Source organism: Zea mays, chromosome 8 (genome assembly GCF_902167145.1).
Source record: "Zea mays cultivar B73 chromosome 8, Zm-B73-REFERENCE-NAM-5.0, whole genome shotgun sequence".
NCBI classification, from domain to species: Eukaryota; Viridiplantae; Streptophyta; class Magnoliopsida; order Poales; family Poaceae; genus Zea; species Zea mays.
This window is the reverse complement of record NC_050103.1, coordinates 154,067,104-154,137,423: the sequence shown is the minus strand read 5'-3', so window position 1 is coordinate 154,137,423 and position 70,320 is coordinate 154,067,104. Positions and strand designations below refer to the sequence as shown.

The following is a 70,320-nucleotide window of genomic DNA, read 5'->3' as shown; positions in this document are numbered from 1 at the left end:
TAAGGGTGAGACATCTAGCTCTAGGCAACCAACCCATGCTAAGTTGCCTAAGAAAACTCCTAGTGCATCAATTGAACATAGCATTTCATTTAAAACTTTTGATGCATCATATGTATTAACTAACAAATCCGGCAAGGTAGTTGCCAAGTATGTTGGGGGCAAGCACAAGGGGTCAAAGACTTGTGTTTGGGTACCCAAAGTTCTTGTATCTAATGCCAAAGGACCCAAAACCATTTGGGAACCTAAAGTGAAGAACTAAACTTGTTTTGTAGGTTTATGCATCCGGGGGCTCAAGCTGGGTAATCGACAGCGGGTGCACAAACCACATGACAGGGGAGAAGAAGATGTTCTCCTCCTACGAGAAAAATCAAGATCCCCAACGAGCTATCACATTTGGGGATGGAAATCAAGGTTTGGTCAAAGGATTGGGTAAAATTGCTATATCACCTGACCATTCTATTTCCAATGTTTTTCTTGTAGATTCATTAGATTACAATTTGCTTTCTGTTTCTCAATTATGCAAAATGGGCTACAACTGTCTATTCACTGATGTAGGTGTCACTGTCTTTAGAAGAAGTGATGATTCAATAGGGAGTGTTAGAGGGTCAGCTATACTTAGTGAATTTTGATAGAGCTGAACTCGACACTTGCTTAATTGCTAAGACTAACATGGGCTGGCTCTGGCATCGTCGACTAGCACATGTTGGGATGAAGAATCTTCATAAGCTTCTAAAGGGAGAGCACATTTTAGGATTAACAAATGTTCATTTTGAGAAAGACAGGATTTGTAGCGCATGCCAAGCAGGGAAGCAAGTTGGTGCTCACCATCCACACAAGAACATCATGACAACTGACAGGCCACTGGAGCTCCTACACATGGACCTATTCGACCCGATTGCTTACATAAGCATCAGCGGGAGTAAGTACTGTCTAGTTATTGTGGATGATTATTCTCGCTTCACTTGGGTGTTCTTTTTGCAGGAAAAATCTCATACCCAAGAGACATTAAAGGGATTCTTGAGACGAGCTCAAAATGAGTTCAGCTTAAGGATCAAGAAAATTAGAAGCGACAACGGGATGGAGTTCAAGAACTCTCAAATTGAAGGCTTCCTTGATGAGGAGGGCATCAAGCATGAGTTCTCTTCTCCCTACACGCCACAACAAAATGGTGTAGTGGAGAGGAAGAATCGAACTCTATTGGACATGGCAAGAACCATGCTTGATGAGTACAAGACTTCGGATCGGTTTTGGGCCGAGGCGGACAACACCGCCTGCTACGCCATCAACCGATTATATCTACACTGAATCCTCAAGAAGACATCATACGAACTCCTTACCGGTAAAAAGCCCAATATTTCATATTTTAGAGTCTTTGGTAGCAAATGCTTTATTCTTGTTAAAAGAGGTAGAAAATCTAAATTTGCTCCTAAGACTGTAGAAGGCTTTTTACTAGGATATGATTCAAACACAAGGGCATATAGAGTCTTTAACAAGTCCTCTGGACAAGTTGAAGTTTCTTGTGACGTTGTGTTTGATGAGACTAACGGCTCTCAAGTAGAGCAAGTTGATCTTGATGAGATAGGTGATGAAGAGGCTCCGTGCGTCGCGCTAAGGAACATGTCCATTGGGGATGTGTGTCCTAAGAAATCCGAAGAGCCTCCAAATGCACAAGATCAACCATCCTCCTCCACGCAAGCATCTCCACCGACTCAAAATGAGGATGAAGCTCAAGTTGATGAAGTAGAAGATCAAGCAAATGAGCCACCTCAAGATGACGGCAATGATCAAGGGGGAGATGCAAATGATCAAGACAAGGAGGATGAAGAACAAAGGTCGCCACACCCAAGAGTCCACCAAGCAATCCAACGAGATCACCCCGTCGACACCATCCTCGGCGACATTCATAAGGGGTAACCACTAGATCTCGTGTTGCACATTTTTGTGAGCATTACTCTTTTGTTTCCTCTATTGAGCCACACAGGGTAGAGGAAGCACTTCAAGATTCGGATTGGGTGGTGGCGATGCAAGAGGAGCTCAACAACTTCACTAGGAATGAGGTATGACATTTGGTTCCACGTCCTAATCAAAATGTTGTAGGAACCAAATGGGTCTTCCGCAACAAGCAAGATGAGCATGGTGTGGTGACAAGGAACAAAGCTCGACTTGTGGCCAAGGGATACTCCCAAGTCGAAGGTTTGGATTTCGGTGAAACCTATGCACCCGTAGCTAGGCTTGAGTCAATTCGTATATTATTGGCCTATGCTACTTACCATGGCTTCAAGCTTTATCAAATGGACATGAAGAGTGCCTTCCTCAATGGACCAATCAAGGAAGAGGTCTATGTTGAGCAACCTCCCGGCTTTGAAGATAGTGAGTACCCTAACCATGTTTATAAACTCTCTAAGGCGCTTTATGGGCTGAAGCAAGCCCCAAGAGCATGGTATGAATGCCTTAGAGATTTCCTTATCACTAATGGATTCAAAGTCGGAAAGGGCGATCCTACTTTATTCACTAAAACTCTTGAAAATGACTTGTTTGTATGCCAAATCTATGTTGATGATATTATATTTGGGTCTACTAACGAGCCTACATGTGAAGAATTTAGTAGGATCATGACACAAAAGTTCGAGATGTCTATGATGGGGGAGTTAAAATATTTCTTAGGATTTCAAGTAAAGCAACTCCAAGAGGGCACCTTCCTAAGCCAAACGAAGTATACTCAAGATATTCTAACCAAGTTTGGAATGAAGGATGCCAAACCCATCAAAACACCCATGGGAACCAATGGGCATCTCGACCTCGACGAAGGAGGTAAATCCGTCGATCAAAAGGTATACCGGTCAATAATAGGCTCTTTACTCTACTTATGTGCATCTCGACCGGATATTATGCTTTCCGTATGCATGTGTGCAAGATTCCAAGCCGACCCTAAGGAAGCTCACCTTACGGCCGTAAAACGAATCTTGAGATATTTGGTTTATACTCCTAAGTTTGGGCTTTGGTATCCTAGGGGATCCACATTTGATTTAATTGGTTATTCGGATGCCGATTGGGCGGGGTGTAAAATCAATAGAAAGAGCACATCGGGGACTTGCTAGTTCTTGGGAAGATCCTTGGTGTCTTGGGCTTCAAAGAAGCAAAATTCCGTAGTTCTTTCTACCACCGAAGCCGAGTACATTGTCGCAGGCCATTGTTGCGCGCAACTACTTTGGATGAGGCAAACCCTTAGGGACTATGGTTACAAATTAACCAAGGTTCCTCTTCTATGTGATAATGAGAGTGCAATCCGCATGGCGGATAATCCCGTTGAGCATAGCCGCACTAAGCACATAGCCATTCGGTATCATTTTCTAAGGGATCACCAACAAAAGGGAGATATCGAGATTTCATACATTAATACTAAAGATCAATTAGCCGATATCTTTACCAAGCCTCTTGATGAACAAACCTTTAACAAACTTAGGCATGAGCTAAATATTCTTGATTCTAGGAACTTCTTTTGTTGATTTGCACACATAGCTCTTTTATATACCTTTGATCATGTCTCTTTCATATGCTATGACTAATGTGTTTTCAAGTCCACTTCAAACCAAGTCATAGGTGTATTGAAAGGAAATTGGAGTCTTCAGCGAAGACAAAGGCTTCCACTCCGTAATTCATCCTTCGCCGTCGCTCCGCGCAACTCTCCATCTTTGGGGGAAAGAGCATCTCTCCTACTTTGGTATAATCTTAACTCATTTTTTTACCAAAGGAGAGAAAGTTACTTCGAGGGCTCTAATGACTCCGTTTTTGGCGATTCATGCCAAAGGGGGAGAGAGTATTAGCCCAAAGCAAAAGGACCGCACCACCACCCTTATTTTAAAAAGAGTTTTTCAATTGATAAATTTCAAATGGTATCTTATTGTGTTCAAAAGGGGGAGAAAGTAGTATTTTCAAAATCGACATCTTAAAACCCTCTTGAACACTAAGAGGAGATTTCATTTAGGGGGAGTTTTGTTTAAGTCAAAGGAAAAGCATTTGAAACAGGGGGGGAATTTCAAATCTTGAAAATGCTTCTCGAAATCTTATTCATTTATCTTTGACTAATTGCAAAAAGACTTTGAAAAGGATTTACAAAAGAATTTGCAAAAACAAAACGAGTGGTGCAAGCGTGGTCCAAAATGTTAAAAATAAAGAAACAATCCATGCAAGAATTTATAATTGGCGCAATTCTAAGCAACCTTTGCACTTACGATTATGCAAACTAGTTCAATTATGCACTTTTATATTTGTTTTGGTTTGTGTTGGCATCAATCACCAAAAAGGGGGAGATTGAAAGGGAATTAGGCTTACACCTATTTCCTAATTGATTTTGGTGGTTGAATTGCCCAACACAAATAATTGGACTAACTAGTTTGCTCTAGATTATACATTCTACAGGTGCCAAAGGTTCATCTACAACTATACTAAATCGACTGTCCGGAATACCGTAGATTATTCCGGATAGGAGAAGCTTTTTGGAAAAACAGGCCAAGCGTGGACCGTCCGGGCCCCTGCGGCGGACCGTCCGCAACACCAGGATGACTCTCGGTCAGAACCAATGCAAAAAATCCAAGTCTGCACTACGGACCATCCGGAGGAAAAGCAAGGACCGTCCGTGACCTTGCGCGGACCGTCTGGTAGGTGAGGAACCGAAAAACCCGAAGGTGACGGGTTCGGAAAAATGAATTATAGCGTCCTCGCGGTCCGTCCGGGGAGCACGACCGGACCGTCCGCGACTGGCTTTATCTGACACCTGGCGACGCATTAAATGCAATGTAGCCGTTGATATAGCCATTACTGCTGACCGTTGCGTTTTCAGTCGTTGATCTACAGGCGTGGACCGTCCGGGCTAGGCGGGCGGACCGTCCGCGGTTGGCAGAATGGAGCAACGGCTAGGAAGTGGTTGGTGGCTATAAATACAACCCCAACCACCTCCATTCACTTCACAAAAGCATTCCAACCTTCAACATTCAATACAAGAGCTAGCAATCCATTCCAAGACACATTCAAAGCCTCCATCTCTCCAAGTTTCACAATTGAGAAAAGAGATCATTAGTGATTAGTGACTTGAGAGAGATAGTGATTTGTGTGTTATTTGTCGCTCTTGTCGCTTGGCTTTTGCAATCGTGCTTTCTTTCTCATTCTTTCTTGCGATCAAACTCATTTGTAATTGAGGCAAGAGACACCAATCTTGTGGTGGTCCTTGTGGGAACTTTGTGTTCCAAGTGATTGAGAAGAAAAGCTCACTCGGTCCAAGGGACCGTTTGAGAGAGGGAAAGGGTTGAAAGAGACCCGGTCTTTGTGACCACCTCAACGGGGAGTAGGTTTGCGAGAATCGAACCTCGGTAAAACAAATCCGTGTATCACACTCTTTATTCGCTTGCAATTTGTTTTGCACCCTCTCTCGCGGACTCGATTATATTTCTAACGCTAACCCGACTTGTAGTTGTGATTAATTTTGTAAATTTCAGTTTCGCCCTATTCACCCCCCTCTAGGCGACTTTCAAAAATCCTTGAAGCCGAGCGATGGCTGAAGGGCGCCAACCCCCGCGAGGTCATGCTCCTCCAACAACAGTAAGACGAAGGCAACGCGGGTGCCGCCCATCCGGGGGCTCGGAAGGTAGAAGGGCGCGATGCATGAGGGAAGTGCGAAGGCATGGCTACCGCCGGGGGATCGATCCCTTTTTAAAGGCGGCTCTCCCCACTCGCGTCCTCAAGCGTCACGGGCAAAGTCTTCACCGACGTGCTCCAGGGTCCTCCCCTACGACACGGGGGCTGGGTCCCACACGTCATGCAAGCTGACCCGAAACGGAAGAAGCCAAACTGCTGCACGCGGAGCATGTAACCGCCCCGCGTTACAAGCACTCCTCCATCCTCGCCAAAACCAGCGGTCGAAAGGGCAGACCGCCATGCAGGTGGCGTGCAACCGCACCACGAGGGCGCACCCCTTTGGCTTCGTCGCATCCAGCATGGAGGCCCAGGCCCACACGTCATGTAACCGGCGCGCCGGTTACTACGTGCAAGAAACCGCACTGCCACTTGCGCCAATGCTGCGCCTCCTCGACCGCGAAACCGGTGCCGCGACTCGAGGAAACCCCGTGCATGGCCCAACAGTGCCAATCGAGCACAACGATCACGGGTCAGTCAGCCACGAGAGGGGGTGCGATGGTTGATATGGCCAAAAGTGGACCAACAGTAATGGCGGCAGCAGACGAGCGGAAGCAGCGGTCAAATCGCCTGCAGACCCGCGTCCCCTCCTGAAGCAGCAGGGGAGCCCTCTCCCACGGTGTGAAGACGACGCGCCCGTGTTCCGTTCCTCGAACGACTCGCGCACGCGCAACGGCCGCCCCGCGAATCGCCCGTCACGTCGCATTAACTCCTCGGCAGGGCAAGCGACGCCTTTGGCAGGCGAAGCGGGCGTCGTTTCACCTCCGCCATGATGACCGCGTCAAAAAAGGTGCGCCACACCATTTAAATTCATATCCTTTTCCTCCTCCCCTTTCTCTCTCTTGCTACAGGGACCGAGAAAGGGGATATTCCGAAAGGGATCCTTCTCCACGAAGGAAGCGGGCCCCGAGCCCTCCTACTGATCAGAGGTTCGAAGGCTGGCCCCTCGGAAGGGCTCGACAGCCGTCCCAGAGCACTCAGGCTTCGCGCCCACTACTGATCAGGGGTTCGAAGGCTGGCCCCTCGGAAGGGTTCGACAGCCGCCCCAGAGCACGCAGAGCGAGGGATGACTCTAGGTACGTCCGTTACATGGCCGAGGCTCGGGCTACGCTCCCGAGGTACCCTAGGACATTTCTGAGACCAGCAGGAGCGATTTTGTAATGGAATCCCATCAGAGGGAGGCATCGAGCCCTTGGACCCTATCGAATGGGTCTGGGTCTAGCAAATCACCTTGCAGGTACTTTTGGAGAGCGCCTCTGGGCCACTAGCCGACCCTTATCGAATGGGGCACAAGCGTCCACTCGGATCACCCGTTAGCAACTCACTGGAGACACCATGTTCGACGCCCTCCGAGGGCAACATGGCGCTTTCCCCCCTTCCTCCTTGCGGAAAGGCGACGAAGGGGCGTATAATAAAAGTTGAGACAGTCCTTGATCGTCATCTCGCTCCGTGCAGAAGCTCGGGGCTGCTCTCACAAACCCGGCTACGGCCAAACCGTTGACAGCATCAACAAACCAGCCTAAAAACTCGGAACCTGACCATGCACCCGGGCTACAATCAGGTCGCATGAGGGAACAACCAGGCCGGCCAAGGCATCACGAAAGGCATTAAGACCTCAAAGGAGTCAAACCACTCCTCCGAGGCCTCGGGGGCTACACCCGGCGGGTGCGCTCGCGCGCACCCACCGGAACAAAGTGTAACCGAGAAAGGCCGGTCCCCTCGCAAAAAAGTGCTGCAAAGCCTCCAAGCGAGTACCAACACTCCCTTTGAGTCTCGGGGGCTACTGTCGGGTACCGTAATTAGGGGTACCCCCAACACTCCTAAACACGGCTGGTAACCACCATCAGCACAAGCTGCAGAGACTAATGGGCACGATTCAGGTCAAGGCTTCGTCTACTCAAGGGACGCGATCTCGCCTCGCCCGAGCCCAGCCTCAGGCGGGAATAGTAGTCCCAGACAAATTCACGCCTCGCTCGAGGGCCTCCTCAAGCAACGGGCGCACCCTCGACTCGCCCGAAGCCCAGCTCGGGCAGGCTTCGTTGTGAAGCAACCTTGGCCAAATCGCCTCACCAACCGACCGTATCGCAGGCGCATTCAATGCGAGGATCGCCTGACACCTTATCCTGACACACGTGCCTCAGTCGGCAAGGTCGAAGTGACCGCAGTCACTTCGCCCTTCCACTGACCGACCTGACAGGAAAACAGCGTCGCTCGCCCCGCTCCGACTGCTGTGCCACCCGCCAGGGTGAGGCTGACAACAGCCAAGTTCAGCCTCAGGCGCAACAGGAAGCTCCGCCTCGCCTGACCTCAGGGCTCGGCCTCAACCTCAGCCTCGGAAGGTGGTCTCTGCCTCGCCCGACCCCAGGGCTCGGCCTCGGGAGGAATCGCGTCCTCGCCCGACCCCGGCCTCGACCTCAGGAGAAGTCTCCGCCTCGCCCGACCTTGGGCTCGGACCGACCGCGCCACATGGATACATCATTGCCCTACCTCTAGCTAGCTCAGGCTACGGGGGAACAAGAACGACGTCCCATCTGGCTCGCCCCGGTAACAAGTAATGATGGCTCCCCGCGTGCGTCCATGACGACAGTGGTTCTCAGCCCCCTACGGAAGCAAGGAGACGTCAGCAAGCTCCCAGCAGCACCGACAGTTGTGCTTCTACAAGGCTCAGGCGCTCCTCCGATGGCCACGTTACCGCGTACACAGGGCTCTAGCACCTCTCCGACAGCCACGTTGGCATGTACACAGGGCTCAGGCACCTCTCTGCCAGACACGTTAGCACCTAGCTACACCCCCATTGTACACCTGGACCCTCTCCTTGCATCTATAAAAGGAAGGTCCAGGGCCTTCATGCGAGAGGGTCGCGCGGGGGAACGAGCTGACGAACAGGCTCACTCTCTCCCTCTCGCGAACGCTTGTAACCCCTACTACGAGCACACCCCCCTGGCACGGGGTAACACGAGCCGCGTTTTCCCCCTTGTGTTCCATCTCGTGCCAACCCATCTGGGCTGGGACGCGCAGCGACAAATTTACTCGTCGGTCCAGGGACCCCCCGGGGTCGAAACGCCGACACCTGCCAACGAACAAAAGCTGAACACCAGAAACCTGCAGGCCTACTGCAACCCCTCCCAGTGCTTGAATGGAAGTGGGAGGAAATAGGCATGGATTTTGTAACCGGACTACCCCGGACGCAAAAAGGGAATGACTCTATCTGGGTAATAATAGACCGTCTCACCAAGGTGGCCCACTTCATTCCAGTGAAAACCACTTTTGGGGGAGCCACCCTTGCCCGGATATATCTTAAAGAGATAGTTAGACTCCATGGTATCCCTCGGAAGATAGTGTTAGATAGAGGGACACAGTTCACTTCAAAATTTTGGAAGAGCCTTCAGCAAGCTATGGGCACCAAGTTAGATTTCAGCATCGCCTATCACCTTTAGTCATATGGTCAAATGGAAAGGGTCAACAAGGTCCTCGAAGATTTATTAAGAGCCTGTGTGTTGACGTTCGACAGAAACTGGGAGTCCAGTTTGCCGTATGCCGAATTCTCATATAACAACAGCCCTCAGGCCAGTATCAAGATGTCACCGTTCGAAGCATTGTATGGACGAAAGTGCCAGACCCCCCTAATGTGGTCCAATGTAGGGGAAAGGACACTGGAAGGACCTGCCTTTGTTAAAGAGGCCGAAGAGAAAGTTGCCCTGATCCGCAAGAGATTACTTGAGGCTCAGAGTCGACAGAAAAGTTATGCAGACAACAGACGGAGAGAACTCAGATTTGAGGAAGGAGACTTTGTATACCTCAAGGTCTCCCCGATGTGTGGGATCAAAAGGTTCCAAATGAAAGGAAAGCTAGCACCGCGTTTCGTCGGCCCCTATTCCGTCATTGGCAGAGTGGGACCCACAACATACCGCCTTGAATTACCAGAATCCATGTCAGATATTCACAATGTGTTTCATGTGTCCCAGCTCCGTAAGTGCCTGCAAGTACCAGAGAACCACATCGAGGCAGAGACAATTCAGATTCAAAAAGATCTCCAGTACCGGGAAAAGCCAATAAAGATTATTGACTCAGCAATCCAAAAGACCCGCAACTCAGAAGTAAGACTCTGTAAGGTACAGTGGAGCAGAGAAGGAGAAGAGGAAGCTACCTGGGAAAGTGAGGACTCTCTAAGGAGGGAATACCCTTACCTTTTCTCGAGCCCCGTCTGAATCTCGAGGGCGAGATTCCTTTAAGTGGGGTAGGCTTGTAACATCCCAATTTTCAACCCGAGGTTTGGAACCCTAATCCAACCCCCTTTTTATCTCTCCCTAATCTCCCCTAGGTTTTCTCATCATATGCATACACTTTGTTTGATTAGAAGCACCTCACTTAGATTACATTTTTAGCACCTAAGATTATCTAGTTAATTAATTGTTCAAAAGAAAAGGATATAAAAATAGAAATAGAAATTGGAAAATAAAAAAAGAAAAACCTTTCTCTACCCTAGCTGGGCCGATACCAGCCCGCGACCACTCCCCCCCCCCTCGCGCTCGCGACTTCTCCCCCCCTCGGCCCACCTCCGGCCCACTCCGCGTCCGCGACCGCTCCCGCTGACACGCCGTCCCCACTCGTCAGTCGCCTCCCCCTCACCCTCGCTCGCGCCCGCGCACCGCTGACAGGCGGACCCCACCAGTCAGCCACCCCATCCCCTCGTCGCGTACGACTTCGCCGCGGTCACCTCCGACCACCGTCCTCTCCCTCGCCCCATCCCCTCGTCGCACAGGGAAGTTTGGCACCGCCTCGTCCTCGCCGCTGTGGCCGCGTCCTTGCACGGCACCGCCCCACTGTGCGATCTCATCGTCGCCGCTGTGCAACCTCACCGGCGTCCACCTAGCTCCGCCGCTCCCCTCCCCTCGGGCGCCTATAAAAGGGTCGCCCCGAGCACCTCCTTGCCCCGCACCGGCCTCAGCCATTCATCTCCCCCTCGCCCGAGCTCAATCGCGCTAGCTCCGCCGTCTTCCTCCACTCTGGTATGCCCTCCCCCTCTCTTTCCCCCCTCTCTGGTTGTCCAGTGAGCAATTAGCTAGGCTCATCAGTTTCGCCACACCACCGTGAGCTTAGAAACACCACTCCCCTGCCCCCGATCCCCGCACGAACCTCAACGGCGACGACTCCCGCCGTGGAGCTCTGCCACTTCCCCGCGGTCAGCCCCCTCCCAGCCTCCTCTGGCAAAATTGGACCCTCCCCCAAGCTCGCCAACCCCTCCTCATGCTAGGGCGCCTGCCCGATGCCCAAGAACTGGGGTCGCCGGCGGCGAATCGCCGTCGAACCCACCGGCGGCCGGGTTTTCCCCCGCGGTCGGCTGGTTCGCCCCGCCCCGTCAGCCGTTGGCGCCGTCTCCCCCTCTCGCTCTCTCTGGCGCGTGGGCCCCATGGGAAAGGTGGCGTCCCTCGCGCGCCCGCGCCGTTTACCGCCGTGGGTCGTGGCTGGGCCGGCGCGCTCGCGCCCCTGCGCCCGGCTGGGCCGGATTTCGCCCCCCGGCCCACTAGAACCTAAAACCTTTTTCTTTTTCTTTTTCTTTTTCTTTTTCAGCCTTCTCTCCTTTAGCTATTTATATCTCAATATTTTAGGCACCAAAAATTATCAAAACACTTTCTAAATTCACATGAAATGATAATATTAGAAATTGACACACTCCACTTAGTAAACCACTATTGATGTATTGTTTATTGCCTGTTTTACTAGAAGAAGCGGGGACCGTTGATCCGGAACCCGTAGCTCTGAAGAAGGGCCGGAGCCCGATCTCCCGGAGGTAGACCTTTTGTGCCAGGAAAGCTTCGACGAAGGCAAGTCCATCCTTCCCTTGATGCATAAATTACCTATTCTTTCTACCACTACCTAGGCTGGGATTACATGGTGGAATATTTGCATTGTGAGCAGAGAGATAACCCGCATTAACATACATCTTTTGAATACAAAATGTGGGATGGGAAAAAGGGCAGTGTGTTTCTTCAAACGAGGCTTTTTTTAAAAAAATGTGCGATGAAGGGTATTCACCCTCATCACCTTGTGAGTGGGATGATCAGGGACTCCCTGGTTTAGGGGAGGGCCTAAGGTGTTGGCTCAGCTGGTTTAGGCGTGAGCAGAAGGATTGTCCCCTCATATAAGGATCAGTTTGTCATCTTTCACTACCTGTACTCATAAATAGTACAACCACTCGAGACTGTGTGGGCAGTCACTCAATCCGAACTCGTACGGTCCAACGCCAGGGTTATGACTTATGAAGGCTGGGGAGCACCGGGAGGATAAGGAGGGGGAATGTTTTGTCCGGTTTGGACATGGCGGTGGCCTGACTCCTTCCGGTATAACCGTTAAGGTTAGGACGTGCGAGGAAAGAAAGAGATTCGGCATTCGGGTCTCATGACGGTGAGATCGCAGAAACCAGACTAGTGGGTAAAGTGTACCCCTCTGCGCAGAGTTGAAACCTATTAGAATAGTCTGTGTCCACTGGTATGGACGAGTCTGGTGTGGTATGACAATTAGTGTTTTATAACCTCCGTAAATAGGGAAATGTGTGTGTAAGTGCGTATTGAAAAAGAAAACAAGGCCACAGGAGTGGGAAGCTCAGTGGTGGTTGAGTTTTATGTTATTTTATTTCCTTGGGATAAATCCTACATAAACTGCCTTTCTCTGAGAAAAAGAAGAGTGACTTCAACTCCACCATATAAAGCATGTATGATATAGGTCTCTTTCTCTTTACGGGAGCGGGATGGGCTTGCGAAATACCTAGTGTATTCACCCAGATTTATTTATGTTTTTCAGCAGCCGAAGACTTCTTTTCTGCTATGCTTGATTGAGAGGGCTGTGTCTGCACCCAATTCTGCTTGTGGCTTGGGCTAATGTACCTTCTACTGCGCTTTACATTCTGGCTCTCTCGAGCTTGTACCCCGGTATTGTAATAACCTTTATTTGAACTCTGTACTATTTGAAGTAAGGAATGTGGTTACTAGCCTCCTGGGACTAGTAATTGTATCACATTTGAGTCCCAAAGGATCGGGACGCTTTAGAGCGATACCCTTGCGTGGGTGCTCCAACGAGGACTAATGGAGAGTGTCGACTCTTCGATACCTTAGGAAAAAATTGGAGGAGTCTTCTTGTCCCTACTTTACTTTCCACATTTACTTTGATAATTTTACTTTATGTATTTGCTTTGCTAGTATTTGCCATAACGACTTAGGGTTGTTCTCCATTTTATAGCTTTTGCTTCTTGCTAGTAGATTGGGTAAAGTTGGGACCTTGTTTAGGGTTTAATATTTTGTAAGAATTTTAGAAAATCCCAATTCACCCCTCTTGGGCATCATGATCCTTTCAATAAGCAAACACCATTATTAGAAGAAGCATGGTGATCAAGAGCGTACCTCGACAGAGCTATACTGTGGACTAAGGGTTGCATTTTGGTAACCAATACCATGGGATATATTCGGTTGTATCTTTGTTGTCTTTTATGTCTTGCATTGGTTATTTGCTCTAGTCTATGTGTTAGTGATAGTTTGTGTACAAGAACTTTGAGTTCAGGATTCAAGGTGTCTATGCTGGCGAAAGCAAAACTCTACTATATATACCTTTTCCTTTTGGGATTTTGCCTCCGTCCTTCTTCTTCCATCATCTCCATAAGCATAAGCTCCATATGCTGAGCACTTGCACCATATGGTCATCACCATCTCCATCATGGCTTCCATGTGTAGCTCAACCTTACCTTGTGGACTAACCCAACTCATAATCTCAAGTAAAGTGTTAGTCCACTAAACTCAACTACCAAAACCTAAATGGGTCTTTTAATCTCCCCCCTTTTGATAATTGATGACAACCTTTCAAAGATATCAAAAAATTGAATTTCCAAGCTAGCACTATACACATGTATATTGCTAACTTGGTTTGAATCTTGGGCAACTTATCTATAGCATGAAGGTCATGTTATATGTTGGATAAATATCACAGAGTTCAACTTGGTAGTAACAATTCCCTCTACGTATGTACTTAAATGGTTCGGGTTCAAGTTTGCACATATGCATGTATATGAAATGTGGGATAATTATCACTACTAAGTGATGCTAAGGTTTATATAAACATACCTTTGTAGCATGTTTACCACAATGGAACCTCCTTAGTATCGTAGTTGGCTAGACATCACTTGAAACATGGTTTTATTACTTCAAAAGCATACTTAACACACATTTAGAAGCACACAATTTAATAAACGCCTATAACTAGTGCTAATTGCATCATTCAAGGCTATTGTATAGCAAACATCACACACAAGTATATACTTTTGAATTTAACTACTATGCAAGCAAGCACATGTTATGCACAAACAAATGCACAATAAATTAAAGAAATCCAAGACCTTGCCCCTACTTGTATGCTTCGCTTGTCTAGGAATTTGATGCCCTTTTACTCTTCAAACTTGTATTGTTTAATGTCCTTCTCCCCACTTTTGTCCTTGTTTGATTTCTCTTTGATTGGTGCAATCTTTCTATCTTTGCACTATTCTCTTTCCCTTTGTCATCAATTGCCACAAACAATGCTTAGACTGCCACTTTGATGGCACTATTTAGGCTATGAACTTGAGCACTAACTTCGAGATGAGGGCGATCACTTGGTTAGATAATATCACTTGAGTTTTATGATCACTTGAAGAATAATACTTGAAAGACATTCATTTGCATCATTGTCTTCTTGAGCTCTTCTTAAAAGTAGACTGTTTCCATGAACTTCTTTCTCATTGCTTTGATGTTGTTAAATTGCATAAGTTTCAAGTTAGCTCTGAACACTCACCAACCTTCTTCTTATCATATTAGGGTTTTATCTTGATGAGGTTTGAATTGTTTCTTGTATAGCTATTCAACTTGATAAAAAACTTAGAGTTATAGTAAATGAACAAGTCCAACTAAGAAACTCTAATTTGATTCGCTATTCTTAGCAGGAGCTAATACAATCGCTTGTTTGAGAGCAAGAGGATTAAAAAGGATTGAGGGGATCCTAAATTATATTAGATGGGTCCTTAATGCGTACCAACCATATCATTCAATACTAAATCACATATATAATAAGAATACAAATACCCTATCGAATCTTATGTCCATATTCATATCCACATCTATATTTATAACCATAGAACATCTACTATAATAGTGAAGTGTAAAGTGATTCATATCATATCTATTTTTACTCCACAACTTAGTAGTCAATGCCATGCACGTCATTTATGAGATTATATTTTTAATAACTTTTCTTACGTTTTTATAATTTTTTACAAATATATTTTATAATATAATTATGATAAACGTTGTGTAATAAAATCTTGATAAAAGAAAGACCTACGAGGGAGAAGAGAGTGAGAGACGACACCACGAAGGACGAAGCCGTGTCCCCACAGTTGATTTTACGATATTTTTTATAGTTTTAAAACAATATTGTAGCATTGTACAATATTATGGTTTTAAAAGCTAAACATTGTTTAGTTGATGGTATCAAAACGCTGTTTTAAATATCATGGTTTATTCAAAACCGTGCTATTTTTAGAGTTTTGGATACTGACGTCTAGATCTCAGTTTTCGTCGGTTTCTTGTGAGCGCGCGCGTCTCCACCGTCCCACGTCTGCTTCCCTCGCGCCATGGTCGTATAGCCCAGCAAGGCCAAAGTCGCCCAGGTGCGCGACCATGCCGCCGTCGAGGAGCACGTTGATGGCCTCGACGTCGCGGTGGATGACCACCTGCTCCACTTCTCGTGGAGGTAGAAGAGGTTGGAGGACACATCCTTGATGATCTGGAACCTTTGCGCCCACTCCGGTAGCAGGCTGTTGTCCTCGTCGAGTCGTCGTGCAGGTGCTTGTCGAGGCTACTGTTGGCGTCGATCCGGGCACCAATCACTGCGTTGAGAACCTGCGACGGTGCTCTCTGCATAGGTGTGGACGGTCCGCGACCTGGCGCAGGGCTCGGGTTCCCTGTCTGACGGACCGGACAGTCCGCGCGTGAGCAGGACGGCGGAGTTCGCCGGCGACGCCTAAATCTCGCTCCCGGAAGGGACCCCATCGGGGAGGAGAGATCCTAGGCTTCGTCTAGCGTCGGCAGGCCACCATAGACACATCTAATCGACGTAGAGCCGAAGAGAAACGAAGAATTTGGGGTAGTGAAAGGCTAACCTAAAGCTAAACTAGAACTACTTATAATGTATAAGTAAAACGAGAAATAGACTTGATTTGATCGATTGTGGGGGGGTTCAATCGCCCGTAGCCCTTCATCTATATAAAGGGGAGGTCTAAATCCGCTATAAGTTGTTTCCTGAGCTATTTCCACGATTTTAGCTAACAAATCTCACAAGAAACTCGAAACCCTAAATGACTCATTGAACATGAAATTATAGACCATCAACAGCTCGCCTTCCTTCGGCAGTAGCCCAGCAGCTGCACGAGGTTGCGGTGGCGGAGGTGGCAGATGCCGACGACCTCGGAGATGAACTTATTGAGCCCCTGCGTGGAGCCATGGACACCCGCTTCACAGCGACCTCCGTGCCGGACTTGTGGAGTAACCCTTGTACACCTTTGGAACAAAAAAAAGGTACCGGTTTCTATGAAAACTGTGAAAAAATCGCGGTATTTAAAAACCATTGTATTTATGTCTAAACAATGGTAAACCACAGTATTTAGAAACATGGTTTTGAAAGACTGTTCCAAACAGGCGCTTCCTGATTTGCCCCGCCTCCCTCTCCTCTCACTCCTTCCCACTGCAGCGAAGTACCGACGCCTCCCACAGCTGGGAGTAATCTTCCCACCTGCCTCGGCGCCTCCTCCCTCTCTCCCAACCTCGCCCGTTCTCGCCTCGCTGTTCTCCTCTGTCACCTCTCCCTGAGAAGCGTGGCTCCTGCAACCGGCCTCCCCACCTGCTCCTCCTCTACGCGCCGAGCACCACACGACGCGACACAACCGAGCACGGCCGCTCCGCCACTCCACTGCTTCCGCGGTGGCGCCGCTTCACTCCCGTGCTGCAGCGAGCGTTACGGAGATCCGTGGGGACATGAACCAGGGTTTCTCCTATCTGTTGGTGAGTGATCCTGGGTCCTGGCTTGCTTGGCCTGTTGCCTTGTTTTTGTGGGAGTAGTTTCCGCTCCAATTCGGATCCAAATCTCTACTCTCTTGGTTCGTAGGTCGTGAATTTGTGTCCTGCGCTATTAGTCTCCTACCGATCCCACTCATGGTTTGGTTAGGTTCTTCGTCCCCTTCAGCTTGGGAGATTGGAATTAGTTGACACCGTAGGAGTAGGAGATAGGACCTCTCGTTCTACATATTCAAACAGTAAAGGTGCTGGCGTAGTTTGTTTTGCAGAATTTTTGCGTGTTCAATTAACTTCCTCTCGCTCGACGCAAGTCCGCCCCGATTCTGCCCAATTTGGCCGGGAATAGCTTCCGAAGCGAAGTCCGCCCCGATTCTGCCCATCATGTAGTGTTTTACTCCATTGCATCGTAGTTTATGGATTTATGGACTGTGTTGGGGTTAATGTATTTCGTGTCGATGACTCGATGTGCTGAGTCACCGTGAGACTTTTGTATGTTAGAGGTTTTACTGTTTGCTCATTCGCTCAATTCAGGTGAACATAAAGCTGGATCCAGACCACAGAATGCATGATATTATGCACCATTGCACACGTCCCCAGAGAGTTCAGAGTTCCCAGTCATAGATGCCTTTTACTGCGTGTCTTGACAAAATGAACAGTACCCAGTGCCCTTGAAATGTGCTAGGAATATAAAGGTGACAGTGAAACTGGACAGAGTTGTAGAAGATGCTATCTGGTCGCAAATCTACTATTCATGCAGCAGACTTTACACTGGAATTTTGTTGTGAGCAAAGGAAAGAGGCCCATGGAAAGTTTCATGTGGTTACATTTCAAGTTGGCTGCCTTTTTAGGATCTAATTGACATCAGTATGCACATCAGCTGATAAAGAAAGGATGTGATCCACCTCTAATACTTGCTAGCTGGTCAATGTAAATAAGCCTAAGTCAGTGATAAAAAGTTCCCCTCTCTCCTGGGATTGCTTATGTAGTCACATGTTTTCACGCTTTTCAGTTACATGTTACTATCAAGCTACTTGTGGGTTTTTAGAGAAAAAGGTAAAAAGTAGTTGAATTATAGTATGAAGTTTGCAAGCTATACTTAACTTATAACTTGCAAACAGCCTGTAACACTGCTAGCCTTTGTTTTTTTTTGTTAATAAAATAATGCCTTTTGCATCATTTGATTCGTTACTGGACGAATTTATAATTCAAATTATGTCAAACCTGAATTGCACAATTAAAATTTTCTAGTTTTTTGTGGTGGAATTTGTCTTGAAATTGTTTGCAATGAAAGAGAATGGAAGGTTTCCATGCAAGTGTTGTTGAAATAAAATCTTTAGATTTCCCCCAAAACCGTCTTATGAGAAAGCTGTCAGAGTGGCTTCTTATTTTCTGATATTTTATATGAACACCCTCTTTCTGCACAGATATGAACTAAATTTATCAGTGGTCCTATTGAATATGGAGCTACTGTTATATGTCATTGTCTCATGCAAATGATGGTGGCTGTAAGTTGTGATTGAGGAACTCCATTGTCTGAGAAATGGATGAAACACCAACTAGTTCTGGGCAATCTGAAGCTAGTTCATGTGAACCTAATTGGTGGCCTCCAGACTTCTTGGAGAAGATACAGTCTGCTTCCATACCAAGGAAACATGATGTTTTGGGTAATCAAAGTTCCTCATCCTGGAAGGCTTCTCAATTACTGTGGTCAACAGGATCTTATTCAGGGTTAATCCCTAATGGTTTCTATTCAATCATCCCGGTGAGGATTACTCTTTAGCTAAGTACCTTTCCCCTTCTGGAAACATTTCATTAAACCACACTATATTGATTTACAGCTGTTTGCAAAATCATGCTAACCAATTCTATTTATCAGTGTCTTAGAAAAGAAGTTTATAAATATTAGGCATCAAGGGAAAAATGATATAACTTAGATTCAGATTTCAATATTTCATAATATTTTTGTTAGCTTTCTTCACAATCTGATCAATATGACAACTTTGTCCTCTAAAGAAAAAAGATAAGGGTTTGGTGATTTTTTTGTTTTAATTCTTTATGAGTTTGATATTTTCATTTGTGTATTGTTATGCTGCTGACCTGTGATCAATTCATGCAGGATAAAAAGTTGAAGGAGACTTTCCCAACTATTCCATCACTAGATGACTTGCAAACTCTTGAAGCAGATGGGCTTAAGGCTGACATAATTATTGTAGACACTGAGAGGGATAAGAAGGTTTTCATGTTGAAGCAGCTTAGTGCTGCACTTGTGAAAGGGTTAAGCTCTAGCCCAGCATTAGTGATAAAGAAAATTGCAGGATTGGTAAGTTTTTACAAAGTGTTAAAATTAGGTACAATTTTCGGGCGAAAGGGCCTCTAGCTTAATGGTTAAGGCTTCCGAGTAGCACCTCCAGGTCCGGGTTCGATCCCCCTCGGGGGCAAGTTTCGGGCTTGGTTAAAAAAATCCTTTCGTTGTGCTCCGCCTGCTCTCGGGGATCGATATCCTGTGCGCCATCTCCCGGCTAGGTCGTTGCAGAGTGTGCAGTTGATTGGCCCGTTAGTGATGGGAGGCCAGGGTTCGGGGTTTTCTCGGCCAGGACCATGTTTCGGTCTCTTCTTAATATAATACCGGGAGGGCAGTCTTTCCCTCCCCGATCGAATTCTTTTGGGTACAATTTTTGGTCTTCCAATGTGCATTTCTTTGGATCTCAATTTCATGAATTTGTCATAACATCTATTGGTACTTTTTATAGCTACAGAACATTTATAGCTGATTTGTGTAATGGTGTTTAAACATTTCTATGGGAAAATTTGGGCACCTTTTTTCACAAAAACACAAGAGAGCGGCATATCATTATATTAAGAAGAAATTTTGGGCACCTGTATTGAAATGAGTCCTTGGTCCTTGCATTAACCGCTACCAAGGGCATCCTTGCTGAAATGATGTTAAGAGTTACTAAGCATTAGCTTATAGTTTGTTCATGTATGAGACTTAGTTTAGGTTTCCCATAATAGGTCTTTGACTGCTTCAAGCGCCAAATTCCCGATGCCAGTCCAACTAGAGGCTCGATTGAAGATACCCATTTCTTTGGAAATAAAGGACCACAACTTCTGGGGCAGATAAGACATGGATCGTGCCGACCCCGAGCTATTCTATTTAAAGTTCTTGCAGATGCCGTTGGCCTTGAGAGTAAACTTGTAGTTGTATGTCTACTTTTAAACCCCTTTCTTCTTCTTTATTTTGCATATGTTGTTTGTGATAAAATAAAAATACTAAACAATATGTCTTCCATAGGGTCTACCAGATGACGGTGCTGTTGGATTTGTGGACTCTTACAAACATATGTCTGTGGTAGTTTCACTAAACTCTATGGTGCTTCTTGTGGATCTTATGCGATTTCCAGGCCAGCTGATTCCGTTTTCAGCTAAGGCTATATTTATATCGCACATATCTGCTGCGGGTGAAAGCGACTCAGCTGAAAATGACTCTTGTGATTCTCCTCTTGAGCCCAACAGCCCACTTTATGGATTGTCTGATAAAGTTGAAGTTGAAGGGTATGCTTATGTATTAAATATTTCCTCTCAGCTATGTGCTTCAGTCCTTGTTTATGTTTTGGTATACTGTAAATATTTATGTGGGAAACCCTAACCCTGTCTTAGGGATGGGTGTTGTATTAATAGACTTGAGTTAACTGCGCTTGGCCCATTACATAGGGGTGAGAGAGTAATTACACGGGGAGAACCCCGAACCCTAAACTTGATTCTAACACCCCCGCAGTCGCAACTCTGTCCTGTACAGATGTTGAGACTGGATCGAAAATCTAAAAATACACTCGACGGTAACCCCTTGGTGAAGATGTCAGCGAACTGCAGCGTGGTGGGGACACTGAGAACCCAAACGTCACCAGCAGCGACATGCTCGCGGACAAAGTGTAGGTCGATCTCCACGTGCTTCGTGCGTTGATGTTGCATGGGATTGGTGGAAAGGTAGACCGTGCTGATGTTGTCGCAGTAGATGAGGGTGGCACACTGAAGGGGGCTATGGAGCTCGTGGAGCAGCTGGCGCAGCCAGGAGGCCTCCGCCACGCTGTTAGCCACGGCGCGATACTCGACCTCGACGCTGGAGCGGGAGATGACGGACTGCCGCTTGGTAGCCCACGCGACGAGGTTGGCGCCCAGGAACATAGCATAACCTGATGTGGATCGACGCGTGTAGGGGCAGCCAGCCCAGTCAGCATCGGTGTAGACGACGAGCTCTGACGTCAGGGATGTCGGAGTAGGAGTCCATAGTCGAGGCAGCCGCGGAGGTAGCGCAGGATCCGCTTGAGAGCGGTGAGGTGGGGCTCCCGCGGGGTGTGCATATGCAGGCACACCTGCTGGACGACATAGGCGATGTCGGGCCTGGAGAAGGTGAGGTACTGGAGCGCGCCGGAGAGGCTCTGGTAGGACGTCGCGTCGGCGACCGGGGGTCCGTCATCCTCAGAGAGCTTCACCTGAGGGTCGATGGGTGTGGAGCTGGGCTTACAGTCGGACATGCCAGCCCGCTCTAGGATGTCGATGGCGTACTGTCATTGCAGGAGGAAGAGACCCTGAGGCAGACGCTCGGTGGTGATGGCGAGGAAGTGGAGGGGCCCCAGATCCTTGATCGCGAACTCCCGCTGAAGGGCGACGATCGTGCGCTGTAGGAGGTTGGCGGTGGATGCCGTGAGCACAATGTCGTCGACATAGAGCAGGAGGTAGACGATGTCATCGTCGTGCCAGTAGATGAACAGGGACGTGTCTGACTTGGCCTCGACGAAGCCGATGGAGGCCAAGTAGGAGGCGAAGCGACTGTACCATGCTCGCGGTGCCTGCTTGAGGCCGTATAGTGAGTGGTTCAGCCGACAGACCAGATCCGGGTGAGTGGCGTCGATGGGTTGACTGCAGTAGACAGTCTCCGTCAGAGTGCCATGGAGGAAGGCAATCTTGACGTCGAGCTGATGGATCGCCCAGTTTCAGAAGAGGGCGAGGGAGAGGACGGCGCGGACGGTGGCGAACTTGACGACGGGGCTGAAAGTCTCATCGTAGTCCACTCCGGGGCGCTGGGTGAAGCCCCGAAGGACCCAACGGGCCTTGTAGCGGTCAAGGGAGCCGTCCTAGGTCAGCTTGTGTGGTGAAAGAGCCACTTGCCGGTGACCATGTTGGTGCCTTGTGGACACGGCACCAGGTCCCAGGTGTGGTTGGCGAGCAGGGCCGTGTACTCCTCCATAGCGCGATGCCAGTGTGGGTCGGCGAGGGCGGTGTGAACGGAGGAGGGCACCGGGGAGGCGTCCAGAGGAGTGGTAGTCGTATCACCTGCCAAGATCAGCCGGTCGGTGGGGTGGAGACTGCTGGCGGCACGCCGAGTCACCATCTGGTGGACATGTCCGGGATCGCGGTGGATGGCGACCTGATGGTACACATGCGGCTCGGAGCGGACCGCCGAGACGTCGAGAGCCACGGGCATGGCCTGCTAGTGATGGTGATAGATGACGGCGGGGTCGGCGAAGCGAGCCGCGCTCGTTGACGGGCTCGGGTCAGGGGGCGCCGAGGGAGTGGCGCGCTCGCGGCGGCGGTAGACGAGGGCGGGGTCGACAAAGCGGCCTGCTCTCGTCGATGGGGGCACATGTGTGGTCGTCGGGGCCGCGCGTGGCACGAGAATAGGCATGAGCGGAGGTGTTAAGGCCGAGCGTGGTGCGGGCAACGACGCAAGGCGGGGCGCCTGAGGTGGGGGGGACCGGATCAGACTCAAGGAGGGAGTCGAGATCGGTGGGTGTTAGGATAGCAGGCACAACTGAACACGCGAAGGTGGTCGTAAGAGGGGGTTGTGCTGTACGGAGCGAAGTGGGGAGTGGGGTGGCTCACCGCCTTCGAGGGAAGATTGCTGAGAAGGTGTGTGGCGGTGTGCAGGGCCTCTGCCTAGTAGCTGGCAGGGAGAGACGCCTGGAAGAGAAGACAACATGTCATATTGGTGGTGGTGCGAATCATGCGTTTGGCTCGGCCGTTCTGGGCAGTGTGTAGGGGCACAAGAGACGCAACTGAACGCCATGAGTGAGAAAGATGGAACGAGAGGCGTGGTTGTCGAACTCGTGGTCATTGTCACACTGCAGGGCACGAACCTGCCGATGAAAATGGGTGGATAAAAACGCTGTTATGACGGTCACGCTCCCGCTCCCGCCCTCTGGTCTTCCCCCTCCCGACGCCTCGTTTCCACCCCCCACTGGCCCCTCGCCGGCTCCTATTCCAAGACCGGCGACCACCCCTCTCCCCTCGCCGGCGTCGCAGGACCCTTCCCCGGGTGTTCAGCGCGGCGGACGTCCGGAGGTGCTGCGCTACGCGCCGTGTCCTCCTTCCTCTGGCCTCTCGCCGGCTCTTACTCCAAGACCGGCGACCACTCAACTTCCCTCCCCGGCGTCGGAGGATTATCCCCTTGGTGTTGTGCACGGCGGAAGATCGAAGGAGCAGCGCTGGCTGGAGGACGGTGGAGCTTGTGCCTCCTCTGCTGCGTCACTAGTTCAGGGTGACGTGGGGAAGAAATCCTATAGGGAGGCTCTGTTTTCTCCCAGGCCTGCTGCGTCCAGGGACGTTGGTGGTTGGGTGACGGTGGTTCGTCGGCGTTCGAACACCTTGAAGTCCCTCCCCAGACCTGTCCCGGTGGATTTGCACGGAAGATGCTTCAATTGTTTCTCGTCTGAGCACCGTGCAGCTGTGTGCCGTAATCGCGTGCGGTGTTTTTTCTGTCGGTTGCCGGGGCACCGTGTGGGCGTGTGCCCGCGCCGGCGGACGGACCCTCCCATCCCTGGACGCACTTTGGTGTGGCGACCTGTGGCTATGAGACCTTCGGAGAAGTCTGTCTGCGGTCGAGAGATGGCTGTGGCTGGCGGGTCTGGACCTGTTACAACGACTGGTGAAGGCGCAAAGAAGAGAACTCGTCGTGGACAGAGGAAGAGGAAGTCGGGCGCTGGGGAGCAGTTGCCTCCTCCGCCTGCCTTTGGCCTGGATAAGCCGGTGAGCTTTGTCGGGCGTTGTGGAAGAATTGATCGGGCTGAGGAGGAACTCCGTCGTGCACTGATCGTCAGTGTTGTAGGCAGGGAGGATTCTGGCTGCGCCGTGGAGGTGCGTGACGCGATCGCCTTGAGGTTTTGCCTTGAAGCAGGGTCGCTCCGCATACGTCGTGCTGCGCCTAATTCTTTCCTAGTCTTCTTCCCCTCGGTTGCCGTGGCTGATCGGGTGTTTGGGGAGGGGCAATCTCTTCATGTCCCTCCGCTCAGGTTGCATATTCGAAGGTGGTCTCGTCAGGCTTTCGCTTCTGGAGGTGGACAACCGCTTGTGCCCGTTGGCGTTGAACTTCGTGGAATTCTTGCGCATCTCTGGGGGATTGAGGCGGCTGAGGCTGTTCTTGGTGCATTCTGTTTGATTCATGGTTTTTTGCCTGGCTTTGTTAAGGAGGAAGATATGTCTGTTCTCAGATTGAAGGTATGGTGCCGGTCACCTGTGCTGCTGCCGGCGGTGGTGGATCTCCTTGCTGAAGAGCCGATGGTCTGTGGAGAGGATGGGAGCTGGGTTCCTAGCACGTTGGTGTTCCCTGTTTCTGTGGTGGTTCTTCATTCTGATGGAAGTTCAGCTTCTGGTGTGGATCCTCCTGCGCCACCCCCTTCGGGCTTTGTCGACGAAGATAGTGATCATGAACATCATGTGGAGCGGTCGGGGCGCCCTGCGTCTTCTGTTCGGGTTCCAATTCATTTGCGTCTGGGTCAGCGCAGTCGTTCTGGGCTGGTGGATGACATGTCTGTTGAGGCTGTTCATCAGGATTTGGTGGAGGGGGGATCAGTTGATGCTCCGGCTCTCCCGATTGTTTCGGTTGAGGAGCGGGAGGCGCCTGGTCACCCTCCAGATTTGGGATCAGTTGATGCCCTGGCTCTCCCGGAAATTTCGGTTGCAGAGCTGGAGGCGCCTGGTCACCCTCCAGTGTTAGCGTTGGATCTGGCAGAGGATTTGGGGGTCAGTTGTCAGGAGGACTGGTCTTCGCATGTTGTTATCTCGCCGGCTGGGCCTTGCTTGGACAATCCTTTGGTGGGGGACCTTATGTCCGGCTTGGCGGAGGCTGTCACTGCTGGGCAGCATGGTTCCAGGTTCTCCTATTTGCTGACCGATGGTGTTTCTGCTAATGTGGAGGAGGCAGTCACTGCTGGGCAGCATGGTTCCGGGGTCTCCCAATTGGTGGCTGTTGGTTCTCCTGCTGTTGTCTCTGCCAGGGTGCGGAGGTTTGAGTCTTGTCAGTCTCCCCGGGCTGATAGATGGAGATCAAAGCCACCCGTGTTCAAAGTTTATTCTAGAAGAAGATTATCTCAGGCTCAGGTGGTCCAGGAAGACCTTTTACTGCAATCTGTGGTGGAAATGGTTCCACCTTTGGAGGAGTTCAAGTCTGCGGTTACTAAGCCTTCTGATGGCTTGTTACCACCCCCTCCCCACCGAAGGACCAAAAGCAGGAGGGTGGCCAAATTCCCTCCAGAACTTGGATCCAATGCGGCTGCACAAGTATGTAGACATCTGGGTTTTTGTGATGAAATGGAGAATATTTCTCTCGATGATGCCTGCAATTATGCAAAGTTATTTGATTCTGGGCTTTCGAGTGCACATGTGGCGGCTTTGGCAGCTTTGTTTGGTTGGGAGGTCCCTCAGGTGGGGGCGATCTGATTTGTTTCCAATGGAGAATAGTTGTTTTCTTATTTGGAATGTGAGGGGTCTAAATGATCGTGCCAGGAGGGACTCGGTTAAATCTCTGGTCCTTAATATCAAGCCTTCCATTGTTTGTCTACAGGAAACCAAATTGTGTGCTATCTCGGACTTTGACATGCTGTCTATTCTTGGGACTGGTTTCAGTAATTTTGTGTATAGTCCCGCCCAGGGGACTAGAGGAGGAGTACTAATTGCTTGGCGTGATGGGTCTTTTGTCTCTGTGGCTTCGGTTGTGAAGAATTTCTCTGTCTCAGTCCAGTTTCAGGATGAGTCTGGTTCTTCCTAGTGGTTCACAGGTGTGTATGGACCTCACCAGGATATTTTTAAGCAGGAGTTTATCCATGAATTGAGAACGGTTCGTGATGAATGTGTGGGGCCGTGGTTTTTGTGTGGGGATTTTAATATGATCCTCCGGGAGGAAGATAAGAATAATTCCAACATTAATAGGCTATTGATGGGTCGCTTCAGGGGGTTTGTCAATTCTGTGGAGCTAAAAGAGATTCCTTTGATTGGTAGAAGATTCACTTGGTCAAATCAGAGGGAGGTGCCTACTCTTGTGAAATTAGATCATGTTTTCTGCACTGCGGAGTGGGAGGATTTTTTTCCAGATTGTTCTCTTCACAGTAATGCTACTGCTGTCTCGGATCACTGTCCCCTAACTCTTAGATTTAGAGAGGGGGGCGTGGGGAGGAGAAGATTTCACTTTGAGAGTTTTTGGCCAAAAATCCCGGGGTTTTTGGAGGTGGTGGCTGCTTCGTGGAGTCTACCTCTGCAGAATTTTTGTCCATTTGAGAAGATATCTTTGAAGTTTAAAAGATTAGCTAAGTGTTTGCAGTCCTGGGGTCACAAAGAGGTGGGGAATGTCAATGCCCGGTTGGGTCTTGCCCGTGAGGTTTTGCATAGGCTGGAGATGGCGCAAGATATCAGATCCTTATCCAGGGAGGAGCTTTGGCTTTGGGGGCAGCTGAAACAGCATTGTCTGGTATTGGCGTCTTTGCAAAGAACTATTGCACGTTTGCGGTCCAGAATTCAATTTTTAAAAGAAGGAGATGCCAATACTCATTTCTTTCACCGACAGGCTGTCTACCGTAAAAAAGAAAGTTCATTTCAAATCTAGAGGAGGATGGAAGGGTGTACACAAATCATGAGGATATTCAAGGAGTTCTGGACGGTTTCTTTACCAACCTTCTAGGCACTGATTTTCCAAGGTCTGTTACTATTGATTTATTGGGTTGTCATAGGCCTGCAGCGGATCTCAGTGAACTGGATAGCCCTTTCTCGGAGAAGGAGGTGAGGGATGCGATTGCTGACCTGCCTTCTGACAAGGCTCCTGGGCCCGATGGGTTTACAGGGAGGTTTTACAAGACCTGCTGGAGCATTATTAAGGAAGATCTGCTGGCTGCCCTGAATTTTTTCTGCACCAAGGAAATGCTCATAATCTTGGACTGTTGAATTCAGCCTATATTATTCTTCTCCCTAAGAGGTCCGATGCTATGACTGCAAGCGATTATAGGCCCATTAGTCTCATCCACAGTTTTGCTAAGTTGGTCACCAAGCTGCTGGCCAACAGGTTGGGCCCTCATCTTCATGGGTTGGTGGCAGCCAACCAAAGCGCTTTTGTGAGAGGGAGATCAATTCATGATAATTTTATGCTGGTTCAACAGTCTATTAAGTCGCTGCACAAGAGGAAGATTGCGGGTCTATTCTTAAAATTAGATATTTCAAGGGCATTCGATTCCGTGTCATGGGCCTTCATTATTGAAATTCTTGTCCATCTTGGTTTTGGTCCAATCTGGCGGAATCTTATTTCCTCCCTCATGTTCACGTCTTCTACGCAAGTACTTCTTAATGGCTCGCCTGGTGCTCGTATTGCTCATCGGCGAGGCCTTCGCCAGGGTGATCCCCTTTCTCCTATGCTGTTTGTGATGGTCATGGATGTTCTTAATAGTCTGTTCAGGGCAGCTGAAAGCAGGGGGCTGTTACAAGGATTGGAGGCAGCTGGGATTCGGAATAGGCTCTCGATCTATGCTGATGATGTGGTGATTTTTGTTAAACCTTTGGTGGATGATCTGAATTGTGTTAAATTGATTTTGGATTGCTTTGGTGAAGCAACGGGGCTGGTAACAAATCTGCGTAAAAGTTTTGCTATTCCAATTAGATGTGGAGGGCTGGAGAGTCAGGCTGGCTGCAATATCTTGCAATGCAGTTCGGGATCCTTTCCGTGCAGCTATTTGGGGCTGCCTATCTCTGATAAAAAGCTGAGGAAAAGGGATTTTATGGTGTGGGTTAATAAGATTGCTGACCGGCTTCCCAACTGGAAGGCTCGTTTGCTGAGTCTGGCTGGTAGGACAGCGTTAGTGAGGCATGTGCTTTCGGCAATTCCAGTTTATATCCTTATGGCCATGAGTGTTCCCAAATGGGTGATCAAGTCCATTGATAAACTCAGGAGAGGTTTTCTATGGAAAGGAAGGAAGAATGTTAATGGTGGAAGCTGTCTTGTTCCTTGGGAGATAGTAACCAGGCCTCTAAAGTATGGCAGTCTTGGAGTTTCTAATTTACAATTCAAAAGTTGGGCTTTACAGGTGAAATGGTTATGGCTGCAAAGAACCAATCCGTCCAGACCTTGGCAGGGAATGAATCTTCCTATTCAGCAGCAAGTGAGGCAGTTTTTCAATCTTTCGGTCTTTCATGTGGTCGGAGATGGAACTAGCACTCTCTTTTGGTTTGATAAATGGTTGGATGGGAAGGCTATCTTTGATATTGCACCAGAGGTTGTCTGTTTGGTGGACAGTAGAGTCAGCTCGACCCGGACGGTTGCTCAAGCTTTGGACAACTGGCGTTGGGTTAGGGATATTGGGACTTTGGGAGTCATCTTTCTATGCTTGGGCTGCAACAGTACTTAAAATTATGGGATGAGATTGGACAGGTGACTCTTTCACAAGAGGCGGACAGGCTTGTTTGGAGACACACGACTTCTGGGCAGTTTTCCTCAAAGTCTTGCTATAATGCCTTCTTCCTAGGGTCCATTTTCTTTGAGCCTTGGAAACGATTGTGGAAGACTTGGGCCCCCCCTAAATGCAAATTTTTTCTTTGGCTGGCTATAAGGAATAAATGTTGGACTGCGGACAGACTTCAGAGGAGAGGGTTACTGATAGTCGCCTAGAGGGGGGGGGGTGAATAGGGCGAAACTGAAATTTACAAATATAAACACAACTACAAACCGGGTTAGCGTTAGAAATATAAACGAGTCCGCGAGAGAGGGCGCAAAACAAATCCCAAGCGAATAAGCAAGTGAGACACAGAGATTTGTTTTACCGAGGTTCGGTTCTTGCAAACCTACTCCCCGTTGAGGAGGCCACAAAGGCCGGGTCTCTTTCAACCCTTCCCTCTCTCAAACGGTCCCTCGGACCGAGTGAGCTTCTCTTCTCAAATCAAAGCCGGGAACAAAACTTCCCCGCAAGGGCCACCACACAATTGGTGCCTCTTGCCTTGATTACAATGGAGTTGTGATCTCAAGAACAAGTGAGAAAGAAAAGAAGCAATCCAAGCGCAAGAGCTCAAATGAACACGGCAAATCACTCTCACTAGTCACTAGGGCTTTGTGTGGAATTGGAGAGGATTTGATCTCTTTAGTGTGTCTAGAATTGAATGCTAGAGCTCTTGTAGTAGTTGAGAAGTGGAAAACTTGGATGCAATGAATGGTGGGGTGGTTGGGGTATTTATAGCCCCAACCACCAAACTTGACCGTTGGCTGGAGGCGTCTGCCGATGGCGCACCGGACAGTCCGGTGCACACCGGACAGTCCGGTGCCCCTGCCACGTCATCACTGCCGTTGGATTCTGACCGTTGGAGCTTCTGACTTGTGGGCCCTCCTGGATGTCCGGTGCACACCGGACATGTACTGTTTGATGTCCGGTGCACCGGTATGGGCATGTCTGACGTCTGCGCGCGCTGCGCGCGCATTAAATGCACCGCAGGGAGCCGTTGGCGCCGAAAAGAGCCGTTGCTCCGCTGGTTCACCGGACAGTCCGGTGCACACCGGACAGTCCGGTGAATTTTAGCGGAGCGGCTGCCACGCGAACCCGAGGCTGGCGAGTTCCGGAGACCGCGCTTCCTTGGAGCACCGGACATGTCCGGTGCACACCGGACAGTCCGGTGAATTATAGCGCGCCGGCTTCCGAGAAATCCCGAGGGTGAAGAGTTTGAGTCTGAGTCCCCTGGTGCACCGGACAGGTACTGTTCACTGTCCGGTGGCACACCGGACAGTCCGGTGCGCCAGACCAGGGGTGCCTTCGGTTGCCCCTTTGCTTCTTTATTGAATCCAAAACTTGGTCTTTTTATTGGCTGAGTGTGAACCTTGTACACCTGTATAATCTATACACTTGGGCAAACTAGTTAGTCCAAAGATTTGTGTTGGGCAATTCAACCACCAAAATTATTTAGGAACTAGGTGTAAGCCTAATTCCCTTTCAATCTCCCCCTTTTTGGTGATTGATGCCAACACAAACCAAAGCAAATAGAGAAGTGCATAATTGAACTAGTTTGCATAATGTAAGTGTAAAGGTTGCTTGGAATTAAGCCAATATAACTACTTATAAGATATGCAAGAAATGTTTCTTTCTTTATTTAGCATTTTGGACCACGTTTGCACCACGAGTTTTGTTTTTGCAAATTCTTTTGTAAATCCTTTTCAAAGTTCTTTTGCAAATAGTCAAAGGTAAATGAATAAGAGTTTGCAAAGCATTTTCAAGATTTGAAATTGTCTCCCCCTGTTTCAAATGCTCTTCTTTTGACTTAATAAAACTCCCCCTAAAAGAGATCCACCTCTTAGTGTTCAAGAGGGTTTTGATATACCATTTTTGAAATACTACTTTCTCCCCCTTTTGAACACAATAGGATACCAAATGATAAATACTTTTGGAAAGCACTAAGTTTTTGAATTTGGTGGTGGTGGTGCGGTCCTTTTGCTTTGGGCTCATTTCTCCCCCTTTTTGGCATGAATCGCCAAAAACGGAATCATTAGAGCCCTCGAAGTAATTTCTTCCCCTTTGGTCATAAGTAAATGAGTTAAGATTATACCAAAGACGAAGTCCGGTCCTTTTGCTTTGGGCTTTTACTCTCTCCCCCAAAGACAAGGTCCTTTTCTTGGAGCGATGGCGAAGCATGAGTTACGGAGTGGAAGCCTTTGTCTTCGCCGAAGACTCCAATTCCCTTTCAATATACCTATGACTTGGTTTGAAATAGACTTGAAAACACATTAGTCATAGCATATAAAAGAGATATGATCAAAGGTATTCAAGTGAGCTATGTGTGCAAGCTAGCAAAAGAAATTTCTAGAATCAAGAATATTGAGCTCATGCCTAAGTCTGGTAAAAGATTGTTCATCAAGTGGCTTGGTAAAGATATCGGCTAATTGATCTTTAGTATTAATGTAAGAAATCTCGATATCCCCCTTTTGTTGGTGATCCCTAAGAAAATGATACCGAATGGCTATGTGCTTAGTGCGGCTATGCTCGACGGGATTGTCGGCCATTTTGATTGCACTCTCATTATCACATAGCAAAGGGACTTTGGTTAATTTGTAACCGTAGTCCCGCAGGGTTTGCCTCATCCAAAGCAATTGCGCGCAACAATGACCTGCGGCAATGTACTCGGCTTCGGCGGTGGAAAGAGCGACCGAATTTTGCTTCTTTGAAGCCCAAGACACCAAGGATCTTCCCAAGAACTGACAAGTCCCCGATGTGCTCTTCCTATTAATTTTGCACCCCGCCCAATCGGCATCCGAATAACCAATCAAATCAAATGTGGATCCCCGAGGGTACCAAAGCCCAAACTTAGGTGTATAAGCCAAATATCTCAAGATTCGTTTTACGGCCGTAAGGTGTGATTCCTTAGGGTCGGATTGGAATCTTGCACACATGCAAACGGAAAGCATAATGTCCGGTCGAGATGCACATAAATAAAGCAATGAACCAATCATCGACCGGTATACCTTTTGATCCACGGACTTACCTCCCGTGTCGAGGTCGAGATGCCCATTAGTTCCCATGGGTGTCTTGATGGGTTTGGCATCCTTCATCCCAAACTTGGTTAGAATGTCTTGAGTGTACTTCGTTTGGCTGATGAAGGTGCCCTCTTGGAGTTGCTTGACTTGGAATCCTAGAAAATACTTCAACTCCCCCATCATTGACATCTCGAATTTCTGTGTCATGATCCTACTAAACTCTTCACATGTAGACTCGTCAGTAGACCCAAATATAATATCATCAACATAAATTTGGCATACAAACAAGTCATTTTTAAGAGTTTTAGTAAAGAGTGTAGGATCGGCCTTGCCGACTTTGAAGCTATTAGCAATAAGGAAATCTCTTAGGCATTCGTACCATGCTCTTGGGGCTTGCTTGAGCCCATAAAGCGCCTTAGAGAGCCTATAAACATGGTTAGGATACTCACTGTCTTCAAAGCCGAGAGGTTGCTCAACATAGACCTCTTCCTTGATCGGTCCGTTGAGGAAGGCACTTTTCACATCCATTTGATAGAGCTTAAAGCCATGGTAAGTAGCATAGGCCAATAATATGCGAATTGACTCAAGCCTAGCTACGGGTGCATAGGTTTCACCGAAATCCAAACCTTCGACTTGTGAATACCCTTTGGCCACGAGTCGAGCTTTGTTCCTTGTCACCACACCATGCTCATCTTGCTTGTTGCGGAAGACCCATTTGGTTCCTACAACATTTTGGTTAGGACGTGGAACTAAATGCCATACCTCGTTCCTCGTGAAATTGTTGAGCTCCTCTTGCATTGCCACCACCCAATCCGAATCTTGAAGTGCTTCCTCTATCCTGTGTGGCTCAATAGAGGAAACAAAAGAGTAATGTTCACAAAAATGTGCAACACAAGATCGAGTGGTTACCCCCTTATGAATGTCGCCGAGGATGGTGTCGACGGGGTGATCTCGTTGGATTGCTTGGTGGACTCTTGGGTGTGGCGGCCTTTGCTCTTCATCATCTTCCTTTTCTTGATCATTTGCATTTCCCCCTTGATTATTGCCATTATCTTGAGGTGGCTCATCTTCCTGATTTTGCCCTTCATCAACTTGAGCCTCTTCCTCATTTTGAGTTGGTGGAGATGCTTGCATGGAGGAAGATGGTTGATCTTGTGCATGTGGAGGCTCTTCAGATTCCTTAGGACACACATCCCCAATGGACATGTTCCTTAGCGCTATGCATGGAGCCTGTTCTTCACCTATCTCATCAAGATCAACTTGCTCTACTTGAGAGCCGTTAGTTTCATCAAACACAACGTCACATGAGACTTCAACTAGTCCAGTGGACTTGTTAAAGACCCTATATGCCCTTGTGTTTGAGTCATAACCAAGTAAAAAGCCTTCTACAGTTTTAGGAGCAAATTTAGATTTTCTACCTCTTTTAACAAGAATAAAGCATTTGCTACCAAAAACTCTAAAATATGAAATGTTGGGCTTTTTACCGGTTAGGAGTTCATATGATGTCTTCTTGAGGATTCGGTGAAGATATAACCGGTTGATGGCGTAGCAGGCGGTGTTGACCGCTTCGGCCCAAAACCGGTCCGGTGTCTTGTACTCATCAAGCATGGTTCTTGCCATGTCCAATAGAGTTCGATTCTTCCTCTCCACTACACCATTTTGTTGAGGTGTGTAGGGAGAAGAGAACTCATGCTTGATGCCCTCCTTCTCAAGGAAGCCTTCAATTTGAGAGTTCTTGAACTCCGTCCCGTTGTCGCTTCTAATTTTCTTGATCCTCAAGCCGAACTCATTTTGAGCCCGTCTCAAGAATCCCTTTAAGGTCTCTTGGGTTTGAGATTTTTCCTGCAAAAAGAATACCCAAGTGAAGCGAGAATAATCATCCACTATTACAAGACAATACTTACTCCCGCCGATGCTTATGTAAGCAATCGGGCCGAATAGATCCATGTGGAGTAGCTCAAGCGGCCTGTCGGTCGTCATGATGTTCTTGTGTGGATGATGGACTCCAACTTGCTTTCCCGCCTGGCATGCGCTACAAATCCTGTCTTTCTCAAAATGAACATTTGTTAATCCTAAAATGTGCTCTCCCTTTAGAAGCTTATGAAGATTCTTCATCCCAACATGGGCTAGTCGGCGATGCCAGAGCCAACCCATGTTAGTCTTAGCAATTAAGCAAGTGTCGAGTTCAGCTCTATCAAAATCTACCAAGTATAGCTGACCCTCTAACACTCCCTTAAATGCTATTGAATCATCACTTCTTCTAAAGACAGTGACACCTACATCAGTGAATAGACAGTTGTAGCCCATTTGACATAATTGGGAAACAGAAAGCAAGTTGTAATCTAAGGAATCAACAAGAAAAACATTGGAAATAGAATGGTCAGGAGATATAGCAATTTTACCAAGTCCTTTGACCAAACCTTGATTTCCATCCCCGAATGTGATAGCTCGTTGGAGATCTTGGTTTTTCTCATATGAGGAGAACATTCTTTTCTCCCCAGTCATATGGTTTGTGCACCCGCTGTCGAGTATCCAACTTGAGCCCCCGGATGCATAAACCTACAAAACAATTTTAGTTCTTGACTTTAGGTACCCAAACGGTTTTGGGTCCTTTGGCATTAGACACAAGAACTTTGGGTACCCAAACACAAGTCTTGGAACCCTTGTGTTTGCCCCCAACAAATTTGGCAACTACCTTGCCGGATTTGCTAGTAAGCACATAAGATGCATCAAAAGTTTTAAATGAAATGGCATGATCATTTGATGCATTAGGAATTTTCTTCTTAGGCAACTTAGCATGGGTTGGTTGCCTAGAACTAGATGTCTCACCCTTATACATATAAGCATGATTAGGGCCAGAGTGAGACTTACTAGAATGAATCTTTCTAATTTTGCTCTCAGGATAGTCGGCAGGGTACAAAATGTAACCCTCGTTATCCTGAGGCATGGGAGCCTTGCCCTTAACAAAGTTAGATAAGTTCTTTGGAGGGGCATTAAGTTTGACATTGTCTCCCCTTTGGAAGCCAATGCCATCCTTGATGCCAGGGCGTCTCCCATTATAGAGCATACTTCTAGCAAATTTAAATTTTTCATTTTCTAAGTTATGCTCGGCAATTTTAGCATCTAGTTTTGCTATATGATCATTTTGTTGTTTAATTAAAGCCATATGATCATGAATAGCATCCATATCTACATTTCTACATCTAGTACAAATAGTGACATGCTCAATGATAGATGTAGATGGTTTGCAAGAATTAAGTTCAACAATCTTAGCACGAAGTATATCATTCTTATCTCTAAGATCGGCAATTGTAATTTTGCAAACATCAAAATCTTTAGCCTTAGCAATCAAATTTTCATTCTCTAATCTAAGGCTAGCAAGAGAAATGTTTAATTCTTCAATCCTAGCAAGCAAATCATCATTATTATCTCTAGGATTGGGAATTGAAACATTACAAACATAAGAATCAACCTTAGCACTTAAAATAGTATTTTCATTTCTAAGGTTGTCAATCATCTCACGACAAGTGCTTAGCTCACTAGATAATTTTTCACATTTCTCAATTTCAAGAGCATAAGCCTTCTTAACCTTAACATGTTTTTTGTTTTCTTTAATTAGACAATCCTCTTGGGAATCCAAAAGGTCATCCTTTTCATGAATAGCACTAACCAATTCATTCAATTTTTCCTTTTGAGCTACGTTAAGGTTGGCAAAGAGGGAACGCAAATTATCTTCCTCATCACTAGCATTGTCATCACTAGAGGATTCATATTTAGTGGAGGATTTAGATTTAACCTTCTTTTTGCCGTCCTTTGCCATGAGGCACTTGTGGCCGACGTTTGGGAAGAGGAGTCCCTTGGTGACGGCGATGTTGGCGGCGTCCTCGTCGTCGGAGGAGTCGCTTGAGCTCTCGTCGGAATCCCATTCCCGACAAACATGGGCATCGCCGCCCTTCTTCTTGTAGTACCTCTTCTTCTCCTTTCTTCTCCCCTTCTTGTCGTCGCCTCGGTCACTGTCACTAGATATAGGACATTTAGCAATAAAATGACCGGGCTTACCACATTTGTAGCAAACCTTCTTGGAGCGGGACTTGTAGTCTTTCCCCCTCCTTTGTTTGAGGATTTGGCGGAAGCTCTTGATGACGAGCGCCATCTCCTCATTGTCAAGCTTGGAGGCGTCGATTGGTTGTCGACTTGGTGTAGACTCCTCCTTCTTCTCCTCCGTTGCTTTGAATGCAACGGGTTGAGCTTCGGATGTGGTGGCATCATCAAGCTCGTTGATCTTCCTTGAGCCTTCGATCATGCATTCAAAGCTCACAAAATTCCCGATAACTTCCTCGGGGGTCATTTTGGTATATCTAGGATTACCACGGATTAATTGAACTTGAGTAGGGTTAAGGAAAATAAGTGATCTTAGAATAACCTTAACCACCTCGTGGTCATCCCACTTTACGCTCCCGAGGTTGCGTGCTTGGTTCACCAAGGTCTTGAGCCGATTGTACATGTGTTGTGGCTCCTCCCCTTTGCGAAGCCGGAACCGACCGAGCTCCCCCTCAATCGTTTCCCGCTTGGTGATCTTGGTGAGCTCATCACCTTCATGCGCGGTCTTGAGTAAATCCCAAATCTCCTTGGCGCTCTTCAACCCTTGTACTTTGTTATACTCCTCTCTACTTAGAGAGGCGAGGAGTATTGTTGTAGCTTGAGAGTTGAAGTGCTCGATTTGGGCCACCTCATCCTCATCATAATCCTCATCCCCTACGGATGGTACCTGCGCACCAAACTCAACAACATCTCATATGCTTTTGTGGAGCGAGGTTAGATGAAATCGCATTAAATCGCTCCACCTAGCGTAATCTTCACCATCAAAAGTTGGTGGTTTGCCTAATGGGACGGAAAGTAAAGGTGTATGTTTGGAAATGCGAGGGTAGCGTAGGGGGATCTTACTATACTTCTTGCGCTCTTGACGCTTAGAAGTGACGGAGGGCGCATCGGAGTCGGAGGTAGAAGTTGATGAAGTGTCGGTCTCGTAGTAGACCACCTTCCTCATCCTCTTGTGCTTGTCGCCTTTCCGATGCGGCTTGTGGGAAGAAGATTTTTCCTTCTTCTCTTTGTGGTGAGAAGAAGATTTCTTCTCCTTCCCTTTGTTGGAGGAGCTCTTCTTCTTCTCCCTCCTTTTGGTGCGGGACTCTTCTGACGAAGTGCTCCCGTGGCTTGTAGTGGGCTTTTCGCCGGTCTCCATCTCCTTCTTGGCGTGATCTCCCGACATCACTTCGAGCGGTTAGGCTCTAATGAAGCACCGGGCTCCGATACCAATTGATAGTCGACTAGAGGGGGGGGGGGTGAATAGGGCGAAACTGAAATTTACAAATATAAACACAACTACAAACCGGGTTAGCGTTAGAAATATAAACGAGTCCGCGAGAGAGGGCGCAAAACAAATCCCAAGCGAATAAGCAAGTGAGACACGGAGATTTGTTTTACCGAGGTTCGGTTCTTGCAAACCTACTCCCCGTTGAGGAGGCCACAAAGGCCGGGTCTCTTTCAACCCTTCCCTCTCTCAAACGGTCCCTCGGACCGAGTGAGCTTCTCTTCTCAAATCAAAGCCGGGAACAAAACTTCCCCGCAAGGGCCACCACACAATTGGTGCCTCTTGCCTTGATTACAATGGAGTTGTGATCTCAAGAACAAGTGAGAAAGAAAAGAAGCAATCCAAGCGCAAGAGCTCAAATGAACACAGCAAATCACTCTCACTAGTCACTAGGGCTTTGTGTGGAATTGGAGAGGATTTGATCTCTTTAGTGTGTCTAGAATTGAATGCTAGAGCTCTTGTAGTAGTTGAGAAGTGGAAAACTTGGATGCAATGAATGGTGGGGTGGTTGGGGTATTTATAGCCCCAACCACCAAACTTGACCGTTGGCTGGAGGCGTCTGCCGATGGCGCACCGGACAGTCCGGTGCACACCGGACAGTCCGGTGCCCCTGCCACGTCATCACTGCCGTTGGATTCTGACCGTTGGAGCTTCTGACTTGTGGGCCCTCCTGGATGTCCGGTGCACACCGGACATGTACTGTTTGATGTCCGGTGCACCGGTATGGGCATGTCTGACGTCTGCGCGCGCTGCGCGCGCATTAAATGCACCGCAGGGAGCCGTTGGCGCCGAAAAGAGCCGTTGCTCCGCTGGTTCACCGGACAGTCCGGTGCACACCGGACAGTCCGGTGAATTTTAGCGGAGCGGCTGCCACGCGAACCCGAGGCTGGCGAGTTCCGGAGACCGCGCTTCCTTGGAGCACCGGACATGTCCGGTGCACACCGGACAGTCCGGTGAATTATAGCGCGCCGGCTTCCGAGAAATCCCGAGGGTGAAGAGTTTGAGTCTGAGTCCCCTGGTGCACCGGACAGGTACTGTTCACTGTCCGGTGGCACACCGGACAGTCCGGTGCGCCAGACCAGGGGTGCCTTCGGTTGCCCCTTTGCTCCTTTATTGAATCCAAAACTTGGTCTTTTTATTGGCTGAGTGTGAACCTTGTACACCTGTATAATCTATACACTTGGGCAAACTAGTTAGTCCAAAGATTTGTGTTGGGCAATTCAACCACCAAAATTATTTAGGAACTAGGTGTAAGCCTAATTCCCTTTCAGTTACATTACCCGGCGAGTTGCCCCCTATGTGATCAGGAGCAGGAAACAATCCAGCATATCCTTTGCAGCTGCAGTTTTTCTAGGGATTTTTGGCATCTCATTTTGTCGTCCATCGGGTTTGGTAACTTCACTCCTATTGTTGCTGAACAGTCCTTTGTTGCGTGGTGGGAGAGGGTCTCTAAAAGAGTCCATAGGTGCAAGAGGAGGGGTTTCAATAGTGTCATTATCCTTGGAGCTTGGTGCTTGTGGCTCTCTCGTAATAGGGCTGTTTTTGATGGAGTGAGCCCTTCCATTAATTTGACAAAGAGGTTGTTTCTAGATGAGTTGATTAGTTGGAGTAAGGCGGGAGCGAAGCATTTAGACAGTTTGGGAATTATTGTCGCTTTAAATAGGGTCTAGTAGGGCCCGTCAGGCTTCCCCTTGTGGGGGAGGCTTGAGGGTTTGGTCTTGGTGTTGTAATTCGGTCCACTTTGGACCTTTCCTTTCTTAATATAATGATGCGCAGCTCTCCTGCGCTTTCGAGAAAAAAAATGGGTGGATAACCCAGGCGAAGAAGTGTGTGAGGCTGGTGAGGCGTGTCAGACTTCAACCGAAGAGGAAAAGTCCAAAGAAAATGGGAAAAACATCCAAAATCACTAGATAGTATTTATGACCAGATAGATCGAGTACATGGGAGGTCCAGAGACACAATGAACCAGGTCAAAAGCCTGCTCATCCCGAGAAGTAAATGGGAGACGAGTATGTTGGCCTAACTGACAAGCATTACAGAGACCCTCAAAATGTTCCCTACTACATGAAGAATCTAAACTACTGGTAATCTTGGTCATGACGTCGGATCCTGGATGGCCGAGACGACAATGCCAAGTGGTAGAGGAGGTGGTGGAGGCCAGGACGGGAGGCGGAGACGCGCCGGTGGTCGAAGGCCGGAGCGTGTAGAGAGGTCTCGAGCTGTCACAACGAACGAGGGGGTCCTGGTGGCTAAATCCTTCATAGAAAAACCAGAAATTTCAAACTCAATGGAACAAGAGTTGTCTGTGGTGAACCGACGAACAGAAACAAGATTATGAGTGATATGTGGGGCTACGAGAACGTCGTTGAGATAGAACGACCCAGGGAGAATCGAGGCACCTACTGAGGTGACCGGTAGAGTGGAACCGTTTCCAACGACGATCGAGGAGGGATGGGAGCGAGAGAGTGTGCCTGCAGTGGGGATGGTGTGGTAGGAAGCACCATAGTCGATAACCCAGTCAGAGGAGGTGGGGCCATCGCCATGGTACCGAAAGCGGCAGCGAGGGAGGCGTGGTCCCATTCTCCAGCCAGCGGGGACCAAGGAGCGGAGCTGACAACGTCGGTGGCACGCCGTAGGGAGGCGCTGCAAGGAGAGCCAATGCCGGAGGACGGGAGTCACTTAGGACCTGACCCGGCCACATGGAGATGGTCCTGTTCCAAGGGGTTGTAGAATGACAGCCACGCCTGGCCGCCACCCCAACCGGAGGGACCACCCCGGGTGGAGCCGCCACCCCCGCGGTCGCCCTTGCGGGGGCGACGACCTCTGTCAGCGGTGGAAGCGCGACGAGGGGCCGCAGGGACCACGGGAGGAGGGTGGGCAGGCCCCCAGTTGACGGAGGACGAGGGGCCTACCCCCTAGAAGGCGCCTGACCCTCGGGAGGAGCGCTGTAGAGCGCCGAGGCCGGAGCGGGTGCCTCAGTCAGACAGTCACCATGGTGAGCTGCTCGAGGAGAAGCTCGTTCCGCACGGCATAGAAGGTGGGAAAGGGCACAATCCTCTTGATGAGAGCCTTCAGGTGGCCGTAGCGGTGGCTGAGGCCACGTAAAAGGTTCAACACTAAGGTACGATCATCGACCGGCTCGCCGAGTTCGTGGAGGGAGTCCGCCATGCCCTTCATCTGGCGGCAGTATTCTCCCATGGAGAGATTCCCCAAAGAGAACTGGTGGAACTGGGTGTCGAGGTGGAGTGCCCGAGCGTCCCAGCTCCCGATGAACTGTTCTCGAGAGCGAGCCACACCTGACGGCCGACGGTGATGGTGCTGTGGAGCCATGAGAGCATCACCCTATCCATCAGGCACCAAGATGGAGACGGCGGGGCGACGAGGTCGTCGAGGACGTGGTCGGCGAGAGCATACCACCGAAGTGTGAGGAGGACTTGACCCTGGAACGAGGGTAGTGGGAGGACGCCGGTAATGGGAGAAAATGAGAGCACCTTGATAATTATTCCATCATATATATTTTTGGAATAAAAGGTACTCCATAGCTGGCAGACATAGGTACTTATGTTCTTAAACATCTGTTTAGCGGCCGGTAGATACATTACTGATGTGAATCTTCACACTGGCAGCAATAGAAGCTGAAATTGTTTGTGGCATGAAGGGAAGTGTATATAATATATGAGCACGTTAGGCAACAAGATTATATGAATAGTTTCATTCTACTATGTATTGTCACAAGGTGTGACATTTGTAAAACATGACTATAGAGGAATTTAGCTGTTCAGATACACGAGAGCACCTGTCAGCTGTATTTGTTCACATGTTTTCATCTCAGTTTTGATTATGCACAAGATGAGAACATTTTGTCTCTATCTCAGTACAGAATTGAATCTTCATCATATCTATCTGGACGATCACTGCGTAATATGATGTTGAGATCAAGGACATTCTCTGAGGGGAAATTAAGGTAGCACCTAATAATAATTTTATATCTAGTTTGTGTCATCACTAGATGAAATTTTCTGCAATTGTATGGTAGCTGTGTCTATAATTAGGTTCCTTGTTCATTACCTTTGCTTATAAGTTGCTAATTCTGTAAACCAGCACGTCATGTAGTGAACCAAATATAGCAAATGCCTTTTGGAGGCGCAGCCAAAGGAGAGTTGCCGAGGAACCCCGTGGTGCTAGTTCCAGGTTTTTATTTCCATCCAACTGCAGCTCTTGATCACTTTATTCTATTTCTTTATTATCTTTTGTATCGTTGCTTAAATTTCTTGTCGTGAAGCCTTTATTGCTGAGATGAGGACAAAAGGATATTTCAAATTATGGTTGAACATACAATTCTAGGTGCTGTTCCTAACGATAGGTGTGCAAGATTCCTTTTGGAGGACTAAACTTTGTTCTTTTTGGTTGATATTCAAATATGCTTTTGTTCCTTCATGAAGATGTTGCTATTGATATAACATTATTAGTCCCTCCATTCTGTATCTGTAATCATTGACATTTCAGAACTTGTGCCTTCAGACTGTTGAGTTTGACCAACATTAACTTGACTTATTTTGTTAGACTACCCGTCTAGGGTTTGGGGTGTTCCCCCTGTAATTACCATCTCACCCTCTCTGTATTGGGCCTGGCCCATTTACTGCTTCTATTAATATCACTCCTAGCCCTGTTTAGGGTTTAGGTTCGCATTCCAACATGGTATCAGATTAGGTTTAGGTCCCAACAGCAGCCCCAGCCGCCGGGGGGCTTTCTCCTCCCGTACAGCCGCCGCCGGCCCCCCTACAGCCGCCGGCCTCCCTCCCCCGTCGGCTCCCAGCCGCCGACCTCTCCCCTTCCTCCCTGCTAGCCGCGCCGGTCCCTCTCCCTCTGCCGCCGGCTCTTCCTCCCTCTCTGCTCGCCGCCGCGCCAGGCAGCAACCGCGCCGCCAGCCGCGCCCGGAGCCGCACCTCCAGCCGCGTCCGCGCCATGTGGCTGCCGCGCCGCCGTCCGCGACCTCGCCTGGCCCTTGCCGCGCCACTGGCCGCTCGGGCGCCATCGCTGCTGCCGCCGCCGGCCCAGCACCCGCTCGGCCCACGCTCGTCGCGCCCCTGCTGCGCCCCAGCCCCTGTGCAGTGTTGCCAGGCTGCTGCCCCGCGCTCGTCGTCGCCCGCCCAGCCGCCCTAAGGTGCTGCGCCGCCGCCCTGCTGGGTCCTCGCCCGATGGACGCCCCCACTGCCGCCACCACTGCTGCCGGACCCAACGTCGGGGTCACCACCGGCCCTGGCACGCACGCTCCTGCTGTACTCAGCAGCGAGCTCGCCCATGGAGGGGCCCCCTACATCGCCGGTCTTGGGCCGATCCACGCTGCTTCCCCGCTGCCCATGCGACGCGGCTCTCCGCCGGGCTTCCCCGCCTTCGCTTCACCCACCTGGAGTCACACAGTTGCGCCCTCCGCCCTCCCCGCCACCGACTCCCCGCTCGTCGGCACCCTCGCTACGATCCAGGCCGCTGTGACGGCCTCGCGGGAGCGCGAGCGCGCTGCCTCCCTCTCCCTGGAGCGTGAACGTGCCCTGGGCGCTGCTCTGACCACCCAGATGGCCACCACGCAGCGCCTCCTCGGCCGCCCGACACTCGCTGATGCGGCGCCCCCAGAGGACCCCCACGCCTCTGACCTCGACGCCGACCTCATCGCCGCTCTCCACGCTCAAGCCGCCGGCCTGCACAACATCCGGGCCCTCGTGTCCGTGGTGTTGGATCCGGCGTCTTCCCACTACCCCCGTTGGCGAGGACAGGTCCTCCTCACACTGCGGCAGTTCGTCCTTGACGATCACGTCCTCGTCGACCACGACACTCCGTCGCCTCGCTCCTGGTGCCTCATGGACAGCGTCGTCCTCTCGTGGCTCCACGACACCATCACCGTTGAGCTACAGGACATCATCCGCGACCAGGCGGACACTGCGCGCCAGGCATGGCTCGCTCTCGAGGACCAGTTCCTTGGGAATCGGGATGCTCGGGCACTCCACCTCGACGCCCAGTTCCACCTGTTCTCTCAGGGGGACCTCTCCGTGGGAGAATACTGCCGCCAGATGAAGGGTTTGGCTGACTCTCTCCGCGATCTCGGCGAGCCAGTTGCCGATCGTACCTTGGTGCTGAACCTCCTGCGTGGCCTCAGCCCCCGCTACGGCCACCTGAAGGCTCTCATCAAGAGGAGCGCGCCCTTCCCCACCTTCCACGCCGCGCGGAACGAGCTTCTCCTCGAGGAGCTCACCATGGCGCATGAGGCACCCACTCTTGCCTCGGCTCTCTACAACGCTCCTACCAGCGGTCAGCCGCCTTCGGGGGGCCAGGCCACTCGTCCTCCGTCGACCGGGGCTCCTACCGCCCTCCACCCGCCGTCCCGGCGGCCCCTCGTCCGACTTCCATGACCGACGGAGGTCGTCGCTCCCGCAAGGGCGGCCGTGGGGGTGGCGGATCCTCTCGTGGTGGTCCCTCCGGCCGGGGTGGCGGCCACGCGTGGCCGTCCTTCTACAACCCCTGGACCGGGACCATCGCCATGTGGCCGGGCCAGGCACCGAGTGCCTCTCGTCCCTCGGCACCGGTGCTCCTGACTGCACCTCACTACGGCATGCCCCCGACGCCTCCTTACGGTGTGCCCGTCGTGCCCCAGGCTCCGCCCGCGCTCCTGCCCCCGGGGACCCCCACCTCGACGCCTTGGTCCCCGCCGGCTGGCGGTTGGGACAACGCCTCCCTCGCTGCTGCCTTCAGCACCATGGCGATGACCCCACCCCCCTCCGACTGGGTGATCGACTCCGGTGCCTCGTACCACACCACTCCCACGACAGGCACGCTCTCTCGCTCTCATCCCCCCTCCCCTCTCACCCTTCCTCGATCGTCGTTGGAAACGGTTCCACTCTGCCAGTCACCTCAGTAGGTGCCTCGGTTCTCCCTGGGCCGTTTTACCTCAACGATGTTCTCGTTGCTCCCCACATCACTCACAATCTTCTTTCTGTTCGTCGATTCACCATTGACAACTCCTGTTCCCTTTTGTTTGACCCCTCTGGTTTTTCTGTGAAGGATCTGGCCACCAGGACCCTTCTCGCCCGCTGTGACAGCTCGGGGCCGCTCTACACGCTCCAGCCCTCCACCGCCGGCGTGTCTCCACCCCCTGTCCTGGTCTCCACCACCTCCTCCACCACATGGCATCGTCGTCTCGGCCATCCTGGACCCGACGTCATGACCAAGATTACCAGTAGTCTAGATCTTTCATGTAGTAGGGGACATTTTGAGGGTCTCTGTCATGCTTGTCAGTTAGACCGACATACTCGTCTCCCATTTACTACTTCTTCTTCTCGGGCTGAGCAGGCTTTTGACCTGGTTCACTGTGATCTTTGGACCTCCCCTGTACTCAGTCTTTCTGGTTATAAATACTATTTGGTGATTTTGGATGATTTTTCCCATTTTCTCTGGACCTTCCCGCTTCGGTTGAAGTCGGACACATTCACCACCCTCACACACTTCTTCACCTGGGTATCCACTCAGTTTCGTCGCCCGGTCCGTGCTCTGCAGTGTGACAATGCCGCGAGTTCGATAACAACGCCTCTCGCTCTTTCTTCCTCACTCATGGCGTCCAGTTGCGTCTCTCGTGCCCCTACACCTCTGCACAGAACGGCCGAGCCGAACGCATGATCCGCACCACCACTAATATGCTCCGCTGCCTCCTCTTCCAGGCGTCTCTCCCTGCCAGCTACTGGGCAGAGGCCCTGCACACTGCCATCCACCTCCTCAACCGTCTTCCCTCGAAGGCGGTGCGCCACCCTACCCTTCACTTCGCCCTATACGGCACAGCCCCTTCCTATGACCACCTTCGCGTGTTAGGCTGTGCCTGCTACCCTAACACTTCCGCTACCGCTCCACATAAGCTTTCTCCTCGCTCCGCCCGCTGTCTATTCCTTGGCTACTCTCCTGACCACAAGGGGTACCGGTGTCTGGACCTCACCTCCCACCGCATCATCATCTCTCGTCATGTCATCTTCGACGAAGATGTGTTTCCCCTTGCTGGCTCCACCCCACCCACCGATCTTGACTCCCTCCTCGAGTCCGATCCGATTCCTCCCCCACCTCCGGCTCCCCGTCTTGCGCCGTTACCTGCTCCTCGTGCGGCCACTACGACCTCTTCCGCGCCACGCGCGGCCCCGTCGACCCCGCCTGCGCCACGCGCGGCCCCGTCGACACCGGCTCGCTTCGCCAACCCCGCACTCGTCTACCATCGCCGCGACCACGCCACTACCTCGGCGCCCCTCGACTCGGGCCCGTCGACGAGCGCAACCCGATTCGCCGACCCCGCCGTCGTCTATCACCGCCGCGAGCCGACCCCACCAGCCGCTCTCGACGTTCCGGCGGTTCGCTCCGAGTCGTCCGTGTACCACCCGGTCGCCATCCACCGCGACCCCGGGCACGTCCACCCGATGGTCACTCGGCGCGCTGCTGGCGTTCTCCGCCCCGTCGACCGGCTCATCCTGGCAGCTGCTACGTCTAGCACTCCACCCGACGCTTCCCCGGTGCCCTTCTCCGTTCGCACTGCCCTCGCCGACCCACATTGGCGTCGTGCTATGGAGGAGGAGTACGCGGCCCTCTTGGCCAACCACACCTGGGACCTGGTGCCGCGTCCACCAGGCACCAACGTGGTCACCGGCAAGTGGCTATTTCTCCACAAGCTGACCTCGGACGGCTCCCTGGACCGCTACAAGGCCCGTTGGGTCCTTCGGGGCTTCACCCAGCGCCCCGGAGTGGACTACGACGAGACCTTCAGCCCTGTCGTCAAGTTCGCCACTATTCGCGCCGTCCTCTCCCTCGCCCTCTCCCGCGACTGGGCGATCCATCAGCTCGATGTCAAGAATGCCTTCCTACATGGCACTCTGACGGAGACTGTCTACTGCAGCCAGCCCACCGGCTTCGTCGACGCTGACCGTCCGGATCTGGTTTGCCGGCTGAATAGGTCCCTGTACGGCCTCAAGCAGGCGCCACGGGCTTGGTACAGTCGCTTTGCCTCCTACCTGGCCTCCATCGGCTTCGTCGAGGCCAAGTCGGACACGTCCCTGTTCATCTACCGGCGCGGCGACGACACCGTCTACCTCCTGCTCTACGTCGACGACATTATGCTCACGGCATCCACCGCCGACCTTCTACACCGCACGATCGTCGCCCTTCAGCGAGAGTTCGCGATGAAGGACCTGGGGCCCCTACACCACTTCCTCGGCATCACCGCCGAACGACGGCCTCAGGGTCTCTTCCTCCACCAGCGCCAGTACGCCATCGACATCCTGGAGCGGGCTGGCATGTCTGACTGCAAGCCCTGCTCCACGCCTGTCGACACTCAGGCGAAGCTCTCTGAGGACGACGGGCCTCCGGTCGCCGACGCGACGTCATACCGGAGCCTCACCGGCGCGCTCCAGTACCTCACGTTCTCCAGGCCCGACATCGCTTACGCCGTCCAGCAGGTGTGCCTGCATATGCACACTCCGCGGGAGCCCCATCTCACTGCGCTCAAGCGGATTCTGCGCTACCTCCGCGGCTCCCTCGACTACGGCCTCCTACTCCGCCCATCCCCGACGTCGGAGCTCGTGGTCTACACCGACGCTGACTGGGCTGGCTGTCCCGACACGCGCCGGTCCACCTCCGGCTACGCCGTGTTCCTAGGCGCCAACCTCGTCTCTTGGGCCGCCAAGAGGCAGCCCGTCGTCTCTCGCTCCAGCGCTGAGGCCGAGTACCGTGCCGTGGCCAACGGTGTGGCAGAGGCCTCCTGGCCGCGCCAGCTCCTCCATGAGCTCCACAGTCCCCTTCAGCGCGCCACTCTCGTCTATTGCGACAACGTCAGTGCGGTCTACCTCTCCACCAACCCCGTGCAGCATCAGCGCACGAAACATGTCGAGATCGACCTGCACTTCGTCCGCGAGCGTGTCGCTGCCGGTGACGTTCGGGTTCTCAGCGTCCCCACCACGCTGCAGTTCGCTGACATCTTCACCAAGGGACTACCGTCGAGTGTATTCTTAGACTTTCGATCCAGTCTCAACATCTGTACAGGATAGAGTTGTGACTGCGGGGGGGTGTTAGACTACCCGTCTAGGGTTTGGGGTGTTCCCCCCTGTAATTACCATCTCACCCTCTCTGTATTGGGTCTGACCCATTTACTGCTTCTATTAATATCACTCCTAGCCCTGTTTAGGGTTTAGGTTCGCATTCCAACATATTTAACCACTGGTCTGCTATATGAAAATGGTTTTTTTTCATGATACTTGGGGTTGCAAGATGGTCAGATTTTTTCTTTCCTTTTTCTCAAATACACAGGAGAATTGTGTATCATTTAGGGATGCAGGGTGCGTTCGCGGACAACCTGTCTTGCATCCCTAGACATTGCATTAAGGAGAGAAAATATCTAGACATGCAAGCTCACACCACAAACTTACCTGTTCAGGTGTCCCACACACCTCATACACACAGCTCGATGGGAACAACTAAAACAACCTTTAGGAGGTAGCTGCCATAAGCTGTTAATGTATAATAGTCAAGGGTATTAGTGTAATATCCTAGTTTTTTTTGTTTTTTTTGTTTTTGCATAAGCTGCTCCAAACCTTTTGCACCAACCATATGCCTAGGTCCCCTTAAAAGATCTTCTAAGAACAGCTTGAACACTAGGTGCTGCACCATTGAAAACACTCATTTCTGTGCCGTCAAGCTTCGAAGGTGATCAACGAGTTTACTCCGTTTTTTCATTGTCCTGGAATCGAAGTATTAATCCTAAGCCACTTTCACATAATACCTCATCCTTGACTTATGGTGAGAGGTTCTGTAAACCAGAGCAGCGTAAGAGTAAATACCAAACTTGCCTGGAGAAGACACACTTTTTCAAGCTATGTTGAATTATTTCCTGCTCTTGGTACATAAAGGGCACTGTTTTGGATGAGGCAGTCCCCTGCAGGCAATTCTGTCGGAAGCCCAACTTCTATTGTTAAGTTGCATACACCAACCAGTTCAATCCAAAATTTTAAGCTGATGTGAAAGACTTCAGACATGGAATAGGAGCGAACATCAATTATTTTATTTAATTATGCTAACCAGGATTCGAACTCGAGATCTCTGGCTCTCATAGCATATTGAGTTGCATGCACCAACCAGTTCAATTTAAAAGCTTAAGCTGATGGAGAGATGTGGACAATTCTCTTGTATCCCAACATCTATTATGCGCCGCCAACCATAGAAAAATATGACATTTCTTTGGTGCCAACCGCTGAAGGCCATATAAATCAAATTTGTTGAATACCAACCTGATTCCACGAATCTCCAGCAGTGATCATCTAGTACATCTGGCTGCAGTTGCACAACAGTGACCAAGTCTCATGCATCAAGAAATTCAAAGTGTTGCAACAGAAAAGTCAGCATTGATATCCTAAAGGACCTCTCTTAGTCTCCTGTTCGCTCCTGTCTTCCAAATTAAAGCGAAAAGATTGAGGGGGCCATATCAGTGATGGATATTGATTAAACCAATTACCAATCCAAAATAAGGTGGTGTACTGTTTACCCACATTATCGACCATGACAATTAAGAAGGCCTTGGCCGAGGCATGAACTTGGATAGGGAAAGCAGTTGAAGGTTTGTCGGGTTGAGTTTTGACAAGACAAAGCCATTGCATCCACAAAGTCCATCCGAAGGATTTAAAATTATGAATATGAAGCCCTCGCTTTTTAAGGTGACAACCTTTAGGCCATTAAATCAAATAACATCCGCCATTTGCCGCTTTTCTTCCTCTCCAAAGAAAGTCTAGTGTATTTTGTCTAGAACCTTGATGGCCTAAGGAGGAAGGTCTAAGGCGGTAGCTAAGACCACAATTGAGGTCATAACCATGGTTTCAAAGATGCCTAGGCGTCCAGGCGAGTGATGGGCTCGCCTGGACACCTAGGCGACAAGGCACACTATTTCCCAAGGTGAGTTGGGTACGCTTGGACACCTAGGCAACACATTTGAAAGCGTGTTCATAACATAGTTGACCTGAAACAATCTCCTACCTTGACTCATAAGATCAACCTTCTACCCTACCAAAAGATCGGCAATACGGTCGATGAAGTGGGTCAGTTCAAAACCAAGTCCATATACGCTTTTATGCAATTTCTAGTTTATTTTTGGTCTTCATTCACTCGCACCACAGCCGACTGCAAACTTTTTCCTTGGATGGTGGGAAGTGGTGGGGGGAGCAGTCCTTGGTCTCACAAAAAAGGGCCTTAACTCTCTCATCGTTTTGGGAGCTTGGACTTTATGGAATCATCGAAATAAATGCATTTTTGATGGCTGCAACCCAAGTATGTCCTTAAGTCTCAGAGCTGCTGATGAGGAAAGAAGAAGATGGGAAGTAGCTGGTGCAAAAGGCCTCGCCCATTTGGCTGCACCCTTGGTAGAGCCTTAGGAAGTTTTGAGTAGTTTGTTTTTTTTATCCCCTTATGGATCTATATTTGTATGCCTGTTTCTGGCCTCCGTAAGGAGGCTTTTCTGTAAACCTTTGTTTTTCTATTTTCTTCTGCTTAATATATAATGGGGCGCAGTTCTCCTGCGCGTTCGAGAAAAAAAAGTTTATTTTGGACATGTGGCTGTAGAATGTATACCGAATGAAGTGGGTGTGGGTCTATAAGTTGGTTTGCGCCGACTCACTTGCATCCATGATAATTTTCAAAGTTGTGTTCGAGTGGCCGTGTTTTTTTTCTAGAAGGATCAAAATGCCACTTCTATCCTTTGACTAGAAGGGGTATTATTTTTTCTCGAACACTCGAGAGAGTTGCACATCATTACATTAAGAAGAAAAGGGCCTCTAGCTCCTTAGGTCCTTAGTTCGACTCCTCGTGGGAGCGAATTTTCATGCTAGGGTTAAAAAATTCACTCATTTGCCCTACGCTAATGCACATGTCCAAGGGTTGGCCTCGGTCATGGTTCTCATATGGGCTACAATGCTGCTTTGTATGAATTGGGCAGGGATTCAGGGGTTTTCTTGACATGTGTGTTCTTAATGCAATGCCTGATGGCTTTCTTACCCCCGTAGGTCGAGTTTTTTTCATTAATAAGAACTAGAAGGGGTATTATGAAACCGTTTTTGGTTGTTTCATGATTATGGATATATGGTTTCCATGTTTTTCCACACTTATTATCTACACCTATTTTGATATATTTGATTGGTGACTTACGTGATAGTTATGGATATTATGTACACCTATTTTCTACATTTATTGTCTTTGAACCTAGAGTATTTGTGTTCTTATTGTGCTTTTCTTTTCATTTTTCTTTCCTGGTGTAGCCCTGAGCATCCATTAATGAGAGCAAGGGGAAGATCTATACTTGGTAGTGAGAAGCAATCATTTCAAGAATACACAGAATCTGGAGCTGCTTCAAGGTTTGTCAATTGTGCTATTTTAGGGGTGTCAAGTTTTATGTTCTTGATTCTTTCTTCTTGTCACTAATATGCTGTCCTGGTGTAGTAAGTTCAACTCATTTGCTCCTTTAGTATGCTTATTTTTCATTTTATTCCCTGCCTTTTTTTTCTCGAACATGCACTACGTATCATCATATTAAAAAGGAAAAGGAAGGTCTAAAATAGACCAAATACAAGGCGCTTACAGAGGTAGCAAAAGAGGGAGAAGGGGGGAGGGAGAATCCACCAGGCTGTAGCTAAAGCCACAATCTTCTAATGCTGTCTCCAGCAGTTTTTTTTCTCGAACAGCGCAGGAGAACTGTGCGTCATTTCATTAAGAAAGAAGTTTGGTAATACAAACTAGGGGTAAAGAACCCCCACCCCCACTAATGTAAGCTAGATCACAAAAAAGATAAACAAACTAACGACCAACACGGCCACAACTAGATGGGTGAGGGCAGAGCAGGCCTAGGGATGAGCTCCTGCAGCATAAATGCTCCAGCCAAACACCATAGTCGACCTTCTCCTGACACTGAAAACAGCACAGCCTGAACATTAGGACGATTCCCCTCGAAGACACAAGCATTATGATGCTTCCAAAGCTCCCAGGACAGTAAAATAACTAAAGAATTAAAATCCCCACGAAGCTTCCCTGGGAGGGACCTAGCAGCATGCTTCCACCAGGAGTTGAAGGAACTTGAGGAGTTCAGTGGCTGCACATACTCATCCTCATCTCTCATTTCAAGCTCCACTCTGTAATCAAAGTCTACATTGTAAAATAGTGTCTTACACTGCCATATGAACGATCTGCTGGCCATAGCCTAAGACTGTCTCTAGCAGTTCACCATATGGTCACCCAAAACACTGTTTTGCACTGTAGACTGCACTGTTTACAAAGTAGAGTTTGAAATAGGTAATGAGGGATGGATAAGATGCTGGAGATAGCCTAAGGGCAGTTGCCCTAGCTAAACCCCATAAGTTAGCCTCTTGAATATTCTGCAGGATTGTGTTGATATTTGGGAAAGCTTCATCAAACACACAAGCATTTCTGTGTTTCCAAATCTGCCAAGCTACCAAACTCACAATGGAATTGAAGCTTTTTTTCTTTGATTTAGGCACTCTATTCTCAGTTTCTCCCCATCATTCATGGAACACAACAGCATCAGGAGGAGCCAGGTGTTGCAGCCCCACCCTGCTCAAAATTCTGAATCAGATGTCCCTTGCAAAAACACAAGACACCTAATGCTAGTGGTGGTCGTTTAGACTCGCTTTGATATGTAGCCCCTCCCTTTGGTGGTTAGTAACGCTAGTGGTGGTCATCCTAATTTCTGTTTCGGGTGCAAACGTAATTCACAGTTAAGGGTGTGTGTGTGTGTGGTGTGTCCTGTAGGGCTCTAGCCCCTTCTTTCTTCTTAATATAATGATGTGCAGCTCTCCTGTGTTTTTGAGAAAAAAAAAGTTTGGATCACTTAGGCATGTGGTGTGTTTGCTATATTCTAGAATTTGGAAGACTGACAAGTGTAGAGAACTTGCTTTGCAATGGTTGATGCAATAGTCTGAGCTATCTGGACTACATTTTGAATTCCTCTGTCAGGTTTCAATGAAACTCTTTGACAACAATGAAGGTTTTTTGATAAATGAAATGTTCAAAAGAATAATTTTGGTGTAAACTATTAATGTGGCTACGGGTGCAACATCAAGAAATTCAGGCTTTTGTAGCTAACATTATTCAGATGGATGAGTATTCTTCCTTTTTTCTGGAGAGCTCTTTTCGTGCTCTAAAGAATATATGAAACTTTCGGTCTCACCTATATAACCAATCAAATAAGATGATTATGTGAGTACTTCAATAACTGAGCACAGTTGTGGTAAAAATGCATGTGAAGTGAATTGTTTTCTGCCAAATTACAACATGTGTTCTGGACTTCTGGTCAAGGTTGGTTTGTGTTTTCTTGGAGTGGAGAGTGGGGGTATTGGGCCTGTTTGGTTCGTGGCTAACTACGCCACACTTTGCCTAACGTTAGTTGTTCAAATTGAAGAACTAACCTTAGGCTGAAAAGTTAGGCAAATTGTGGTAAGTTAGGCAGGGAACCAAACATGCCCAAAATATGTTATGTTTGGTGTGAGTGGGTGTTGTACAGGTTCTGTACCCATCTCTTTACTCCTTAATATAATGGATATGCAGCTCTCCTGCATGTTCGAGGAAAAAAACCATTTTCTTACGATTTGGCTGATTAGTGCCACGTCTAGAAATTTTTACTCATATCTAGCCTTGTTAAGTGTAAAACAGTTGCTCCCATTTTTATTTCTCTGTGCGAAACCTCTTTTTTATGAATCTATGTCGAACCTCTTTTCATAAATTTGAAAAATACTTCGGTTAGCAAATCTGTTATTGAACACACCATCATATGCACTTGTAGATCAGATGGTCTTGGGGGCCCTTCAACCTCTAATGCTCGAAGAATAAGGCGAAGAAGCATTAGCATTACACCTGAGATTGGAGATGACATCGTGAGGTAATTCTAGTGTTGAATTATTTGATAGTGAATGTCTCCATTTTTTCCTTTTCATTATTCATGGTTTTTGCTCATGGCTGAGCCTAGATGCTGGCTATCAGATATTCTCATCAATTGCCATACTGCTATCTTTTAATTCATACATAATTACATATACATGTGACAGTCGAGATACTGTTATTGAGCATGAAGCATATATTTTTAATATTTGAACTGTTTAACAGGGCAGTTCGGGCTATGAACGAAACACTAAAGCAAAATCGCCTCCAAAGGGATCATGTCGAAGGTTCATGCTCATATGTTATGGAAGATCAAAGCAACACCAATGACTGCCCAAATAAAGTATACCTCTACAAGTTGCATTGTTTTCATCTTCTCCATATTGGTCCTCTGTATCTTGTGCGCACACGGAAAATCTGTAGCGGAAACCACATCATAGGTGGAAACATGGAAACCAATTCAGAAAACGTATTCCGATCACTCGAAGATGTACTATTTCACTTTTGCCAAAATAATTACATCTATGGATGTATTGTACATGTGCCAAATTTGTAAATTTCATTTAGTGATCGAAATACTATCTTTCCATTTCTCACCTAAGATGTTTCCAGTACATATTTTCCTGTGCATGTAAATGTAATTGTTAGTTGAATCTCAGCAGCTTGGGCTCACAATTTATAATCATACTTAGGATGATGCATCTTGGAGAATTGGTGCTACTGACAGTGACTCAAGAAACCGAACTGGTTCTACTCAGAAGGCCATGTCACTACCTTCTTCGCCTCATGAATATAGAGGTCAAGTTACCCAAAAAAGTGATGATTTTATAAGTAAAGAGAAGATGGCATTGGCATGGAACAAAGTTTTCCAGAGCTCCCCATTTCTTAATAAGGCTTTGCTGCCTTTTAAGGAATGGAACATAGATTTCTCCGAGATAACAATTGGCACGCGGGTTGGAATAGGCAAGTAACGTTGAACTTCCTCTGCTATATTCACTAAAGTCTACAGTATCTGTATTATAGCTTACACGCTCAATATGGAACTATCATATTCTTGTATTGCTAAATGTGTTCTTTAATATGCTGCAAAACCTTTTTACTGCATCTATTATGGTGTGCTCTCTTTTCACTATGCTTGCATTGTTGTTATTTCATATTTCATTCTTCTGCTTAGAAATGACACAATTCTGTTCTGATCGTCTTTTGGCGTTTTTGGTCCTGATTATAGCCTACCAAGCTATAACTTTTTACTGAAATGTTTCGCCAGGATTCTTTGGAGAAGTTTTCCGTGGTATATGGAATGGAACTGATGTTGCCATCAAAGTGTTTCTAGAACAGGATTTGACAACTGAAAACATGGAAGATTTTTGCAACGAGATATACATCCTCAGGTACCACAAATTCTCTTGATTGTACTCAGTATCCTTCTATCTTTCATTATATTGACACTAACTGTGGTAACTTATTATTTCCTTTCAGCCGGTTACGACACCCGAATGGTAATTGTCTTTTTTGACTGATGTGGAACATTCTCAACTGCTCCACACCAGATACCTAAATACCTTATTTCTTGTAAGATTGCTTTCTAACCGTTTGTATATATGTATATTTCTGTTCTGTAGTTATATTGCTTCTTGGTGCATGCATTACACCTCCACACCTGTCAATGGTTACTGAATATATGGAAATGGGGTCACTGTACTATCTCATTCATATGAGTGGTCAGAAAAAGAAACTTAGTTGGCGTAGGAAGTTGAAAATTATTCGTGATATATGCAGGTATGAACTTTTCTCATTGCAGAATAACTATTACTTTATTTTTCTTCGGTCATTTTTAACAATATTTTTCCTCTGTAGCAATATTGTGCTTAAGCCAACTTGCTTGGGACTCAGTCTTGAGTATTTTACCTATGAGGCATTAAAAAAAGTTGGCCTTCCATAACTGCCACTGAAATTTTGGTTTCGACCTCATTGCCACTGATTCACTTTTAGTCAAGTGAAAAGTAGCTCCTTGGTTTATGCATGTCGTTGTAGTTCTGTTTATCATATGGATTTATTCATATATTTTCTTTTTTAGCCACCGTGAGGAGGCTTTTTTTCTTTTGTATCGGTCTATGTTAGACCCCTTTTTTTTCTTCTTTTTAATATAATGATGCGAAGCTCTTCTGCACTGTCGGGAAAAAAAGTAAAGTAGCATCCAATATGAAGATGCCATGTTAATGACACAATGGATGCTACTCCTCCCCTGAAATATATAATGCATTCTTTGTGACCTAATTTGAGCAGAAACTCCTTAATTGAGTTTAATCCATTGATGCATGTGTCATTTGAGTATTCGTTGAAGTTGTCTTGAAAATTTTAATGCATTTTATTAAAGCATGAAGGGAGTATTTTCCAATTTGCACAGGTCTAATGTCACTGAGCAATTTGACCATAAACGGCATCATGGTATTTTTTTCTCGAACACGCAGAAGAGGTGCATATCATTATATTACGAAGAAAATAGGAGATCCAAAATGGACCAGGTCCGAATATACATAAAATGATCCATTAAAACACAACAAAAAGGGCTCTGACTCTAACCCACACATTAAGCAAGGCCACAACTTTCTGAGTCCTGATGCTCCGGCAAGCATCCAGAGCTTAAGTCTCATCCTTTTTAAGACAACTGAATTTGATACAATTGTTCTCATCACTTGTATTTTAATCCTATCCTTCCTTGTATTATGAATTGTCTGAAAGATATTATCTCGTTCACTTTAAAGGGGATTGATGTGCATACACCGCATCAAGATAGTTCACAGGGATCTCAAAAGTGCAAACTGCCTGGTCAATAAGCATTGGACTGTCAAGATATGTGACTTTGGTCTATCTCGACTGATGATTGATAGTCCTATGACCGATAATTCCTCTGCTGGCACCCCGGAATGGATGGCCCCTGAACTTATACGTAATGAACCTTTCACAGAGAAATGTGATATATTCAGCCTTGGTGTTATCATGTGGGAGCTGTGCACATTGAGTCGCCCATGGGAAGGCATCTCCCCAGTTCAAGTAATCATTCATCTACTATTTTATTGATATTGCAGCATGCATATATTTTCTGTAGGTTTTTGTTGATTGAAGCATGTGGGTGCATTTTAATCTCGAGAACATATCTGGTGCACATGTTAAATCAACAACACTCATCTTAGATCTAACGTCTCTAGTTGTTTGTTATATTTTGCTAAGGACACCCTCCGACGTGGTGGGTGTAGTGGTGGAAGGTGTTATTTGTAAATTGTGATGATCAACCAGAGACGTTAGATCTAAGATGGATAGTGATGATTTAATATGTGCACTAAGTTTTCATGTGTACCAGATATGTTCTCTTTAATCTCTTCTGGCTCAAAGCCTGAGACTACTTTTGAAGTGCCTCCGTGATGCATTCATGTTCCTCAATATTCTAGTGGGAAAGCTGTTAACTGATAGATAGTTTTGGCAATTACAGGTGGTGTATTCAGTTGCTAATGAAGGGTCACGGCTTGAGATTCCGGAAGGACCCCTCGGCAGGTTAATCGCAGGTAAATATTAGAGTTTTCGAGTTTTCTTGTGTGCTTTAACTAAGTAGAGATTAGATTAATCAGAAACTTCAACGCATATTGAGTTAGTTAGCTTGTATCCGGCTTCTGTTGCAGCTTATCGACTACTGTTTTTCGTTTGCTGCAGATTGCTGGTCTGAGCCTGAGAATCGACCGAGCTGCCAGGAGATCCTAACCCGTCTGCTAGACTGCGAATATACTGTTAGCTAAAATGGAAGCTGCATGCTCGTTCACCCAATTCCTGCACAGGTGAGAATATTTCTTGTATAAAACCTATAAAAAAAGCCTGCCGATTCTGCGGACTTGAGGTCACATATTGAAGCCCTGTTCTTTTTTTTTTACAACGGCGACCTTTTCTCTCAAAAATGTAAAAAAATGCTTCCCCGGTTATAGAAGAACATATTCTGGCCCAGAAATGTGCCTTATCGCAGGGCAAGCTAATTCTAGATAATTAGCATGCCCTCGAATTAACCAAGTGTTTGTTCCGAAGAATGTTGCCAGTTTGCCATTACCCTGTGGAATATGGTAAGCAAGTACATGGTGTGAATTATGTGTGTTGCTCCTAAACAGGCGGCAAATAGGAACTAGGGTGCTGTTTGGTTGGTTCCAGGGACCTATAACGTAAATGGAAATAGAAAACACCGCTACCAGTTACATTGCATCGAATAACAGGCTCTGTTTGGTTTGATTTCAAGGACAGCTAAGGCCATGTTCGTTTACGTCGGATTGCACCCGGAATAGTTCTAGCTAATCAAAGTCTATATAAATTAGAGAAGCAATCCGGCAAGGAATCGTTCCGACCCATCAATCCGGCACAAACGAAATCGTAGGTAGAATGAAAGCAAGTGATTACTGTAGTGCCATGCATTTGGGATTACAGTGCCAAGCATTCGTGCTGGGATTTGAGATAGTGCCAATCTCATCTCGAACTATTACTAGCAAATAAATCATAGATAGAAGGAATCTCAGTGATTACAATTACAGCAGCGCCACGCCAGTAGAGTAGATTCCGTTCGTTCTAGCAATCATGCCAGAACTCACTGATCCATGTGCTCCCAGAAGGAAGGATCTCGTTCCCATAGCATAGCCTATAATGAATGTGGCTTTCCCCCCATCTCCTATCTATAGCTTCTATAGCTTATAGCTGGAATGACCTATATGACCGGAACCACCTAAACATCTATATGACCGGAACGGAACCTCAACCTATATGTATATGATCGGAACCTAAACAACCTACTGGACTTGCTTTGCTACTTGAGCCTAAGCTATATGATCTGAACCAACCCTATCGGGACTAGATCCTGTCTACGGACTTGATCCTGTCATCAAGACCTAAAGGAAAAGTTACGCACGTGATAGTTCCTAAGCAGCAGCGTTATCGGTTAACAACTGGGTACCGTTTGGTTCACAAAATGTAACATAAATGGTAATGGTAACGGTAACGATTTACATTTGAATACTGGTGGTAACAAATTTGAATAAGGTGATATCTATTTGTAGTGTGGTATTGATTACGGTTGGATTTAAATAAACATGATTTAACGTTACCGGTTACCCATTACGTTATCAATATATGAACCAAACGGCACCCTGGAGTCAGACGGGATCACAAATACATAGACTGTTATCAGATTACAGTGTATTTGATTCCAGGTTGAGCTGCTCAAACCAAACATCTGTATTGATATCTATTCCCCTTTGTAATCTGATTAAGCCGGACCAAACGCCTCCTAGGAACTGCTCCCTCCCGAGGGGCTAAACTCGCCCTAAAAGAATGTCAAAGAATGTCATGTCATCCTGTATTGGAATAAAAAAACTCATCAAATTTTATCTCTAATTAGGTTTTTTATTTTTTCGACCACGCACCATTATAGTACGAAGAGAAAAGAGGGGTTAGGAGACCTAGTACAACACACCCATACCTACACCAACCTCCCCATCCACCATGGACTACACAGATAGGTCATGTGTCACACCTAAATTTAAAGATAAATCTAGATGTATCTTATATATGTGTTAGAATCAAGTTTCAAATATATGACGATATAGTGTATATAGAAATCACTGTCACAAACTTTATTACATCAAATGTCTTAAAAAAAATAACCGAATAAAACAAACTGAACTAAGATATCTTCTTCACTAACGCGATTGACTGGAAGCCGACGATCTAGATCATATCGAACTCATCGTAGTAGTCCTCTGGCGGTACCTACTCTTGACCTCGGTATAGTTCATAGCAAGTGTGAGCTCCCTTACGATCATAGCTCAGTAAATGTGTATGAACAAAATGTAGTGTAAGGCTTATCAACGAATATGACGAGGCCGAGCACTAGCTTTTAATTAAATTGGTCAGAATTCTATTAGAAATTACTAAGTATAAGTTGTGGGAAACCCTAACCCATGGATTAGGGTTGGGTGTTGTATTAATATACTTGAGTTAACTGAGCCAGACCCATTACACAGAGGTGAGAGGGTAATCACACGGGGAAAGCACCAAACCCTAAATGGGTATTCTAACACCCCCACAGTCGCAATTGTATCATGTGCAGATGTTGAGACTGGATCGAAAGTTTAAAAATACACTCGACAGTAACCCCTTGATGAAGATCTCGGCGAACTGCAGTGTGGTGGGAACACTGAGAACCCGAACGCCAGCTGCAGCGACACGCTCGCGGACGAAGTGTAGGTCGATCTCCACATGCTTCATGTGCTGACGCTGCACGAGATTGGTGGAGAGGTAGACTGCGCTGACGTTGTCGCAGTAGACGAGGGTGGCGTGCTGAAGGGGACTGTGGAGCTCGTGGAATAACTGGCGTAGCCAGGAGGCATCCGCCACGCCGCTGGCCACATCATAGTACTCGGCCTCTGCGGTGTAATGGGAGACGACAGGCTGTCGCTTGGCGGCCTAGGAGACGAGGTTGGTGCCTAGGAATACGGTATAATCGAAAGTGGACCGACGTGTGTCGGGACAACCAACCCAATTAGTGTTGGTGTAGACCACGAGCTTCGACGTCGGGATGGTCGGAGTAGGAGGCCATAGTCGAGGGAACTGTGGAGGTAGCGCATGATCCACTTGAGAGCGGTGAGATGGGGCTCCCGCGGCGCGTGCATATGCAGGCACACCTGCTGGACGGCATAGGCGATGTCAGATCTGCAAAAGGTGAGGTACTGGAGCGCGCCGGTTAGGCTCCGGTAGGACGTCGCGTCGGTGACCGGGGGCCGTCGTACTCAGAGAGCTTTGCCTGAGTATCGACAGGTGTGGAGTAGGGCTTGCAGTCGGACATGTCAGCCTGCTCCAGGGTGTCGATGTTGTACTGGCGCCGGTGAAGAAAGAGACCCTGCGGCCGCGTTCGATAGTAATGTCTAAGAAGTGGTGGAGGGGCCCTAGGTTCTTCATCACAAACTCCCGCTGGAGGGCGATGATCGTGTGCTGTAGGAGATTGGCGGTGGATGTTGTGAGCACATGTCGTCGACGTTCTAGCCAAGCACGCTCGTGTTCTAGACGACCGAGCCGCTCCCCCGCTCGCGTCCCCCAGCCGACTGAGTGAGCCGCCTCCCATACGCGTGCTACCGCGAGTCGAGCATGACTGAAAAATATGAGAAAACATGGAGCATGACTGAAAAACAAAAATAACTTAATATTTTCCCGAAAAATAAGATTTTCCCTAAAAATGACTTATGTTTTATTGGACGAAGAGAGGCGAGCTGTGTGGGGCATGAAAGGGAGTCGAGCGGGACGTGAAGGGAGCCGCACGGGGGAAGGTGGCTCGGTCGAACATGCGCGCTCGTCGGTCCTAGCTGATTTTCGCTCGAGACTGTCGGTAAAGGAGGAAGCGGTGTGGGCACCGTAGGGCACGAGCTGTTGTAGAAGAATCATGTTTTCGGTCTATCCGCTCCAGATCTTATACTAGGGCCGCTCCGGATAGAGATGAATCTGAATACTTATTCGGATATTAAATTTTTGGTCTTCTTTCTTTAATTCTTAACAAATAGGGTATAGAATTTGTTATGTAAATTTATATTTTTATTCTCAATATTGAGTTTAATGTGATTCATAAAAAAAATCTCCAATTCATTTTATTTCCTTTTAAATAATTAATATAAAATTTTGGATACAGATACTTGTAGGGAGAAAATAATGCAAACAAAATTATAAAAAAACATTATTTTTGTCTATAACAATATGATAACAACATGGCTAAAGGTTAACACCAAATTATATATACATCGATATTAAAACATTAAATTTGTTATACAATTTGGATGTTTTAGGAGCATCCTAGCTCCGGGTGCCATGGAAAAAGCCACGGCGGACAGCCGGCACACGAGAAAAAACCGTAACGGCGCGGTAAAAAAAACGCCACGGCGAGCAGATGGGGCTTGACCGCTGAACAGCCCCGAAAAAACAGGGATATCGTCATTCCGTCAACCAAGCATTATCAGCAAAAAAAAAAAAACCGGTTGACGCTACGGGATAAAGAACCATCTCTTTCGGCACGGGCGGCTGTTTCGGCACGGCGCGAGCCGCGTAACTTCCCCGCCCCGCACCCGCACGTCCGTCCCGTCCCACTCCACCCACCTATCCCGCGCCGTGCCGCCCGGCCGGCCAACCGAAGTACTGAACCACGCCGAGGCCGCCGATCTCGCTCTCCGACTCCAATTCCGCTCCGTCCCCAGCGCCAGCAGGTAATCCCTCGCCGGCTCGGTGTCCCGGTCAAACCCGCCCGGCCCCAAACGACGAGCTGATCCAACGGCGGCTGCTCCCCCACGCACCAAACTCCATGGATCTGCGCCGCTCGTCCACGTGCCGTGTCGCGGACTCGCGGTCGCCACGGTCCACGGGCCGGCGCTCCTCCCCTCGCCGCCCGCCCCTCCCCCTTCTTTTAATCCCCACCCCGCCTCGTCTCCTCCACCGCCGCCCCCACATCTATCCACCCGCCCGCCCGTCCGTCCGTTCGTTCGTCTCCACGCGCAAACGAGAGAGAGAGAAGGCTAGGTCGTCGTCGTCGTGAGGCGGAGAGATCTGGGAGGAGGAGGAGCGATGGACGGGAAGCTACCCCCGCCGAACCCGAACCTGCCGTACCGGGAGGACTGCTGGAGCGAGGGCGAGACGGCGGCGCTCGTCGACGCCTGGGGCTCGCGCTACCTCGACCTCAACCGCGGGAGCCTCCGCCAGCCGCAGTGGCGGGAGGTCGCCGACGCCGTCAACTCCCGCCCGGGGGCCTCCGCGCGCGGCCGCCCGCCGCGCACCGACATCCAGTGCAAGAACCGCGTCGACACGCTCAAGAAGAAGTACAAGGCCGAGCGCGCGCGTGGCGGGCCGTCGCCGTGGTCCTTCTACGGCCAGCTCGACATCCTCGTCGGGCCCACGCTCAACGGCACCAAGAAACCGTCCCCGCCGCGCGCCGCGCTGCCCGTGTTCCGGAGGCGCCAGACGCCGCCGCGCTCCCCGTCGCCGCAATCGCCGCCGCCGCTTCCCGTGGCCCTCCCGCTGCACAATTACCGCCGTGGCTCCGACCTCCCTTCCGCAAACTTCATCCATAAGGCCGCCGCGGCGGCCGCCGCCGCCGCCGCCGCCGCGGAGTCCGACTCGGAAGATGGCTACAACAACAACGAGTACGACGATGACGAAGGCTCTCAGCAGTCGCCGTCACGTTCTGTATCTTCTCGCTCCGGTGGTGCTCCTGCTGTTGGCACCAAGAGGAAGAGGCGCAGCGGGAGCGGTGGATTCGGGGAGCTAGCGAGGGCAATCGAGACCTTCGCGGATATGTACGAGCGCATGGAAGCAGCCAAGCAGCGACACGCAGAGGAGATGGAGAGGCAGCGAATCAAGTTCCTCAAGGATCTGGAGCTGAAGCGGATGCGGTCTTTTGTGGACATGCAGCTGCAGCTTTCGAGGGCAAAGCACGCCAGGAAGGGTGATGCTTCCTCGGAGATGCTCATGTCTCTCGCTGCACTGCCCTTCCTCAGCAGCTCTGCTTATCTTTAAGGGCCTGTTCAGTTAGGGATGGATTCTCCAATCCCCTCAATCCACCCCTAGCCTTAAATTGGAAGAGTTTGGTAAAGGAATATTTTGACCTTCAATTAGGAATTTAGGATACAGTGAGTTGGTTGCTGTGCTAGACTTGTTCGTGGATTGTTTGTGTTTCCTAAGATACTGTAATTTTTCATACGAACCACGGAGGTATTGCAGGTCTTCAAAATTTAAATGTACCTTGCAATGCATTATGCCCAAGTTTTTTCTTAGATGGAATGAAATTTACTGGTTTACAACACTTACTGTCAGTGTAATACGAATCTCATCTCAACTACCTTTGTTGTGTATCACTTACAATCTTTTTGGGCACTTTCTGTTTATACATGATATTGGTTTGCAAGTTTGCATGATGAGAACCCTATGCTTTATTTATGATACCACAATATTTTGTGACTGTTCTGTTATTTCATTGTCAGTTTGTCACCAGCCTTTCTAGTTGGGGAAGGGAACTATAGTTTTCTTAAGGTTTGTTTGGGAGTAAGGGCAATAGAGGGGATTGAAGGGGCTATAATCCTCCACTATTCAATTTTAAATAGTGAGGGATTCTAGCCCCATCAATACTCTTCATTACACTTGTTCCCAAACAAGCCCTTAGTGTATGTGACCCTCTGCTATAATGTTACATCAAGTTTTGTGTTCCCATTCTCTCATTTGAGATGCTTGGTTGTCATAGATGATATAGGGTAATTTGTCTGCCTTTCTAGTAGCTGGGGACGGGATGTCAAATATATTTTTTTGGATAGTGTATGTGAGCATCTACTACGTCGTCTGTGTGTTTGGTGTACATGACTGGTTTGTTAGATTTTTGGTTCTGGTTTTAGCTTCTCTTTTGAGATGAACTATTGCTGAAAATTTTCTGGTACTATCTTTAAAAACTTACTGGAACTAGGATTTGAAGGTGTGTGTGTGGGTGGGTGGGGTAAGTTAATTCAGAGATAAATTACTAACATGCAAAAGTTTTTTCCTCAACTTCATGAGCTTTTGTAGAAAAATTGGGTGATGAGGGGGCCATGGACCCTGCCAGTCCCCTATTGGCTCTATCACTACTTAAATACATGTTCATCAGTGGATGATGATGATCCCTTGTATTGGGTTTCATTTGGAGTCTCCCTATTTTAGGAATACGACGATTCTGTACTAGATTTTTTTTGGGGGGTGGGGGTGGAGGGGGGGGGGGTCTGCATTGTGCGTTCGAAGATCTGCTTCTGAACTTCTCATCTTAGTTGACTGAACCGGTGATGAATTAAAATTGTTCAATAGTTTTCCGTCTTAGAACGGTATGCTTTTAACGTACCAAATGTGACTGAACTGGTGATGAATTAAAAATTGTTCGATAGTTTTCCGTTGTAGAACGGTATGCTTCTAATGAACCAAATGTGTTTATGCTTGTGCCTCATAAATTTAATCTTTTCTGAAAAAATAGCTCACGTCCATTCGTATATAAATGAAACTGATGTGAACGCATGCTGAATAGGAGTATGCTTTTTACAGATTCTTTGCATTGTGTGTTATAATGTCTTCTGCTTACGCCAATTTGCTTGGGGTGTGATACTACAATTCTAGGTGCCTGTTAATTACACCGTGCTGTATTTGTTTGTTTATCCGGATCTTGTCGTGCTCACACTATGGGAGATGCAGATGATAATTCTGGTTACTTCATTAGCACACGTAATTGTATGATACCTGGTTCTCTTTGTATTTGAATTCTATTGTAAGCCAATACCTTATGGTATCCAATTGTGCTGGGGAGACCAAGAACAGAGCATCTGTGAACTGCACTGCTCATTAGCCACCCTCGACCGGAGTTGAGCGAAATTATGCTCAGCTTATCATTGTGCCCATGCCCCCATGCAAATATCTAGGTGCTGTTTGGTAACGTGATGGGTCTATGTTTATTTAAGTACATCCATGGGTCTATGTTTATTTAAGCACATCCATAATCGGATACTATATTTGAAATTGATACTGGCATATTCAAATTTGTTATCGTTACTATTGATATTATTTACGTTACATTTCGTGAACCAAACAACATCCTAGAAGCAACATGCAAAAATTTGCTCCTATTGCTAAATTCGGTGCTTGTTTGCTTTTTTTCTTCTTCTTTGATTGGCTTCTATCGGTTGAGTGATGGTTGGCGTCAACTGATAATGTCAATGTCTGGAGAAAGACGATGTCGTCGATATTGTCAATACTACTTCTGAATCCCATCAACAGGAAGAAACTTGCAATGAATCCGACTCATGTCATCCTCTCATTTCTGGGCCTTGTGCCATAAGTTGATCAGTTCACGTATCTTTACCGTACATTTCAAACTCTACTCTATCTATAATAACTATATATATAAATATACTGCGCATATATATAATCAGTTTGGTTAGTGGAATAACCCTATACAGAACCAGGTGATCCAACATGGACTCACTCCTTGCAAGTTTGGACTGGAGGAATGAGTTTGGTCCGCCTGTTTTGCAAAGAATGGGTAGCTTCAGGTATCGAGTCGTGGGTATCCATTGTCATCTCTATTAAGGACGTGTCTAACAAAGCTTCTTGCGGTTCTAGCTCTTAAATTGTAAGACTCTTTCCGACCACTAGACCATTAGGCGCGGATGTGCACCCTATAGTGACAAAGGTTTCATATCATGTGCTAAAACTACAGAATGGGCCATAGACCTCAGCTCCTGGCTTCCTGCTACATATATACATCATGAACAAAAGAAGCAATCCCATTCAAAAGAGAGGTATGGGCCACTCCCTACTGCTCATCACTTATTTAAAGGAGATCTGAGCATAGACGTGCAATCACTAAAGAATCAATCATTTGCCCAGCTATAGAAAAAATGTGCAAACACTTACAATCATGTGTCTATGTCTTATGAAGTTTACAACATCTCCGTTTTGTATTCCACTATAGTTTTAATGGACTGCCTGACAAATACAGAATAATCAGTCAATATATTCAACTATTTCTAGGAGGCCAGTAAAACGATTGTAAGCTCTAAATATTTTAGATTTTTTTCAGTTTATTATCACCGGTAGTTCAATCTAATAAGAATCCAAAAGCTGTGACATCGGCAGTAGCAGCATGTAAACATGAATCTGGCCTTCTCTCAATTCCTTCTCATGGCATTTTCATCGGCTCGCAAAAATCGCCAAGTCTACTCAAATCAACCAATGAAACCAAGGTGTAGTGAATTTGCATATTCAATCCCAAGATGTCAACTGAATTCCCGCAGCCGATTAATCCGTCATCCCACACGATATGAAGTGATGGAGTACCTTAAGGTCGAGGAGCGAGCCACAGGACCTGCGGCGCACGAGCTTGAAGGCACGGATCGGAGGGTGCTGTGCTCCATTCCCAGAAGGCACCAGCCACCAAAACCACCTGCTGCTCGACCTTTTTCGAGATCCTGGTGGGCCCGGAGCACCCTCCGCCTTCCACGGCCCCCTCCACTTCCTCTGTCCTTCGCCCTCCTGTCCTTTCAAACCCCACGGCGGTGCAGAGCGCATCGCCGAGCCCCCGCCCACCCGACAGCCTCACCTCGAATTCTTCTCCAGCAGTTCGTTGCCCTCCTCCTTCCCCTTCCCTCCTCGACAGGTGTCCGGCGGCTTGGATCTATGCGGACCCGGCATCTGTATTTTACCTCATTGGTAAAGAGTTCGTTCCGGTTCTCCTTTTCCCATTTTCGTTTCCGCGAGCAATCGATTCCATATCTGTGTTCTGACATGGATTCATCCACTTTTTTCGCATTGAGCTCGTCCCCGATCTTCGTTGCATTTTCCTTTTTTTCTTTTTGCAGGGGATGGAGGTGCAGGTGCTGGATTTGTCTTCCGATTCCGAGGGCGAGGTGTCGGCGCACTCGCCCGATCACAAGCGCCCCTCTCAGCAGCCGGGTGTAGACCCCAATCGCCGGGTTGGCGACAATGGTTCCAGCGCCGTGGACAGCCTCTTCGAGGAAGCGGGCGCGGCGAGGCCACCGCGTCACCCCAGCGACGCGCTGAACAAAGGGAAGGAGAAGGTCGTCGATGTGGAGAGCGTGGAGTCTCCAAAGCACGGTGGGGAATCGCTCGGTGCTGCTGGCCGCGTCCTGGGAGCTGGGAGTGATCCGTGGAGCGCACTGGTGAGCAAGTGCAAGGCTGGGGACAGTGGGAATAATGGAACTGAGTGTTGGGATAGTTGGGGTGACTGGGGTGATCAGCTTACTAACTCGGCCCCCGTGGCGCGTCTAGGGTCAGAGAGGACGGGGTTTCATGAGACATATGAACTGCGAGGGACGCCTCAGCTTCACAGTGACTCTTCAGCATTCAGTGACCAGTGGAAGGGTATTCTGGGTGCAAGCCCTGCTGATCCTGTCAACTCACTGTGGTGCTCCAGGGATACTAGCATGAAAGATAGTGAGGATGAAACCTTGTCTCAAAGGTCTGTGTCTGTTCGTGAAATTTCTAGCTGTGATTATTTTCTTACCGAAGATAGTAGCTCGTCATGGCTGTCGAAGGTCAAGGGGCTGAACTTCCCACTTCCTGATGAGCATCAGTTGAGAACCAGGCAGATTGAGAATGATGAGATGTTTGCCCGTAGACTTCAGGAGCAGCTCAATCAGCAACAGCCAGGATCTCAGCATTCTGAAGCGGTTGTTACACTGGACTACTCAAGCCTTAATGTTTTGTTTCCTTTTGGTGTCTTTTCCATTTTAATTGGTTTTGCAGTTTGTGTGTATGTTGGGATGTAACAAATAGCTTTTTCATTGCTGACATCTTGTAGGTTGATAAAACAATAGCCTGGACATTACATGAGCAAGATGCTGAGCATGCCAGATTTGCTGCAAGAGAAGTCCAGTCTAGTTCTGTAAGTTGTCACGTGGCGAGGATAGTTTATCGTTTGTGAATTCAATGTAGATATGTTTATGCATAGTCAGATCTTTTATTTATGAACGGTTATGTTGATACCTATAGGTTTTTTTTTTGAAAGTTATGGAACGCATTATCAAGCTGGCCAAGAGCTATGTGTTGAAACGGAAGAGGATGGCATAACATCATATATTCATATCTGCCTGTAACCATCTGAATTTCGACACTTGGTGGATTCACTAATTAGAAAATAAGTCTCAAAACTAAGACAAAGCTACATGCATCAACTGAAACATTATATAACTTAAAAATATCTCTTCCTTGCTCACCATTATTGGTTTACTATAGTTTTGTGCACATATATTTCCCTGTATTGACGTTTACGGTGTTCGGTTAGTACCAGTTGGCTGAACCCTCTTGTGTTCATTCCAGCTAGGCTTTATTTTAGGTTCGGTACGGCTTTATCTTGGTGTTACAAACTATTGTAATTTCATCGCTCGCAAGAAATGAAATTTGGTTCATCTGTGGTGGAAAATATTTCTCTGTATTGGCTATGACATTTCATATCTAAAGAAATCCATTCTCATTTATATGAATATGCATCCTAAGTTCCTGATCCATGTCCATATTCCCTCCTATTTGCCATTGTTTTCCATACTGTTTTCTGAATGGAACAATTGGATCTATACCATTAAAAGATCCAAACTTTAGATATATACCATGGACCCCACATGTCATTGACTCATGTGGACCCACATGTAAGTGAGATAGTAATGGTATGGATCCAAAGTGGTGATCTTTTAATGGTATGGATCCAAATTTCCCTTTCTGAATTTTCATAGCATTATTTCTTTTTTCTAAATGTACTATTGTTCTCAGAGCCAGAGGGACAGATCAATGGCACACCTATATTCTTATGGACGTCACTCACCTGTTCAAAGTTTTGCTTCTTGGGCATCAAATCATACTCCAATTTCAATGTCAAGCAGAGGCGGCTTGCAAAGAAACTCCAACTGCCCTCAAGCGGAGCAACGCAATGTGAGACATTTTCAAATTTATTTGATGGACCTCCACCTCTGTCCTGTGAACTGACGCTTGCTCATTGTCAGATGCTTATCTCTCAGTTAACCAGAGGATGCTTCAGAGAAGACATGGATCTACAAACGGTTAGAACTTACTCTATTCTTAGAGGACCATGCTTGGGGGGGGGGGGGGGGGGGCGTAGAGCCTTCTTTTCTAGTACGATACGACAATGTATGTAGATGCAGCTTGCATATACTACAATATTCGCACATCTTGCCTTGTGTTGATACCAACAGCAAAAGTGTTGGGGGGGGGGGCTTTTTTTAGGATCCCTAACTGGATCTGAAGAGGATATGTCTCAAACATTTTTATATCCACATCATGATAACCATGCCGTGTTCTTTTTTTTTTAACATGTAGAGATTGGCTGTACTGGACTCACTTTCTGAAGCATTTAGGAACTGCGAGGACACGCACTCTCCAGATTCGGATGAGTAAGCATTTACTGTCCAGTAGCATTTCTTTTCCACACAATGTTTGTTTAGGCAGGCATTTCAGCAATCATATGTTCTCTTATTTTGATAGTTTCATACCTGGTACCATGTTCGGTTGATTGTGTGTTTACCTTGTAACACATTCCTTGAAGTTCCGTAGGCAGAAGCGTGAATGCTCCAAACAGCTGATGTGTTCTTTGTAGTAACTAGTAGGCGCGTGAAATTGCTTGTCCCATGGCCCCATTTTGAATGGGATCCTGTTGACGTGTTTTTTCCTTGGTAACATATATTCTGACTAATCAGCTTTTTATCACTTATAGTGATGATTACGAGGACCAAATAGCGCTCGGCGTCGACAGCCAGCAAAGAGGCGCCTCTGATGATCAGATAAACAGCCTGCCACTATCAGTAATCGAGGTACGAAGTCAGTCTTACTAAAGATGGACCGTGCATCCCTTTCTCGTATTAGCAGACCTATAAGGGCTTGTTCGGTTAATTCCGTTACACATGGATTGGATGAGATTAGAAAAAATTAAGAAGTTTGACTTGCTTGGGATTTAAACCCACCCAATCCCACTCAATCCACATGGATTGAGAGCTAACCAAACAAGCCCTAATTTGGCTGCAATCCTTTCACTTGTCAAGGGTGAAGGTCGTTCCGATGAACCCTGCAATATATGCTTGGACTGCCCTGCTGCTGGTGATTCACTCCGGCGTTTGCCATGCATGCACAAGTTTCACAAAGAGGTACGCACCCGACAGTTGATTGATTCAGAACTCTTTTTCTGTTCTAACGTTCCAGTTTAATGCGTTCACTGGATCCAATTCTTCTTCTGCAGTGCATTGACAGGTGGCTCGGGATGAAGATATGGTGTCCGGTTTGCAAGTCAAATGTGTTCTCCCAGTAGGCCGTGAGCATCTCTTATACTTTTTGGAGCAGCATCGAAGCTAGATTATAGTTGGCTGATACGAGGCATTGTTACGGCTGCAGTGTGTACATTGCGTTCTTGACTTGTGCTCTCTTCTGCTCCGTGGGGAGCATTTGAATGCTCTTTTTCCGCGGAGAGTTTTTTTGGCTGTGAGAGAAGGCACGGAAAACCTCATTCTGCTATTCTCATTTCTTGTATACGTGTTGTTTGAACCAAAAAAGAGCTGGCGGACGGTCCGGTCCTGAGGCCGGACGGTCCGCGGTCCGCGGTCCGGACATTCCGCGCCTGTGGGCCGGACGGTCCGCGCGTGCGCAGAACAGATTAGGGTTCCGAGTTTTGTGCTACGGTTGTTAGCTATATTCGCGGAATTAGCTCGGAATCAGTTGTGTAAAAGGTCTAGCCCCCCTCCTCTATAAATAGAGAGGTCTATGGCCGATTTGGATCAACAATCGAATCAATACAACTTCTATTCGCATTTTATCCTAGGAGTAGTTCTAGTCTAGTTTAGGTTTAGCCTCTCAATCCCCAAATTCTCCGCCTCTCCTCGACTCTATGT

General features: G+C 48.1%; 3 protein-coding genes, 1 long non-coding RNA gene and 1 pseudogene across 14 annotated transcripts; 3 read left to right on the top strand and 2 right to left on the bottom strand.

Annotated features, from left to right (window-relative positions):
* Positions 1-15,274: 15,274 nt before the first annotated feature.
* On the bottom strand, positions 15,275-17,397 carry LOC118473223 (L-type lectin-domain containing receptor kinase SIT2-like; annotated as a pseudogene).
* Positions 16,373-56,960, top strand: LOC100381560 (uncharacterized). Of its 7 annotated transcripts, none has more exons than XM_008656944.4 (18): positions 16,373-16,766; positions 17,310-17,831; positions 18,203-18,540; positions 18,895-19,098; positions 19,791-19,979; positions 20,071-20,330; positions 40,785-40,868; positions 41,006-41,095; positions 50,218-50,313; positions 52,752-52,847; positions 53,072-53,189; positions 53,539-53,809; positions 54,114-54,237; positions 54,326-54,345; positions 54,469-54,625; positions 55,612-55,900; positions 56,337-56,409; positions 56,555-56,960. In XM_008656944.4, exons 3-18 carry the CDS (start codon positions 18,319-18,321, stop codon positions 56,635-56,637), a joined length of 2,376 nt encoding a protein of 791 aa, XP_008655166.1. In that variant the 5' UTR covers positions 16,373-16,766; positions 17,310-17,831; positions 18,203-18,318; the 3' UTR covers positions 56,638-56,960. The 7 variants fall into 7 exon arrangements, with proteins under 7 accessions (XP_008655166.1, XP_020397791.1, XP_008655169.1 ...); XM_008656946.4 differs by having other exon boundaries at positions 16,423-16,766; positions 17,310-17,470; XM_020542202.3 differs by lacking the exon at positions 40,785-40,868.
* Positions 56,961-61,344: 4,384 nt separating this feature from the next.
* LOC100282650 (6b-interacting protein 1) lies at positions 61,345-62,708 on the top strand. The gene has a single exon (NM_001155558.2). It carries the CDS (start codon positions 61,475-61,477, stop codon positions 62,420-62,422), a length of 948 nt encoding a protein of 315 aa, NP_001149030.2. The 5' UTR covers positions 61,345-61,474; the 3' UTR covers positions 62,423-62,708.
* A 2,572-nt stretch (positions 62,709-65,280) lies between these two features.
* On the bottom strand, positions 65,281-66,034 carry LOC111589932 (uncharacterized). The gene is made up of 2 exons (XR_002749015.2): positions 65,750-66,034; positions 65,281-65,628 (listed from the first exon to the last, which is right to left on the bottom strand). It is a non-coding gene; the product is annotated as an uncharacterized lncRNA (long non-coding RNA).
* Positions 65,540-69,961, top strand: LOC100279197 (uncharacterized). Of its 5 annotated transcripts, XR_004851779.1 has the most exons (10): positions 65,540-66,121; positions 66,271-67,101; positions 67,233-67,316; positions 67,424-67,523; positions 68,198-68,356; positions 68,428-68,484; positions 68,762-68,835; positions 69,156-69,252; positions 69,481-69,582; positions 69,675-69,961. XR_004851779.1 is itself a non-coding variant. In XM_035961411.1 (9 exons), exons 1-9 carry the CDS (start codon positions 65,564-65,566, stop codon positions 69,741-69,743), a joined length of 2,031 nt encoding a protein of 676 aa, XP_035817304.1. In that variant the 5' UTR covers positions 65,540-65,563; the 3' UTR covers positions 69,744-69,961. The 5 variants fall into 5 exon arrangements, 4 of the variants coding, with proteins under 4 accessions (XP_035817304.1, XP_020397641.1, NP_001145693.1 ...); XM_035961411.1 differs by lacking the exon at positions 67,424-67,523; NM_001165499.2 differs by lacking the exon at positions 67,424-67,523 and having other exon boundaries at positions 65,913-66,121; positions 69,488-69,582; positions 69,675-69,936.
* Positions 69,962-70,320: the final 359 nt, after the last annotated feature.

What these genes read in the sequence shown, in the direction of transcription:
- LOC100381560 (XM_008656944.4), top strand. Translation starts at nt 18,319, where the DNA reads ATGGATGAAACACCAACTAGTTCTGGGCAATCTGAAGCTAGTTCATGT. An exon ending in ATTATTCGTGATATATGCAG is followed by an intron (nt 54,626 to 55,611) that starts GTATGAACTTTT and finishes TTCACTTTAAAG; the next exon opens with GGGATTGATGTGCATACACC. An exon ending in CCTCGGCAGGTTAATCGCAG is followed by an intron (nt 56,410 to 56,554) that starts GTAAATATTAGA and finishes CGTTTGCTGCAG; the next exon opens with ATTGCTGGTCTGAGCCTGAG.
- LOC100279197 (XM_035961411.1), top strand. Translation starts at nt 65,564, where the DNA reads ATGAATCTGGCCTTCTCTCAATTCCTTCTCATGGCATTTTCATCGGCT. An exon ending in GATCTCAGCATTCTGAAGCG is followed by an intron (nt 67,102 to 67,232) that starts GTTGTTACACTG and finishes GACATCTTGTAG; the next exon opens with GTTGATAAAACAATAGCCTG. An exon ending in TGCCACTATCAGTAATCGAG is followed by an intron (nt 69,253 to 69,480) that starts GTACGAAGTCAG and finishes TCACTTGTCAAG; the next exon opens with GGTGAAGGTCGTTCCGATGA.
- LOC100282650 (NM_001155558.2), top strand. Translation starts at nt 61,475, where the DNA reads ATGGACGGGAAGCTACCCCCGCCGAACCCGAACCTGCCGTACCGGGAG.